A 70,719-nucleotide genomic window follows, 5' to 3' on the forward strand; every position below is an offset into this window, starting at 1 on the left:
CTTCAACTGATAGCATCATCATCATTGCCACTAGCTGGCCAGTCATGTCATGTCATAACTCTATTGGCTCTGTGTGGTTTAGATTCTGAAGAAAATGGCTGGTGCCGCAACTACTCTTGTCGAGCCATCTTCCGGATTTTGCTTCGAAAATTGTCGCCGGAATGCTTTCCTGCTATCAAAAGGGTTACCACTCCCCAAGGCAACAAAGACCGGTACAACTATTGCTGGCATAGTGTTCAAGGACGGAGTAATCTTGGGAGCCGATACCCGGGCCACCGCTGGAGGTTTTGTTGCCGACAAGAACTGCGACAAGATCCACTACCTTGCTCCTAACATCTATTGTTGTGGTGCGGGCACTGCTGCTGATACAGTGAAGACAACGAAAATGATATCGTCGCAGCTGGAGCTTCATCGCTTGGCCACTGGTCGGATTGTGCCTGTGTGCACAGCTAATCGCATGCTGAAGCAAATGCTGTTCCGGTACCAAGGTTACATTAGTGCGGCATTGGTGCTAGGTGGTGTGGACACAACTGGCGGAGTCCTCTGCAGCATTCATCCACATGGCTCTACAGACAGGCTTCCTTTTGTGACTATGGGTTCAGGATCCTTGGCTGCAATGGCTGTGTTTGAGCGTGACTGGAAGCCTGACATGTCTCTGGAAGAAGGGAAGAAGTTGGTGAGGGATGCCATCGCTGCTGGCATCTTCAACGACTTGGGATCAGGCAGCAATGTGGACTTGTGTGTGATCACCCGTGGTGGAATAGCCTATCTTCGCCCTTATGAAGAGGCAAATAAGAAGGGCGAGCGGCATCTGAGCTACAAGTTCAAGAAGGGAACAACGCCTGTCTTAGCAACCAATGTAGTTCCAGTTGAAGTGGAGGAAACTGTTGTGAAGCATGTGGAAGTTGAAGTCATGGAAGTTGGTTGAGCTGAGGTATCAGTGCACAGTTGGCAAATAAAGAGTTTAGAAACAGTAATTACAAGTTGGTGATGTAGATTATAGAGGACACACTGCAGCCATGGGTGAAAAGCAAGGGTATGCTATAAATGGGTTCAGGAAGTGGAAGAGGTTAGAGGGCAGTCATTAACATAGTGTATTGAAACAGTAAAACAGAAACACAGGCCATATAGATAATGTTTCTTGATATTAAAAAAGCATGTAGCACGATAGTTAGAGAATGTCGAGGACACTCAGAACACAGGAGCCAAATTATGCAACAGTCGCATCACACAGACCTGTCATTCGCCCCGCTCTAACACTATAGCCATACGGGCGCGTTTGTGGAACATATAGGATGGAAAAACAGCGCAAAAGATAAGCACCAGACAGTACAGCGCTCGTCTTGTGTTTCTTTGCTCTGGTGCTTGTCTTTTGCACTGTTTTTCGATCCCGCTTTAATGCTGACCAGTGGACTTATCAACCAATATAATTGACAGATTTGTGATAGTTTTTATGATGTGATCATTGCATAATTTAGCTCTAGATGTGGAAGATGGAGTAGCTAACCTTTTAAAAGATAAGACCAAACTAAAATGTAGACCAAGGTTTTTTTTTTATTTATTTTCTTTTTTTCAAGCAAGGAGTAAAGATTGAACAGTAATTACCAGGATTAATGCCCGCAGATGGTAAAGTACTAATGGCTGACAACAGAAGATTTGTAGTGATTGATGGATATTTGCAACACAGAAGGAGATAGATTAGTTCTGAGAGAAAAATCTGCAGTCATGATTTTTAATGATAGCAAAGATTGTAAGTATAGGCTACAGAAGGTCACACTGAAGACATTAGATAAATACAAGTATGGTGGGGTGTAAATAAATAGTGTCAATTAAGTGTATAATGGAGTATGAAAAATTATGTCTAAAGGAAATAGGATTGCAGCAGTAATGAAAAACAGGCTGCTGTGATATTGCAATGGGTACAAAGTTTGTTTTGGTTTTGTTTTATATGTAGTTTTTTTTTTCCTGTGAGCTATTTCACATCAAATGATGCTGAGCACACTAGCAGAGCATGGGGTGGTGGTGGTAAAATCTAATCTCCAACAGTTACAGGATAGGCATCAACTTGTCCACCTAGACGCCGGCCTGGAGTCCTTGGACCCAGGTGGCGTGTTCGGTCAGTCAGATTGCACCTAGCTGTGTTTCAGGGTGTGTGCTCAACAGTAGTCTCCTAAAATCCTGTTTTTGCCTCTTGATTTATATTTTCAATTTCTTGATAGAAGTGGCCATTGTCCATGCCATCGCAAGGGCAATTGCCTCTTCAGCTGTGTCAACTAAGCTCGTCCTGACCAAGCCGTTTATCCTTAAGTTTTGTTCATCATCTGTTACTATCGCAACCATAACATGCCTATCCTCATACTCGGTGACGTTGACATAAACCATGTCCTGTCTTCCTTGGTATATCTCCTTTAGTGTTTCTGCCCTTTTCTTCTTTCCTGGTGATGCTCTGGATGCATGTTCCATGGCAATGGCTGGATTTTAATCACTTCCTGACTTCCATTGAGACATCCATCTTCTGGTTCTCTTGGCTTTCAAATCGAATGTCTAGTCTTAGCAGTACGCTTCTTCCTGTCTGGGTCTTTGCCAGTCTTTTGTGTTGGGAGATTTGGTTGGCCTCTATCACTTCTGTCAGCGTACTGTGCACCCCCAGCTAAATTAGCCAGTTCGTAGACGTACTGATGGGGAGACCAAGGGCTGTTTTTATGCTCTTCTTGATGATTGCTTCAATCTTAGCCTTCTTGCAGTTGGCCTGGTGTGAGTACGGGACAGTGTAGGCGATCCTGCTGATGACAAAAGCCTGTACAAGTCTTAGGAGGTTGGCTTCTCTCATGCCAGACTTGCAATTAGCAATTCATCTAATTAGATGTATCATTTGTTTAGCACAGAATGAGGCAGAGTGTATGATCCAAGCAATCCCCATGGGCAGAGCATGGGGATCACTTTTTTTTATGTTTGTGTCATAAATTGAGCAAAAAACATTTATAAATGGTATCTACTCGTTGTATGAAATGATACATATAAAGATCACCGCCACTTTCTCTCTCTAATTTTATTTTCCCCTCCACCTGTGCCTTGTATTGTAAGCACCTGATCATTGGAATCATTAAATGTCATCAAAGCTGATTTATTGGCACTAAAGGTGAAACCTAGGGCATCTCCTTCTTTTCTTTCTTTATTGATGCTGCCAGCCCTTTGGGATGGCCATTACAGGAGTGGAAACACAAAGAAAATGAAACCAAGCAATGCCAACACATCTAATTAGGTCAAGCACACAATACATGTATAATAACAACTAATTACAAGGACACGGAAATTTGTACAATGCATAACATACACTGTGTTACAAAAAAAGTCAATGTTTCTTAGAACCATGTATTAAAAATAATACACTTGGACCAAAAAAAAAAATAATATTAAAAATTCACGTAGTTAATACACTGCAGTCTCAAAATAAATAACACTGTCTAAATTATTCAGGAAAGCATTGAAAGAAGCGGACCGAACTACGAAATTGGAAAGCATGTTCCAGTCTTTTATCATTCTCGGGAAGAAACTATACTTGAATGTATCATTACGAGTTACTGGAGGAGGAATATACATGCTGTGGCGGTGTCTAGATGTTTCATTGGTATTAACTTCAAAATATTTCATCCTATTGATCTTTATTTCGTTTCGAAAATCAAGAAACAGAAATTTCAACCTGTTAACTCTATCTAGGAAGCTTTGCACACTGACATAATTCTGAAGAGGAGTGAAGATGACTATAATTTTTGAAGATGAATCAAGAAGCTAATCTTTGAATTTACACTTTTTCTCTGTGTAAGGGTCCCAGACTATTTTTGCGTACTCAATGATAGATCTAACCTGTGTTGTATAGGCTAAATTTTTAATTTCAGGGGTAGAGCTGTGTAGATTACGCCTTCTCCAAAGCAGCTTATTTGCCTTCTTACTTATTTCTTCTGTATGTCTATTTCATTGCAGGTCACTTCTGAATATTAATGCTAGATATTTGTGCTCCTCTATCCTTCGGAGCTCGCTGCCGTGGATACTATATGGAAATTGCAGGATCTTCTTTCTTGTAATAGACATGCATACTTATTTTATAAGATTTATTACCATTTAACAGTCATGACACCATTTCATTATGTTTTACAAGGCTGGATTGTAATTTGATTTGATTTCATCTCTCGAAAATTCTATGGTATTATAGACGATGCAGTCATCGGCGAATAATCTTATAAGAACAGAAACCAGATTTAGCAGATCATTAATAAAAATAATAAATGAAAGGGGGTCTAGGACACTGCCTTGATATACACCAGATATCACAGGTTGTAAGCTTGGTCTACGCACTGCTGGCGACTTTGTAGGTACGAGATGAACCACTTCGTAAAGTTAGGATTCTTAAACGTTTTGATTTTCAGCAAAAGTTTGGGGTGGGAAACTTTGTCAAATGCCTTGGCAAAATCTAAATAAACAAGGACCATCTGTCCGCGGGAATTTATTGTTTGCGAAGCGTCATGGACTATTTCAACTAACTGTGTAATAGTAGATAGACCTTTACGGAATCCATATTGTACAGGTGAGAAAAAGTCGTTTCAAGGTAATGCGAAAGGTGTTTGGATATATGTTCCAAGAGCTTAGAGCATATACTTGTAAGAGAAATTGGCCGGTAATTACTGATGTCTGAAGTGCTGCCGGTTTTATGAACTGGTGCTATTATGGCTAGTTTCCATCCGGTAGGGAAAACACCACTCATTACTGAAGAGTGAAATATTTTCGTAAGGAACTGAGACACCCATTCATCATACCTTACTAAGAATTCATTAGGAATACCATCTGGTCCAGGGCTTTTCTGGTCCATCTGGTCCAGGTTTAGAACACCTTCCTCGGTTATCTCAATATCAGAAATGACAGGATGGGCAAAGTAGCCGCAAATGTTAGGCACTGTACCATCATCCTTAGTAAAAACCGATGAAAAGAAAATATTCAATATATCAGCTCTTTCTGCAGTATTAACTTCAGCATTAGAACAGCGCTACTTGGTCCGTCGATTTACAAAATGCCAAAACTTAGCCAGTGCTTCGGAAAAGAACTTTAAACGTGACATTGTAAAATTGGTCTTTCAACTCCTTAATTAGGCACCTCAGATCAGGTCTCATACTGCAAATAGAATTTTTGTCATCTCCATCTCCATTTTGGGAACATGCTTTCCGTTTTCTTTTAATTTTTCGTTTTGCGTGAATAATATTTATGTTCATTTCATGAGTATTAGCAGGAATTCATAAATTTGCTTGGCTTTCTGGTAATCGTAGATGTCGTCCATATGTATTAAGTCCAAAACCTTTGCTATGCAATCATTCATTCCTCTTAGTTTGTACAATAGATTACATCCTAGATTACCTTTGATTCAACCTTTTTTTCATCATGAACATGAATCATGAACAACAGCAGCGATAATGAACAGTCTGCCTTTTCCTTCCCATGCACTTCTTATTTTTTCCAATATAATTTAAACATTATTATCATTATATACTTGATTTAGCCATTCTGTTATGATCAATACCTTCATCTTTGAGTATGCTCCACAAGAGCTCCCTATTTGTTGTCATATGCTCAGTGTCAATGGATGGAGGACGCAAGGCATCCTTTGGAGAGTATCACCAATTAATAGTAGTAGCAGTAGTAAAGTAGCATCAAGGCATACCAAAGTACTATCAAGACCACCGTGATCCAGATATATGCTGCATGTGCAGAGGTAGAAGCAGCTGAACATCTGATACTTTTCTGTAAAGGGCTTCACCTGGTTCACCGTTTGATTGCTTCGGTTCAATGCGACTGAGTAGATTTAATAAGTTGGGAGGAGCTTCCAACTCGAGTAGCGCCTTTGAGACGAGGTCGGGAATCGAACTCACTGGGACCGTTGAATCTCGAGTCAGGCATGCTAATCCTAAGGCCATGCAGGTCTGCTCTTACGGCCACGCGGTTTAGCAAATCTGGGGCTTTATGAATTAGAAAGGGTTAGTTATTATGCGAGTAGCAAACTGCGGGTAAAAAACTTGCCGACGATTACATTACTTCCTAATGCGAAATTTGACCGCAGCTCGTCAGCTGTTTCACCTTTTTCAATAGATTGAGGCAAATATTTCGAGCAAGACGTACAGACAACTATACATTTTATTTTTCACACATATTCCTTCAAGAAACACTCCACTAACAGTTCTTGACTCATGAAGGGAGCTTTGTGATCGGAGAAATGAAGAGAGCAATTAAGTTATCGGGAGGCAGCGCGTTGGCCCATATAAATGTTGCGCAGCCATGAGACTAAAACCACAAGCTGCAGATGAGAAGAAAGAACCTTTGCAAATATCTTAAACTGACTTGAAAATGCTGTAGCTAAAGTTAGCAAGTATCTCATCGAATTTCTAGCAATATATGTTTTAAAGGAAAATGAGGGCAGGCTAGATCCGGGCCAGGCGCCGTCCTCGAAAGCCAAGGGACGACCGGCTAGAGATCCACACAATCAAACTAGCTGTATATATGCAAACTACATCAAAATATGATGCTTTTCTCTATGAGTGTGTGCATTCTCGGTTACTGCACATGCTGCCCTGCAGTTCGGTGTGGGTGCTCGCATTATTAATGAATTATCTTAGCAGTGCGTACCATGTGTGGTCACGTCTTCCACTTGAGCTCTGAAGTGTGCCTTTCATAATTGGTTCGCAGGAATGGAAAGGCGCAGTATCTGTCACACTTGCTTCTGTGGACACTAGCTGAATCATGCAGTAAAGGAAGGAAGGAAGGTGGGATTGAAAGTGGAGCTGGTTACGAGGGACAACGCCGACGCCGCGAAACCCAGGAACGGGCGCCGAGCTGCGCTCTAAAAAGCGTGCTCCGTTTACTTATGCCCGCACCCGTAGGCGGACGGGCTAGAGCCCAGGAAGGGCAAGATGCTATGCTGCGGCCTACGGCGCCAACGCTCACCATCATCATCATCGAATCATGGTTCATCCGCACTGGGGCCTCCTTATCCATTTGTCCATATATCACAATGGCGGCATCCTCTTAGTTGTTATATAGTTGTTTTCGGCTATGTTTTCGGCAATGTCTTCACTCGCTATTTCTTTATTTACAGTGCCTGTGAAACTCACCTTCCTCCCCGAGTCTGCATTTGCCGTTTAGATGTAAACATGGAGACCGCGAGAAATGTGATACACGATCGGACGTTTGGTCAAGTGGTGATCGGACCGCCTGGATCGGGTAAGAGCACCTACTGCAAAGCGATGCGAGAGCTATGCACCGCAATTGGACGCCGAGTGGCTGTCGTGAACTTGGATCCGGCAAACGATTTGCTTCCGTACGAGGCAGCCGTGAACATCAGTGACCTCATTGAACTTCGTGACGTTATGGATTCGCTCAAACTGGGACCCAACGGCGGCCTTGTTTACTGCATGGAACACTTGGAAACCAACCTAGCGTGGCTTTGCGGGCAGCTGGCGAAAGTGCGTGGCTGCTACCTCTTTATTGACTGTCCTGGCCAGGTATGCGACGTGCAGTTCTGCTTTGACTTAGCCCTCCCTTATTTCAGTGGATAACGTTGGTGACGACTTGCAGGTGGAACTTTACACACATCATTCAAGCGTACGCAACATAGTGTCTCAGCTGCAAGCTCTGGGCTACCGGCTTTCGGCCACCCACCTTGTCGATTCTCACTATTGCAGCGACCCAGGAAAGTTCATATCCGTCCTGCTCACATCGTTATCCACTATGATGCACAGTGAGAAGCGTTGCATTTTTCTTTTTCCATCACTCGCGCCAAGTGAAAAACGTAACAACCTTTATTTGTGGTTTAATCTTCATTCAGTTCACTGGGTTAACTGACAATCCGTGCATAACGCAGTGGAGCTGCCACACATCAATGTTCTGTCAAAGGTAGACCTGGTGGAGAAGTATGGGAAGCTTCACTTCGGTTTGGACTTCTACACGGAGGTCATGGACCTGTCTTTCCTGGCCGATGTTCTCTCTGTAAGTTGACTGCAAACATGAGTGCTCTCTATGCATTCTAAAACTAGGTACGGTGCACATAAATGGCCTCCATTTCACCTTCAACAGGACTGTGTGGCCCGTAACTGCATTACTCTGTTCTTCAAAGAACAGCTGCTTTCCTTCAGTGGCGATTGCAGGGCCTTCGGCTACTCAAATTGACATGCCTTTAGCTTTTAGAGCTAAACCATTTCCCTTTTACAAAGGGTGGGCCACCATCACCATTTGTGTGCCTGCAAGTGCCATACCAATGTCTATATGAACATGCAGGAGGATCCATTTCTCAAAAAGTACAAGAAACTCAATGAAGCCCTGGCCGGAGTCATCGAAGATTACAGCCTTGTCTCCTTCCTGCCACTTAATGTTCAGGTTAGCAATTAACCATCTTGAAATATAGTTGCGCTGACCTCAACTGATCCGTACAGTAACCAAAGTAGTCGGGACAGTGATTAGATTGGTAGTAGGGAAGAGCAGTCCGAACTTTCACCAGTAATAAATAATGAGGTTAAGAAAGCCTTAGAAGCTATGAGAGCGGGGGAAGCAGCTGAGGTGGATCGGGTAACTACAGATTTGTTGAAAAGCAATGGGAGTATGGTGCTTGAAAAACTGGCCGCACTGTGTATGCAATCCCTCATAACCTCGACGGTACCAGAATCTTGGAAGAGTGCTAACATTGTCTTGATCCATAAGAAAGGGGATGCAGAGAAGTTGAAAAATTAGACCATCTTACTATCGGTTATGTACAAGGTATTTACTAAGGTATTCGCTAACAGAAACAGGGCAACCTTAAATTTCAATCAACCAAAGGATCAAGCATTTTTTCAGAAAGGGTGCTGCACTATCAACATGTCCGTACTATCAACCAGGTGTTAGAAAAATGCTCGGAATACATATAACCAGCCCCAATACATAGCATTCATTCATTACAGGAAAGCATTTGACTCACTCCTGACCTTTGCAGTCATGCAGGCATTGTGAAATGAGTGTGTAGATGAGCTGTATACGAAAGTACTGGAAGATATCTGTAGCGGCTGCACGGCAACTATAGTTCTCCACAAAGTAATAAAATTTCCATAAAGAAAAGTGTTAGGCAAAGAGGCACTATTTCTCCAGTACTATTCACCGCTTGCTCAGAGGAAGTATTTAGACTTGGAATGAATCTGCCGCAGAGGTGCAGTGGTTAGGGCGCTCTACGTCTTGTGACCAAGGATGCGGGATCGAATCCCGGCCATGGCGGCCGCTTTTCAATGGAGGCGAAAAGCTGTGCAAAGTCAGTGCATGCTAAAGAACCCCAGGCGGTCGAAATTTCCGGTGCCCTCCACTATGGCATCTCTCATAGCCCAAGTCGCTTTGGGACATTGAGCCCCGCAAACCAAACCAAACTTCGAATGGAGGCAGTTAGGGATAAGGGTTGATGGAGAATACCTCAGTAATGTGTGATTCACTGATGACACTGCCTTGCTAAGTAACTCAGGAGATGAATTACAAAAATGATCAACGACCTGGACAGTGAAAATTAATATGCAGAAAACTAAGGTAATGTTCAGCAGCCTCTGAAAGGAAGAGCAGTTTACAATACGTAGCAAAGTGCTGGAACTGGTAGTTCATGTCTACTTTGGACAAGTAGTAACTGCAGATTCGAACCACGAAAGGGAAATAACTAGTAGAATAAGGCTGGGATGGAGTGCATTTGGCAAGTACTCGTAGGTTATGACTAGCAGATTACAGGTACCGCTCAAGAGGAAATGTATAACGGTCACACCTTACCGGTACTCACCTATGGGGCTGAAATGTGGAGGCTAACGAAAAGGGTTCTGCTCAAGTTGAAGACAACACAGAGAGCTATGAAACAAAATGCTAGGTGTAGTGTTAAGACAGGAAGTGTGCAGTGTGCGTCGGAGAAATAACTCAACATTCTGGTCGAAATCAGGAAGAAATGGGCATGGGCAGGACATGTAATGAAATACGGAGATAACCAATGGTCCCTAAGGGTAACAAATTGGATTCCAAAGGAAGGAAAGCGTAGCAGGGCATGCCAGAAAGTTAGGTGGTCGGATGAAGTCGAGGAGTTTGCAGGGGTCACATGGATGCAGCTAGCACAGGATTGGGTTAATTGGAATAGGGGAGAGGCCTTTGCCCTGCAGTGGTTATAGTCTGGCTGATGATAATAAACTTTGCAGTAAAGTTGCAGAAAATTATCAGTTCAGATGGAAACATCCATTTTCCTACTTTTAACACACTTTTTTATTTCAAAGTTTTGGTTTGGTTTTGTGTTTCAACGTTCCAGCATCTCTCTTGCTATGAGGGACACTATAGCAGAGGGCTCTGGTAAATTTGATTGCCTGGGGTTCTTTCACATGCACTGGCATTACACAGTACACAGGCACCTCGAGTTTCACTTCCATTGAAGCACGGCCGAGATCAAACCCGTGTCCCCCAGCTCTGCAGGCAAGAAGTGCCCCAACCACTGAGCCTCCGAGCAGGGGCTGTTTTAGTTTAATTTCTGTTTGGCTGCTTCTTTTGGACGCTAAAGGAAGCTTGTGTCACTGTTACCAATTTCTGAACAGTTATTCTCGTCGCACTTGGGCCTAGGGTAGAAAACTTCCCTAGAAGCCACTGTCCTGCAAATCAAGACAGCACCACCAAGACAGCTATTCATAGCGACTGGAAGACAACCTACTGGACTGCAATATCATAGTCATAGGTAGGTAGGTAGATAATAACGATATCGAGCATTTGGAAAACAAACAGAACTCATGCACTGTTGAAGCTACTGCCGGCAGAACAGCAGTAGTTACTAAATCTCAGCGCTTTCTACTATTCAGCTATTTCCTTCACCTATTGTACTGCACGTACGCGCAGTAATCGTTTTTTTTTTAGTTCCCCTCCAGTTACCAGGTGTGCAGAGACCAAATTATTGAGTTCCCTGCACCTGCCTGAGCAACGAATGGCTACGTACAGTGTTAAAGGCACAGGAAATTGTCAAATATTTTAAGTACAGATTTGAGGTCAACCCCACGTTTCTTTCAAAATGTGGTACCTTCATGTAGCCAGTACTGCACACAAGGATCTTGAGGAATCTTACTGGCGTCCAGTGCAGCATCTTTGCTCCTGATCCAGCAGCTGCTAACCTGTTTTCTGTTGCCCAACAGGAAAAGGAGTCCATGTGGAGCGTGCTAAAGGCTTGTGATAGGAGCAATGGCTACATCTTCAGCCAGTCCGAAGAGCAGCACATGATGAACCTTGCCATGCGGTCAGACATCCAGTCTCAAGACGCCGTTGCCAGACTTCGTGAACGCCTAGAGACATCAGGGACCACACGGATAGTCGCAGATGAGGAAGAGATGGATGAAGTAGATTGACGAGTGTTTTCAAAAGTTTATTGTACAGAAAAGAAAATAGACATTAAAAGCAATACAAACAAGGCAGCTTGTGTTCCTCTTTTTGCCTCAGATGTGAAAGTAATGTGATAAATAACTTAAAGAAAGCTCACAATGCCAGTGGGTAATATTCCTGTTACCAATCTGTAATAACAGACACAGTTCACCGAGTCATACTGGTTCAACTCGAAGACAGCGATACAACAGCTGACCATACTGCCATTTATGTGTAGTTAATATAACCAGGTAATTAACCATTTAGCCACATAAGGAACAGCAAAGCAAAGGCATTTTTTTTTCTAGGAAGATAAAAAATAAGCTGCAGTTTTTGAAAAAGCAAGGAAAAATGCTCTTGTGGTAGCATGTATTAAAGCCGCAGAGCTTTTAAATAAGTTTGGTGATAAGTCAGGCCATGAAAACAAAAGTAGCATTGACACACTGCTTACATTTCATATATGTCTCATTGATATTTCTCCCTTAACATGAAATCAGAAGGAGAAGTAAGAGCATGTCATACTGATCAAAGGGAAGGAAAGGATACTTGCCCCCCCCCCCCCCCCCCCCCCCCATGCCATTTTAATGTCACAATTATAATAAAATGATTTGTAAGCGTGATGCTTTCCTCGCACTTTTGCTTGAATGCATTTCATGCTATCTGTAGCAGCCTGCAAAACAGCCTTCCCTTGACAAATGAGCAGAAGTAATGAAAGATAGGCTAGTAAACACAACAGCAACAAAAAAAAAAGTAGATTGCTCTTATGCAGAGTCTGTGGCTTTGTAATGTTCATCATCCATGGTTGTGAAGATATGGCCTTCATTGGCCAAAAACTCTACTACGTCCCTGCAAAAAGGGAGAGAAAAAAAAACATTAACATCTAGAAAAAGGACCTGTTAAAAATGATAACACCTGATAAAGGACAAATGATAAATGATAAAGGACCTGTTAAAAATGATAACACCCCACTGTTTGTATATTGTGACGTTTCCTTGTTTACACAAGGTGAATCAAGATTTATTTGGTTCAGGTAGAAAAAAGAAACATACCTTACTGAATTGTTACTGAGCGACTTCAGCTTGGAGCAAATTTCGTTAAAGCTGATCCCAATGTTTGTGGTGCATTCGCGGATCACTTCATACACCTGCAAGGGTGACAAACCAATGTATGTACCGCAACTGGCAAGCGACATCAACAAACTCAAATTTCACTGTGTACAAAGCAGGCTTGCAGATAAAGAGCACGCTGCCTCAAGTCCACAAGGTTGTGAGAAAAAATTTGGCTCAAACTGACAGCTGCTCCTGCCCCTGTCATGACAGCAGCTTTCATGTTACACTTCTGTCAAGAAATAAGCAACCCCTACTCTCTCTCCTGCTCGAGGTCAGGCTTAAGTTGCTGGATCATACCCATTCCAACAGAAAAGAAAATTGCAGGCTACTACTGGTTCATGCCTGTGCTTGCAAGCTTGAACTGTTTTGCCTCAGCTCGCTACAATGAGCCGTCAATGCAACTAAAATAAAGAGTTCAGATATGTACAGGTGTGAACAAAAGAAAATGAAGCATGCTGCTGTCTTTTAACATTTTTTTCATGGGCTACCTTAGTGAAGAAACTTCCAGCTATAGTATGTGCATATTGGTAGTGGACGTTGGTGCACTTTTTTGTGGGTAAAAATGTTTCCTCACTTCGAACAGGGAAGGCGAGGTAAAATTTTATAATATAAAGGCAAAAGGGGGATGGGAAATGAAGAAATGACGAGCAGGTAGGTCAGCTTTCTTAGTCCAGGGCTCTGCTAGTTTTTACTGCTTCACAGACCAGGTGGACGATCCTTAGCTGGACACTTGCTGGACAGCGCCGCCTCCCATTGTTCGTATGCACTATGTTCTGTAGTTTTGCTGTACACCACCCCCAGGATATGTGAAACAGAGTGGGGCAGGCACCACACTAGCGGTAAACAGAAATGTAGCGGGTGGGTATGTCTTACTCCTGACATGCAAGTTCGGATATCCCAAGAGAGAACAAGTGATCGCACTTGGAACAGAATAGCATGCTCCACTTACTTACGTCCGCACCTGTACAGGTTATGGTTGAGGTGTCTCCAATAATTTCAATGCATCAAAAAGTACTGACCAGTTTCTGCTGCTGATTCAAGCCAAGGTTGCTGACAGCACCGCCAAGGAATGAATTGCTGCTAGTGTCCATTGGTTCATGTTTCATTGATGTGGAAGCGAAGCCCTGTCGAGAAACGGGTATGGAAGGCTGTGAACTAAGCAAGTGCAAAGGTGGAAAGAAAAAAAAAAGATTGGACTTTTCTCCCCCGTGATGCAAAGTAAGTGGCAGAAACATCTGTAGCAAAGGCAATGCAGCTGATTTTTGTACACTATGCTTACTCTAAGTTTTTTTTTTCTTTTTTTTTTAGGCTGACTATGCAAGGTACCTGCAATGTCCAGACATCTTTAAATCTGTAAAGCATTACACCTTTCGCATCATTTGTGGTATTTACTAGTTTTGGCTTGTGGCATGAAATATGACATCAAGCTACTAGCAGGAGTGCCAATGTTTCACTTTTGTGTGCCAAACAGGTTGCCAGTAGAATGGAGTCATCCACTGCTCTCCACAGTCAAAACGTTCCACACACACAATGAAACATCCACTGAACCAATATTCATCAGAATGCTTGTTTAAAATAATTAGGCAACATATTATTATTACACAGCCAAGACAATACGATATCTATGCACGCAAGCAGCAAAATTTGGCTGCTAACATGCACCAATTTCAGAATTACACTGTGTTTTGTTTTCCGTATCTTTAAATTTAAGTTGCTTTTGTTGCACTTCATGCCTATTTACCAAACTGTACAGTAAAGTTAATGGTTTGACTCAGTATTGAAGAAGCAGCACTCATTAGAGAACGGAATGTAATATAACACACCTATTAAGTAATACTGACGGAAAAATACAGAGGTATGTACTAGTATGATGGCTGAGGGTCTCAATACAAAAAAAATTAGCTGTGGTTTAGCTTGTGGTCCGAAGCCCTCTACTATGGCACCTCTTTCTCTCTGTTTTCACAGCAACCTTCGCGATGACGTAAACTACCAGCCAACATATAAAGCCCCGCTTGCTTTAACCAAGCCGTATGAGCGTGCCCGCGTGGACTAGGGATAACGCGAATGCAAGGGTTTTGGCAGGTTGATTGTGATATCACCCTCCTATATAAAAGGAGAGGCCCAATTTGGCAGCTCCTGCAAGACGTAACGTCAGGAAGCCCAAAGTACAGCTAGTGCTCGGCCATGTCAGCTAACAGCTACAGCCTCCCACTTCCTCTTCTTTCTTTGCTCTTCAGACAGGCACGGTCAGGCATCGGACAGGCACTGGACAGGCACGGCAAAATGGCAAGACTGTGGCCAATGTAGTTCTCGCTACAAAATAGACAATCTGAACAGTGTCAACCACATGTGAGGATGTGGGTATTAAATTTTCCCCTTAGATTTGGTGCGATCTGAAAACTTCAAAGTCTTCATCGGTTTTTCACGCTTATTTCAAACCTGTATTTAGTTTCTTGTAGCCAGACTTGCTCTAAAACTATGAAGGTACCAAAAATAAATTAGTACTATCTCTTAAGAGGCTTTTTGGCAATTTCATCTTCCTAAACAAAAATTAAGTGTGTGGGCTTAATGCCAAAAACATGTCCTAGGGAGTGATGCGATTTTTGTTCCTCTGAAAGCATTTTGTAGGTAACACGACTGATTGGTATTTAATATGAATGTTTTTCTCAAACTGTCTCCCGTTACTAGCCTTAACTGTAATTTGATAAATGAGGCTGAAGTGATATAAGTAGCATGACCTCATGACTTTTTTTATACAAATACAGTGATACCAAATTTGTCATTGTCACTCAATGGCAACAACACAGAAAAAGTTCTGCAAAGCTGCGTGCGGTGTCAAAAAAGAAAGAAAAACAAATCCTGAGAAGAATGCATCTGATGTTTTAGACATCTGTCATTATTGATAGAATCAGCTACAGTATTAAGAACAGCATCATTGTGCATCTCTGTTCTTCGCGAGAAAGGCCACAGCAAATAGGTGACCGTGTCCTCCTGAACCTGATATAATGGTAGACGCATGCCATAAGGCCTTGCACAGTCTCAAAATTGGCATAAGAAACCATGTTTACTACTTCACGTGCCTGTTTTAGGGCTCTGTGTGCAAAACAGTCAAATTGTGTAATGGAGCTCCCCTCCCACAGATATACTTGTACAAGGTTAATTCTGTGCCATATTTACTAAAATGACAAAGCTGATCACTGTACTGAAACCAAACTTTGATACAGAGCACTCCAGAGATCTATGCAGGGTCCCTCTTCATATTCACTGTATTCCTTCTGCCCACGGCAGTCTCACAAACTGAATAGTGCAACACATTGATGTGATATTAGATGCACCTGAAAGATTTGGTGGATGATTCGAAGACACCAGATGTGCTGCAGCTAGGCGGAGTAAACAGGCTGCTTCGAATGCAGTACATTTTTTTCCATTAAAAATTCAGGTCTAAGAGTAGAAATTGTGCTGTGCTTATTGCCATTCTAGATGTTAGCGCGGTAAGCCACTATGTTCTACGTGTTACTCTGTCCATTGTTTTTGTTAGCATTATTTCTCAGTTACAGTATGTTGCGTTCCCTTGATTGTGTCTGAAATGCATATGCAAGAAGAGCAGGCAGCAGAAAAACTGCATGTGGAAAGGAAAAAAAAAGAAAAAAATCAAGTTTACCACTCTGAGAGCCATGTTGGCGTACACCACTTCAGCAAGGTGGAGAGTCAACTCGTTCAGGTCAGTCACAGGGAAGACCTTGAAGGCTTTGAGCTGGCGCTTTCCATCGACGGAGCGCACAGGACCCACCACACGAACATAGCTTCCCTCAACCAAGTGCCTCATGACACGCATTTGCTCCTGCAGAAAGGAAGTGCACTGTTTTTAAAGTACACAATATATAAGGGGCCTCAACTTTTTATGCCATAATAAAAAGACCCTTGTTTTTGAAGTGCCCAGTCCTGCAACTCTCACGCTAAAAATGATGTGCAACAATTTCAGAAAGGATCCGATAAGTTTCAATAAATAATCGCACTTGCTTCTATCCACCTCTACCTTAATGGAAAAAATGAGCAAGCGTGTTGGCAAAATTTAGGAACCAAAAACAAATGGGCACCAGCTGCAATACTATTGTATTGAACGCAAGTCTTCTGGACTGTTGCATTAACTTTACGCTAATGTGCATAAGCTTGTATGCATTATGCATGATTACGAAAATAACCAGCATGCTGTGATGGCTGCTTGCTACAGTTCTAAAAATCCACTCATCAATGCAAAGGCAGCACTACTTTTCCAAATGTACTTTTTTTTCATTGCAAGATATTTTAAAGAGTGCATAACCAGAAATAAAACGCAAACACCTTCTTGAACAACACAATGCATTTAATAATTTTGGTTTACGTTCACAGCAATAGTGAAGGGCTCCAGATAATTTCAAGAGCCTGGGAGGCAAAATAAGCATTTTCAAACTATTAGTGACTTGTATGTGGCATACATGCTCAGTGGCGTGTTCTCTACACTTTAGAACCCCAAAGTGTAGAGAACACGCCACTGAGCATGTATGCCACATACAAGTCACTAATAGTTTGAAAATGCTTATTTTGCCTCCGAGAATCATAAGGCCTATGTGACACAACCTGAGCAGGATCTGATACACAACGCCCGTGGCACATTTGACAAATCTTTCAGCATGTTTATATCACATGCTCTTCGTCGAGCGCCTCTCGCACTGATTGCGCTCTTTCTGCCTACCTTGTGCTTATTTTTTCCTGTGTGTGTCTTTCTGTGCGCAACTTGTCCCTACACTTTATTGTCAAGCCATGACGAAGGAGCGAGAAGGAGAGGAAAAAACAAAACAAAAAATGCACACCCAACTGCTGCGCCAGAATAGCTTAGCAACGCATTCGTGTGCGGTACAGGCTTACTCTCGACTTCTTGTGCTCCTCCATCTAGTGCACGAGTTGAAGGAAAAAAAAAGAAAGAGTGAAGCTGGTTTTAACCGCTGATATCTCCGAGGCTACATAAGTTAACTGAAAATTTTGGCAGGCGGACAATAGGTGATTCAATATCTATCAACGTCATTGGCCTTTTTTACACTCAGTATACGCTATTTCAGTGCCCTTTTAACACGAACTGAGACCGCACAGTACACGAGCACATTGCACTTCATCTCCATCGAAACATGGCAGCTGCAGCGGGATCAAACCCAGGCTTCCCGTGCAGTAGTCAAGTCCCTTAACCACTGAGTCAGCACTGTGGGGCACACTGAATTTAACCCCTAGGTTATGTATACTGCAAGATACACTGACAGTACCAAAAAATCTCCTTACAGACCACTGCTTCAATTTGTTTTATGACACCATGTCTACCTACTAGCATAAGGCAAGATATTTTCGCTTCCAGCTTACATATATAAGAGTTCACCTTGTGACCCCCTAACTGATGAGTTAAACCAAGATAAGGCAACGAATGCAGCTAGAAAATAGAGGCCCATTATAAAAGCATATCAGGGCCAAAGATAGCCAGATGGTCATGAACAGACTGTGCAAAACAGCAGCAGAGGACTGCTTGTGTGATTATTGCTCGATACCTCCATTATGTTCTACTGTGGAGCAAAAACCAGTCTATGTAACGCCATTCTTCTGCTTCTGTTTGTATACTATGACTAGTGACAGGGAGCTAGTCTGGCCAGACATAGGAATACCAACAGCCCAAGATAAAATTCGCACCAAGTACTTATTATAGCTAATGTTGAGTGCAACAGTAGACCATAATATGTGTGCCTGCCATAATTTCAGCCTGCAAACAAAGATGGGCATGCATATGGTGACTTGCCTCCTCTTGAGCGAAAATCAATCCCTCAATGGGGGGCCCTGTCCGGTCATCCAAGGTGAAGTTGACCCGAGTGCTCTGCTGGTCAACACTCAGTACAAGGCCCACAAGTGACACCTGCCAGGGAACAGAAACAACAAATTAGGACGCTAAAGTGTCGCCTAAGAGTAGACCCATGTTCACTCATTGCCTCATTTTCAATGCTTGTACTTCAGCATCCCATCTTCGCTTGAACTGTCTAGCTGTCTCATACAGAGCGTTTTTCTCAGTCTTTTCAGCATCCGTCTTATGAAGCCTACCGGATCGCTGAGCACCACAATCACAAGAAGACACATACTCCAGTGAAATCCCTACACTATTACATGCATATGGTACATTATCAGATGATGCTGCTGCACTAATACCAGCCACAGGTTCCATCAAAAAAGTACAGACCCGACGACACACACCGGATTATTCATTCACTATTCATCAATCATTGCTCACTTATCAATAAGTCAATACACTATCAACAACACCCTAGTCAATCAACCAACGCAGCATATATATATATAATATATATACACAGTCGGGCCTCGTTAATATGGACACTGGTTTCCGCACAAAACTGAACATAAAGTGAGTCGTCCATAGTAACGAATGAACTTTTTTTTTTCTTAAAAAAAAAAACAAAAAAAAAAACAACAAAAAATGCTAAGGATAAAATCTGCTTTAGAGCATAATGTAGGCCAGCGAAGTTGGCATCAGGAGCTAAAGAACATTATCCGAGCCACCGCTATGCTTCAAATGCAATTCAGTTGAAGTATGGTGATGCAGTTGTGTATTGTTCTCGATGGTGTTTCATAAATAAGGTACTTCTACTTTTCCTCTCCCACGAGCCCCTGCTACGTATCAGCCTCCAGTCGGATAAAAGTTGCTGAATCCAACTTTTTACAAGGCGCAAGCTGCTGTCAGTGTTTTGTTCAAGTGAATTCTTGAAACACAAAAAATCCTAACGTGCATCGACTGCGTAACTTCCCAGTGTAAAATATGACACCACAAACGAAAAGGGCAATGAATCAGTCATTGACACTGAGTTCATGTAGTGCCTATCAACAAAATCTGGAACGGAAACTATCTTTGAAGCAGTGCAATGATTTGGTTTTCACGACTGTCCATATTAACACCTTCCTGTCCGGGCCTATTCCCACTGATAGTCTCCTATCGATGGTTTCATGATTTGAATTTTTCCGCTTTCAAAGCGCTCCTCGACAAGTGGCATCGTCCAGTGGGAAATACAGGAACCCTTCTTTCAGTTTTGCCTTTGGTTTTACTTTTTCCGACGTACTGCGCCCCTCCAGATGATATCCGGAGTTAGGTGATCGGCGCTCCTTGTTTACATGATGGCGTCGACGTCACACGCTCCTGCTGCACAGAAACGGCGCGGTTACGCTGAAGTTGACGCATCGTAGACGTCATTTTTGGATGTGAACAGCAGCAGTGATGACTCGGAAGACAAATTCAGCACTCCAGACTTAAGCACTGACAGCGAAACTATGTGAAACGAACCTGGAACATCAACAGCCATGCCCCGATAAGTTTGGCTTTCACCCCTGAAAGGTTCCGCTTTTGCTGTGCGCTGATCGGAAGAGATCACTGTTCTGTAGGCCCCAACTGTTATCTGCCGGGTGACGTCTTTTGGGCAGTACTACTTGCCGTTGGCAGCGCAAGGAGTCATGTTTTCCGCTAGAGGACAGCCAGGGTCAGTCGAGGGCGTAGTCAACCTCGACTACTGTTTTGTTTCCTAACCTAGCGAATAGTGTACACAGAAAGCTAGAATTTGCTGCAATGCTGCATTAATCCCTGTTGTAAAAAAACATATATTTTAAAAAAGTTATTTTTTATCTGTGTCAAAAAAATTTGATTTCATGTGTTTTTTTTTTAACTAGAATTTTTTGCTGATAGTTTTTTTTTCATCACTTACTCCATAAATATGTTGATTGTCACTAATACCATTGTGAAGAGGAATTCCTCCTCTGCAATTTGATACTAGACACTGCTGTACCAAGTAAGTTTTGTTAAAGAAATAAAAAAATAATGACACCACCCAGAAACACCCCTTTTCCCGCAGACAGGAAAGTGTTAGCGCGACATAAATACATGGACCCTAATGGTATCTGTGCATTTTCTCCTTGTCCATTGTCCGGACAGCGAGTTTCCATATTAACGAGACTTAAATGCATGGAAAAGTTTGGTCCCCAGAAAAAATGTCCGTAATCCGAGTCGTCCATATTAACGGGGGTCATATTAACAAGGCATGACAGTATATACACTCCACACAAGGCGTCTATCCTTTCTCCGCAAGCTTTTCCACTCATCCTAGTGGAGGCGTCATCTGTGTTAGCACAGACATATCAGGTATTGAGCTCTGGTGGCCACCGCATGCCTGCCGCCAGTTCCACCTAAAAATTTGTACCGGCAGCCTTTTCACTCGGCTCTGAAAGCTCCCTCTCAAACTGCAATATGGCGACAGCTTTTCAGCGCAACGAAGCCAGTGCACCTTGCATAGAATCACAAGAAATATTCTTACAGCCCTTCCAGTACCATCTGCGTTGCAAGCTTGACAAACATGTTTACAAAAGTGATGATAATGACAGCTAAAATGTCTTTGCCAACAATACAGAAAATTCTGTCAAGAACACACTTACATATTGCACCTCAAGTGATCCAACAGTCAGTGTGTCCTGGTCCATCATGTGAATCTGAGCTATTGTACATGGCACTACATTGTCATGACGAGCAGCCTGGAATAAAATGGAGGAAAAAAAAAACGTCCTCTTCACATCACAAATAACTACTATCCCAAACGAGCAACAAACAGACCTGCTGTTGACAAACTAAGCAAGTGAAGTAAATGCTTGACATAATGATACTAACACACTGTGTACAATCCCTTTAAGAACTGGCCGAGATAAGCAAATAAGAGCCACCTGTTAAATGAAGTTCGCTTGGTGCTGCACCCTTAAAGCAGTAAAGGTGACAGAACTGAAGACACCTCTACAGTTCCACGAGATGAGAGGCACATCAAAGAGTGTACAAATAACATTAAAAAAAAAAAAAAAAAAGAATGGTATGATATGGTCTCAAAACCTGGGTGCACCCAGAGGGGAAGAAATTTTACACTCCGACTGATCATCAGTCAGTGCTCTGCTGCAAGACTGAAAAAGCTATGCCACGGTACTCTTAACATTTAACTGGCAAGCAGGTCAAATAGTAATATTTTATGTTAATATGGGGTGGATGCTGTTGATAAAATAACAATTACACCAGATGTTGCTGATTATTGTTGGACATGGGTTCAATAATATGCTAGAAAACATTTGGAGGACACAAAATCTCAGTCTTTAAATGCATCAAACAGCAGCGTTAATGGCTCCAGTTTTCCGACTCCCCTCGTGGATCCTCATTCTCATGCACTATGCCATTCACCTGCACAGATTTTATATGTGCCTCTATTATCCCACACATACTCATTACCACAAATTCGTACGATAGCACAAGTATGAATGTGTCTGCATAGCCTATACTCGGGGACACGTTTTCTTGGCAATGGACGCAAAGGTAGGGAGGCGGGGTGTCTTTAAACGTGTCGCTCCGCCATGTAGTCCGACCACGCGGCTTTCGGCCTGCGTAGACGTTGCAGATCATTTCTTTCGTTTGCTTCGACAGCCAGCGTCTCTTGAACTTGACTCAAATCTTGTTTGGTGAAAACGCTTGCGACCGTTGCGGAGTGGACGAACCAGAACTGGAACGACCCGAACAGGCGACAGTCGCCATCTTGTTTGCAAAGTCGGGGTGTCTCGAAAACTCGCGACAGACATCACACGAGAAAACCCAGTAGAACCAAGACAAATGTTTTAGGCATAACAGCTTCATTTCAAAAAATCAGTTCTGTTATAAGAAATATAGCGTAAATAACTAGCGCTATGATTTCAATTTGTTTTTGCAGAAACTGCTCATGCAACAAGGGACTATATTCAGCTGCGTAGGAAGATGATGCGTTTCGGCTCTGTAGCTCTGGCTCCATTTCCAAGAAAAAGTGTCCCCGAGTATAGGAGCAGCGTGTCTAACACAGGATCCAGGTGTCCTAGAAAGCAGGATACTGATCTCACCCTCCCATCTCAAAAGCCATGTCCGAGCCGACAGCTAGGCCACGTGGCCTTGTGGCACTATACAACCAGACAGCCAGCCAGTGCACAGCCATGTCAGCTGCCAACTCTTTCCACTGGAGCTATGCCCATGATTTTCCGCTCATGACGTCGATGCCCGATTTTCTGGAGAATGCGGCCTTTAACGCTGTCGCATTAAAATCCCTAGCTGATCGAATATTTAAGAGAATCCCCCAAGGTGGAGTACATTTGCAATAAGGGAGTAAATACTCGTTGTCATCCACTCAAGCGCAGCCATACGGCTAAAAAGGAAAGCTATACAGCTTCCTCAGAAACTTCGTAGTTAAAGAAAAATTCGTCCTGATCCTGGGATCGAATCCGGGACCACTGCCTTTCCGGGGTGGTCGCTCTACCAACTGAACTAACCAGCACTGTCAGCAGAGCAGATGGTAGGGCGAGAGCGAATTGATGAATAAGTGGGAAAGGTGTTGATTGAGCATTTAGGGGAATCCCCCAAGGTGGAGTAGATTTGCAAAAAAGGAGTAAATACTTATCGTCATCACCCAGGCGCAGCCATAGGGCTACAAAAAGCTTTCCTTTGTAGCCGTATGGCTGCGCTTGGGTAGATGAGTATTTACCCCCGTATTACAAATCTACTCCACCTTGGGGGATTCCCCTAAATGCTCAATCAACACCTTTCCCACTTATTCATCAATTCGCTCTCGCCCTACCATCTGCTCTGGTGACAGTGCTGGTTAGTTCAGTTGGTAGAGCAACCACCCCGGAAAGGCAGTGGTCCCGGATTCGATCCCAGGATCAAGACGAATTTTTCTTTAACTACGAAGTTTCTGAGAAAGCTGTATAGCTTTCCTTTTTAGCCGTATGGCTGCGTTTGGGTGGATGACAATGAGTATTTACTCCCTTATTAAAATCCCTAACGTCTCAAACCACGTAATGCAATCGCGTTAATATAAACCATAGCATTATTCCTCCCTGTACACATTCCAAGAAATACAAAGTACTTTCAATTTGTCTGAGTGAACAACTTTCAGAGCTTTCGAAAAGACAAAAGGAGGAGGAGGATAAACATTTATTTGACGAGGAAGAAGTCAGGCAGCAGGGGCTACCGCTCTAGGTGGCCAGGAGTCCTTGGGCTCTGGCGACCTGGGTTGCACGCTCGATGGCCCGGAGTTGGATTTGCGGGTCAGAGCTGAGCATAGCGGCCTCCCACTGCTCGCATGTGGAGAGCTGCAGATCCCCCGGAAGGCTATCTCGTGGACAGGCCCACAGTATGTGGTCTAGGCTGACTCTCTGTTGGCATAATTTACAATATGGGGTGTATAATGCAGGATATGCATGGGCGTAGGTGACAGGATTTGGGAAGGAATGTGTCTAATTTTCGCCAGGTGAACTCCTGCGCCTTCGAGAGCGATTTGTGTCCCGGAGGGTATAAGCTACGTGTTTGTCGAAAGTATTGGGTAATTTCTTGATATGAAGCCATACAGTCTCTCGCCGACCTCATGAGGGGTTGTCCCACTGCCCGGCTGACGAGTCCTTGGGCAAAATTGTGGGCAGCCTCATTTCCCAGAAGGCAGGAACGTGCTGGTGTCCAGATCAGCTGAATGGGACGGTTTGTCGTTTGAGAGGCAAGCAGCAATTTTAGTGATAGAGGGGATATTCTGCCTTTGCTATAGTTCCTTATTGCGGTTTTCGAGTCGCTAATAATATGTAGGGCTGAGGTCGAGCTTACAGCAAGGGCGATTGCCGCTTCCTCCGGGTCATTTGTAACGACCGAGCCGGCAAAGACTGCTTTCAATGCTTAGCCTTGTAAACGCGGCAGTCCCAACGCAGCACACGGGGGCAAAGCATGATGGGGTTAAAAGTTGTATTGCTCAGCATGCAAGAGCTTCGCGCTGCACTGCACAAGAGATCTGTCTGCGTAAAAAAGTAAGCTACTTAAACACGTCAAAGAAACCACGTCCTGTACAGGATGTTGCTAATTCAGCCGTGGGTGAATGGTTGTGCAGGAGCGTCTTTTGTTCTCCCTGTATAAGCACTAAACTTCAAAGTATCTTCTCACCAGGAGCGGTGAGCGGCTTGGGTCGCTTCATCGTAATAGACCATGGAGGAAGAAAAAAAACTTCCTCCATGTAATAGATACTGTGTACCATTCTTAAAGGCAAAATTTAAGGAGTGGGCCTCCCAGTTGTGAAAAAGCACACTTCGTTTGACACTCACAAACTTGCGCTGTGGCGTGTCCTGTGAGTCGGGTGGCATAAAACCTCCACCTGGAAAGCATGTAAATGCAAACAGTTTGCGTTAATCACAACAGATGCAGTATTGATTAACAATAAGATTATATAACTGATCTGATTCGATCAATGCTCACCGTCGCCCCACGCTGCCATTACCGGAAGAAAGTACAGGCACGGTCAAAAGAAGTTGACTGGAGAATTATTTCCACCTTAACAGAAAATCTGCAGGAATGCTAAATTAAAACAAGCTTCTCCAGAACTGCTCGCAATTCATGGGATAAACTAGCGCTTATCCGCATACGCCTATCACCTGCTTGAGGTACTTACGTACAAGTTCGAGCGCGCCAAATTGCCCTAAAGTGGTAGACATATACAGCAGATGCAGTCGTGCACTGGCTTGAAGGGGCTGAAGCAGCTGAAGTGGCTGAAATTTCTGCGTTCTGCCGTTGGCGTCACGTTGTCAAACCTCAATAACAGTAATAAAACATAAATTAAATATAAGCAATTCAACAGTGATTTTTTTCTTTCTTACCAACAGCGATTAAAAATGAGCGAACCCTTAAAAATCATTGACGCAAAATAAAAGTTCATTTTTTATCCGCTAGGTGATCACGTTAGATACCCAATGCAAGGTCTCTTCTGACTTATATGTTGTTAACTTCTCTACAGCAAGATTAGCAATATCGCCCATTGAAAAATGGCGCTGTAGGCAGCCTTCGTTTGTGGTCTCTGGTCAACAACTGTAGGCCTTTCCTCGAAGGTGCCGCAGAGACTCGCCGCCGGTGATCGTGGTGGGCTCGTAGGGCGCCTTCGAGGAAACCCCACAAAATGCCCAAAGTCGTCGAGAACATGCAGCTGGGCTTTGCCGGTTGTCGCACCGCTTTCCGAAGGGTCAGTGCTTCATCGGAGAAACAGCTTTGGAACAAATATCATTCACTGAAGTGTAGGGACAAGGCTGATCGTTTCTGGACCTTATAGAATAATTTGCTGTTGTTTTATGTTTGACATGAAGCATTGGAACTCTATTACGACTTAGCTTTGTAGCTACTGTTGCGCGCGGTTTTGTGACCGTCAAAGGTCGCGGCCGTCGACCTTTCACTGTCGCGGTGAGAATGTTTGTATATTGCCGGCCTGATATGCTTCCGTGTTGCGGCTTCCGGACGTTTGCGGCTGCGAGTTTTAGATTTGCTTAATTGTGAAGACCGCTAAATTGCCCGCTTAATTTGAGGCGGCATTTTATTTTTGTTTTCCCAGCGTTGTATGCTTGTTTACGTCTGCTAATCGTACTCATGCATTCAGAGAATAGAAGGAAAACAACTAATTGAATTTGTACAGTTGTTTTTTATGTTGTTTAGCCTCATTAGATATGGTACATTCCCATATTGGGAGACTAATCAGGCTTTTGTGCAGACCTAATTTTGTTTTAGGAATCAATGTCAGTGATAAATGATTTGGAAATGATTTTGACGGGTGACAGAGACCAAGGAACAAATATTTTCGGAATAAAGAAAGGAAAAGGAATTTAAAAAAATAATAACTTGCACCGAAATCTACCTATGATGAAAACATACCTAAGAAGCAACTCTTACACCGTCTGCATTATTCTCCCGACTACTCTAAAAGAGCCTACCACTTTTTTTTTTTTTTTTTCGGATATCTAAAAATACTGCTTGCAAATGTAAACCGAGATGCTTTCACTCCGGTTTTCAGTGTGCGCCGTATAATCATTGACTTCCAAAAGGCAGTCGATGATGCAAAGAGTGTCGAGATGGTGACAATAATGGGGCCTTGACCGCACATTATTAAACAAATAAATTAATAGTCAACTTAATCAAGCTCGCGAAGAACAAGAAATAAAAAAAACACAAGCCCAAATTTGCTCTTTGGAGACTGCTAAGCTCGCAAACCCGACAGCTAACATTGTGTTAGATCTTAGTACACGCCAACATGGTTAGCTTGAGACATTACACAGATAACTGGTTTATATTAATGGCTTGTTGCTAGCGTTCTGCTTTATTGTTATTGCACAATGTGTGCAATTTAAAGAAGTGCAGTCGCTGAGCTTCTGGCATACACAGTTAGAAGTCTATTAAAAAACAAAATTATATTTTTTCGCATCTCTGTGTTGTGCAGTGTTGCCGGTGGCTGACGTGTAGCGGCAGTGTCCCTGGCCGGGAACCCCGTGATCAATATGAGGTGCTTTGTTTGGGCCTCACGGGTGCGGGAAAATCAACAGCCCTGGCCACACTGGTGGGGGAGCCCAGTGATTCCCTTGAGCCCACCACAGGTTTCAATATCAAGACACTGCCTGTGAATGACACCGTGCTCAATATCAAGGAACTGGGTGGTAAGTGACTTTGCCCTCGCTTCTTTGTGTCGGGTCTCCGTTTATTGTGCAATAACAGAGATAACAGTTGCTTGAACTATGGGAGCATGCTCTTACTTTATTTTACCCTAGGGTATAGATTACATTACAGAGGGAAAGGGCAAATCACAACAATAAAAACAATACAAAGCATAAATTATTCAAGAATACAAAACAACAGAGGTAAAAATTATAGTTAACTTTTTTGACAAAAACAAAGAAATTGAGGAACAATAATATGAAGTGGGGTACCCGAACAGTATAGTAAATGAATGTAGTGATGGTGCATTAGTGAGTTGTGCATTCTGCCACCTGCAAGAGAAAAATGAGAACAAACCTGAATGATGGTTTAACCATACTCCTGAAGCAATGGTTCTAGCTGCAATACTGCATGGCTCGTGGCGAGCAAGTTTCATGCTATTGCATAAGAATATGGCCTTGTGTCTGCCTTTGGCCATTCTGGTTGTATTAGAAGGTGGGTGCTGTGGACTTCTTGATGATAACAAAAATGTCATCAACACTTGTCCTGATTGCACTCTTTGACAATGTCGTGCAGGCTCAGTGCGTCCATTCTGGCAGGAATACTTCGGGGATGCACACGGAGTGTTGTTCGTGTTGGACGCTGCTGGTGGTGAGACCTCCTTACAGGCAGCCCGGCAGACATTGGCAGAAGTGCTGCCCCAGCTGAAAGGGCGCCCATGTGTTGTTCTGGCCACCCACTCCGATGTATCAGGCTGCGCTACTCAAGCACAGGTGTGAACCTCTCCGAGCCGTACCCTATGTCTTCTTGTTAAAATACTAAATTAACTGGGGTGGAGGCAGGCATCATTTTAGTATGCCACTTTCCACTATGGTGCTATGAATGGGTCCTTATCAGGTAACAAATAGTGAGTATACAACACCATGGTCAAATGTATTTTATATGTGATGGGATGGTGTGGCACACACCAAAAAAGGATGATGTCCATTTGTAGTTGTTGAGATGAGGGACTGTAATATTGCAACCATTTTTCATTCACACCATTGATATTTAAAGGTTTTTATGTTGGCTGTGAATGCTTGATGTATGAAGTTGTGCTGGTTGCAGACGAAGAATTGCTTAGTAGATGTGGAGATGTCTCCAGCCACCACAGCAAATGCTAGGAACGAACTTTATATGGTGCCCTTTCTTTCTCACTATTATCGCTTCCTTCTGTGTAAGAAAACCCCGTGATATGAGGCTTGGGAATCAGCGTATAGGTAACTGACATGCTTTAGATACAAAAAAATACTATAGGTAACTCTCTAATCTTACACTAGGCTGTACAGAGCTTTTATCTGCAGCAGTGCATGAACATACAGTTAGCAGTATTTGCCATAATAGGTTGCACCTGGAAATACTGATGATAAACCATTCCTGCCTTCTCCTACCTGTCTGGCCTTTGTCGATGCTGTGCTGCTGCCTTCTAGAACAAAAGCACAAAATGTTTAGTTCCTTGTGTTAAATACTTCATGGCATTGTGAAGCTTTTGTTGGCTAGGTTTGTAGTTTACTGCATACTGTCTAGTAGTGTCTCTTTATTCAGGCAGCAAATTAGGCACCCAGCAGGTGAGCAGCTTGTTTTCCTGTGATTAGATTTAGCCTAAGTTATGTTCCTCATGTGCTAGAGCTTTCATGTTCTTTATGAAGGTGGTGGGTTCGGCACATTTGTGTGATTGAAGTTTGAATGTTTATAACTCGCACTGTCAGTGTAGAATCCAAGCTTAGCAAATTGAAGAGGCCCAGTGCGAAACCAGAGGCAACACTAGGGTAAGCAACACCCATATAAAGTGAAAGTTCTTAGTGGAGACACCTACATGTTTGTTTTCATAAAAAAAAAGAAAGAATGTGACAGGTTTATATAAAAACAAATATTGCTGACAAAATTAAAGCAATAGAAGTTTCACATGGCGTATCAATGTCGTATATTGACACTGCAAATTGGCAAGGAATGTAAAGGTTGTCAGATCATGTCAGCTTCCTCCCGGCTGCAAATTAGTACTGAATGGCACCTGGTGATATGCATAAGCATTTTGCAGTTGCATTCCTTTCGGTGCTTAATGCCACTGCCCTTAGTGACATCTATGATGCGGCTTTCCAGGAACAGTATGGTGGGTGGCGTTGATGACTGGCATGGTAGGTGCTGGGTCCTATTAGCTGCCTGGAAATACATTGCCTTATGCCATTAAAATCGTTGGCAGTCAGAAACAGGGAATTTGTCCACACTAAAAGACAGGAGGGGCTGACAGAACAATATAAATACCTGAAAGAAGTGGTTTCTGTTATTCTTTCAACTTTGTACACCAATGAGTATTTGTGAATAGGTGGCAGCTTTCCTGGTAATATCAGGGAAAGGAAAAAAAAGATTAACAGTAGGGTTGTTGTAAATGGGGCAGGGCTGTCAGCTTTTTGGCAAAGCTGGATATTAATGCGACACCATTAAAGGCCCTGTCTTGCAGAAAGTCTGGTGTCGGTGTTGTCAGCATTGTAAGTGATAAATTGTGGCAGGTGGCAGTTAGCAGGTGGCATAACCGAGCACTGAATCATCAATGTATTGTATGATACATGACCACATATCACAGAACTAGGAGGACCTGCCAACTCAGTTTGCTAATTTGAGGCTGGAAGGGTGCAATAGGAAAGGGCATTTGGGTGCCGAGTGAGGCACGCAACTCCTAGTCCATGCAGGCACATGTGTATGGCGTGGTTGTCAAGTGGCTGCTTACAACCTGTAGCTGGATAATGTGGTAGCTTAGGAGTGTGTACCAATAAAAATGTGCGAGATATTGGAGGCACAAGTTAAGGGATTGGTAATTAAGTGGGCAGAAACATGTATGCGAATGAGGACCCACAAGGAGAGCCACAGATGGGGGCCATTAACTCTGTCGCATTATACCCTTGAAGGCAGAGCTTAAAGATGCACTGAAGAGAATTTTAAGGATGTCTTTTAATTTCGGGAACTCTACAACGTCTGAGAATTCTTATAAGCTTTGAATTATTGCCCTGTGTGACAGATTTTGTTGTTGAAATCAGATAAAACGACCTGACTCACCTTCCCCCCCTTTAAATCAGTGCAGAGCAGAAGAGGAAATGCCCATCATGTAGAGTTCACTTCAGGCAATAGCGTGGCAGCTTGCCGCTCTGCCGTCGGCAGAGTATAATACGCAAAGTGATCTTGTGAACATATTTCACTTGCATGAGGCTTGTTGTTTCCATCACACTCCCTCTTAACCACAAATATGTAGCGGTTCTAGCAAAATATTGTTTGCATCATATCCGAAAACGTCAATAAAGAGAACTTTGGGTCTCTTTACAGACTAAAGGATTTTCATTGCAGTGTGATGATGTCGAGTGTCGTGAAAGGAAAGAGTACGAGTAAACTTTTATTGCCGAGGGCTTAATTTACAGCTGTGTTATCTGCTACTAAATTATTTATTCACGCAAACCTAGAAAACAAAATAAAAATGAAAACGAGATTTTCAATAATGGTTAGGGAGCTTGACTGCTGTGCCCAAGAATGCGGGATCGAATCCCGGCTGCGGCGGCCACTTTTCGATGGAGGCGCAAATCAAAGTGCCCGCATGTTCTGTGATGTCAGTGTACGTTAAAAAACCCCAGGTGGTTGAAATTTCCAGAGCCCTCCACTATGGCGTCTCTTGTAGCCTGGGTCACCTTTGGATGTTAAAACACCATAAACCAAACCAAACCTATTGCAGCATACCTAACAATCATCTTCAGAAGTCATTGATGTGTAACACAAGTTTGCTCTGAGTGACCTGCCTTCTTACAGCACGCTGCAGAAACTTCACACTTGACAAAAAGAGACACATACAAAGTAACCTAGTGTTTGTCCACTTTTTTCAAGTGTGAAGTTTACCTAGAGTGCCGTGAGAAGATGCACAACCGACTATCCGCAGTTAGAGCATTGTTGCATTGGGTGAAACTCATCCTTCATTGTACAGGTGGAGCAACTACTTGAGGGCCTGATGCACGGTCGGAAGTCAGCTGTGCTGTCCTGTTGTCGGGGCCAGCGCCAGGAAGTGCTCAAGGCGCTTGAAATGCTCACTGGTTACATGACTGCGTCCATCAAGTAGCACCGAGCCACTGCAGATGCACTGCATGAAATGCTCAAGGGCAGCGCTTGCCCCCAACCAACACTTTGCAGACAGATGTGTTCCCCACCATCCCTCCGGCATAGTTGTGTTCTTTGCGATGAAACTTGCTGGTAGTTTGTTTTTATACAACTTTGCCTGTCTGGCACGACGAATTTCACCCGACATTTGGGGCACCAGCCTGTTTTGTGGTGACGCTGTCATCATTTTCTGGACAGACCTTGCATGCCTACGTGCTGCCAACACTTGACATCGCATTTGCCTGTCAAAACACGGGCAAGTGTTGACAAAACATATGCAACGAGACTAACAGGGTGCACATGGTAAACTATTGTTGAGGAGCCACATCATACTTGTGGCTGTGTTTGCAGTATGCAGGCTAAACATGATTCTGGTACCTGCGAGCACCATTGCTTTGACAGAATTGGCCGCTTGTAAAGGGTCAAGGTTGAGAGCCGTGCATATCTGTACCTTTGGCGTTTGAGGCACTTTTAACCCACTGCATGGATATCTCACCACTGCATTCGACATCTGTGCTTTGACAATGATGTACACGTGGAGGAAGATTTTCCACTTATAGCTATGTTTATACCAGACTGACATAGGATAAAATTTTTCTTACATTAATTTCCTTGGAGTTTTTGCCCCAACTGCAATGTTAGCTCATCACTTGTGCCTGTTATGAGCTCAATGTGTTTCCACCTCAAGAAAAGTCTATCCTCTCCCTGCCAACCCTCGTTTGGTAAAATTATTGCATGTTGCGTTTTTGTGAATTTATTGGATTCAATTTTTGCTGTCGCCTCTTGTCACATTGGTTCCATTCAGAATAAGTGTGGTTGTGCCAGTAAACCTGGTATTGTGATGGACAAACCAGTGTGCCTGGCCCTGTTTACACTGTGGCCCATGCCAATGAATAGCATGTGCATTGTCCAATAATTGGCTAAAACGTCTGTCACCTCTTGCTTTGGAAAGGATCTTCCTGTGCTCCAAGACATTTCTATATGTGCAGCCTGTGCAACTTCTGTAACAGTGTGATTTACATTTTGGTTGCTCACTGCTCACCGGCATATTTGTGCTGCTTTGCAAATTAGATTTTCCGCGTGTGTCCTGTGCTGTGTTGCAGTGCAATATGATACTGCACCAAGGAGTGAGTCTATGCGAGCTTGCTGCTGACATAAGAAACCAAGCAATGCCATCTGTTTCCACATAGTGTTTGCATATTTCTGCTTTTGAGTAGAAAATTTGTATTTGCTTGTGGAACACATGCAGAGCTTCCAAATTTTCGTGCATTTGTGTTAAGGCTCGAGTGGAGATCACAAAACAGAATACTCCATGGCAAGATGTACTCTGTGATTCCCAGGAAAGAGCCTGGCAGTAGTCTGCATACCTTGTTGTTGCAGCTGTCTGTCTGTCCATTGCCAAAGTTAAGATGCTTGAAGCCAATGTTAATATGTTATGCCCTCAGCACTTGTTAATAGCTGTCGATGATTGAATGAAAAAAAAAAAGAAAAGATTGCAGAATGGTTTGGTAGGCATGATCAGACAAGAGACACCAGCTGCCTGCAGCCACTCCTATCGCAGCCAATCCACGCTGGGAAAGTCAGTGGCAGAGGCCAACTTCCTTTGGTAACGACAGGATTGGTTGCATGTGGTGTATGCTGGAGATAGTCTATAGTTCAGTGAGCAACACAATGTTTCAGCACACACTGATGACTCCTTTCAGCTGCCAAATTTACATTTACATGTTATGGGAAAATTATTTCCTTTCATGTGGTCCTGGCTGTTGCATTCTCATTTTATGTCTTGCTACGAGTAAATGGAGCTGGATTTTTTTTTTCTCAGTTGTCACACACAATGGTCATTTCCAGTTCTATTTGTATAGGCTAAAGCATAGATGATGACAAATGAAGAGAACTTAGCTTGTCTAACCTGCGTTTTCTGCTAAGAAGCCTCACTTCGAATGTTTTTCTGGCCCATGTGGCCATAGCCCGGTGAATATATTTACTTATGAATTGTATAAGCAGGCAGTACTGCAGCATGGAGTAACCAGATAAACTGCACCTGGTAAACTCGTTTTCTTGCGCACATCTTGCTGCATTCCATTTAAAGTTACAAAGGTGTTAGCATCATGGTGGAAAGTTTTTTTGGCAGTTAGATTGATCGCTATTCACAGTCAACTCGTGTTGCACAGTGAATGAGGAAAGTATTTTTGAGCATACATGCACGAGTACTAGGCAGAGTCAAAAACCTTTCAATCTTTCATTTTCTGCCGAGAACATGCCTTTGGGCAAGTGCACATCAGTGTTAATTTGCAGCCTCTCTGTGTAAATCTTTTGGTGTCAATTCACTAGAGGCACAAAAATTACAGCTGTGTAGGGGGTTCGCTTCGGCAGCGGGCCTGCATGTCTAGCGAGGGGCAGCGACTGCCGAACTTACAACCAAACAGGCTTGCTTTCTCGCAGTATGTGTTTAAGACCAGCACGTGCCGTTCCCTTGACATAGCAGCACAACTGCATCACATTTGCCAGACACTTGGTTTTGGTTGGCTATTACTTTTGCAAGCAAGGGCATCGCATTTGTGTTACATGCACTGCACTGTTTTAGAAGGTGGCAAGTTACTACTCTATTCTAGTCTTTTTATACTCTACAGCTGCGGACACAGCTGGTATTTTTGCTGGCTTCTTTTATCAGCATTCGTTTATAGGTTTTTAGCATATCTTTGCGTCATTGTACTGGTCTACATTGTTGCCATTACTGAGCTATGCCGCACAAAATTTCTTGCTGCGAGTACTCAGAAGCAGGTCATGGAGATTTGGCACAGGCTGTGTCTTACTCATTGCCAGCAAACAGCCTACCATTTTGTGGCAAATGACCATTTAATTCACTGCAAACTCTGCACACTTAGCTCAAGTGCTGGAACTCTGTGCTGTTCAGATGACAGATTATACTAAGTTGCTTTCCTGAGCATCTTGTAAAAGGCTCACGTTGTGTTTGAGGTTAGAACAGTAGCAGCATTGAGACCATTTTTCTTTTGCTCTTGTGACATGAAAGGTTACTTTCTTGCCAGAACCAGGCTTGGTTCAGTTTTGGGCTAGGCATGGCATGAACATATCTGCATTGACGACGCAATCATAAAAAGCCAAGCCATTCAAGTTTCACACTGGTGTTCTCTCCCTTTTACCACTGAACTAAACCATCATTTACGAGGCTGTGCTTAGGTGGACTGCTAACTACAGCCTTTTATTTGGACATTCAGGAGAAAGTTCCTGAATATTGTATCCTGCATTTGTGTCTTTTGCAGCCAGGACATGTACAGAATTCTGTATATCAAGCACAATGTACCTGTGTTCTTTTTCTTTGTCCTGTTACAGTTTTAACTTGTCAGTGTGTTGCATTGAAACAAGGCGTTCCTAGCTTTGGCTGCTGGGATTGTTTTGCATTTCGTTTCTTCTAACACTACTCCCTGAAATGTGAGCAGGGTTTAATCTTGAGCTGTAAAGATTTGCAATGCTTCACATTCAGATAAACCAGCCAATAAAACTCCTTGTATGATTGCCCATCATTTAACTTTTATGCATGCTAATCCGCCTGACCGAACCTACAGTACATTTCAAGCACTACCTAATCTTGCAAAGGGCTTGGAACTCTACCTACTGCAAAATAGATTAGGTTACTATTGTGTGCTGCCAACACTTTCAATTAAAATGCATACATTTAAAATTCACTACAGGGGTTTGTGAATGCCTTCCTACGTTCGCCCTTGTTTTGAATTTATAAAGTAAAACAGGCTGGCTTGGTTTATGGGGTTTAACATCCCAAAGCAATTCAGGACACGTGGGACGTCATAGTGGAGGGTTTCGGATAAATTTTACCATCTTGGGTCCTTTTAACATGCACAGACAATATTTTATTAATGCGAAAACCAAAGGAGGCTGAAAGTGTGGTATACTAAGAGACATGCTGGACTGCCAGAATGTAAACATTAAATGCGTGTTCTTTCTCTGCAGCGACTTTTTACTATGAACACCTTCCAACTCTTGCTTTCCATCACCTTGAACATCCAAATGGCCAATCAGCAATACTCATAAAAATTCCCATGCAAAACTTTATTTAGGTTCAATACCTAACGAACCAAAATTAGAAAATGCCGCTTGCTCTACTGTGCTGCATTTTGTTATGTTTCCGCTCATTTCTAAGTCATGGCCAAGTCAGATTTTCTGCTGTGGAAAATTAAAGGTTTTTCAAATTGACAACTAAAGTACCACAATCACAATGCTCTGCCAACTTCATTAGGGTGCTCGACTATATATATATATATATATATATATATATATATATATATATACATATACATGTGTGTGTGTGTGTGTTAAGATTAAGGGTTCAATTCTCACAGTAGCTGCTTTTCGATGAAGGCGAAAAACAAGGCATGCATGTACTATTTAATGTCAGTGCATATTAAGGAACCCCAGGTGGTCAAAAGTTTTGCAGCCCTCTACTAAAGAGTCCCTCGTAGCTCAAGTTGCTTTGGAATGTTAAGCCCTATAAACAAAACCAAACTAGTATGTCTGCACTTCTTGCCATGCAATACAGATGCTGCTTGCCTCATCACAGCATGCAGCAATATGCTGTACTATATATCTTCGCCAAGGGTCATGATGTGCAGATGGAGGACTGGCAGCAAGTTGTACTCTCACAGGTAACGGGCTACTTCTAAGGGTACTGTTAATTATTGCTCAGACACTTTAATTATGTCAAGGAGAGAATTATTTTGATGTCAGCAACAGCACTGTCTAAATACAAAAAAAAAAAAAAGCAGCCTCAAATAGTTTTCTGTTTACTTCTCGAGGGCTTGCTCAGTCACCCGCATCATCATCTGTTGTGTCATAGAAGATGTCCGTGAGGTCAGTCGATGTCTCGGCTGGCTTTGGCTCTTGGCGCTTGACGACATAGTCATCCACAGTCACTGGTATCCGCACGCCATCCTTCTCTGCCTCTAACCGGCTGTCGGCCACACACTTCCTGTGGCAGCGAAAAATGTTCACAATGTCTAAAGCTTTTCGGCGAATGTTAAGCGCTGGCCTACAACCTCCCACGGCACATGGCATTATATTATACGCTTCCATCAAAATTGCATGGGTCTCGTGGTACAAGCCCCAATGGTAGACTACAGGTGGGAAATGGAGGAAATAATAATTGATGACCACACCATGTTACAAAAATTCAGATTTGCAAGGAGAACCAAAGCCTCTCATAAAGCCTAGGGCCGATCTAATCTCGAGCTCAGTGCTAACCAGACTTCACAAATGAAATGGCCACCCAAGAAAAAATGCGCCAAGATCAACTACGTTAGTGCTGATTACAACATACATTAGCAAATTAAATTCAAAGTGACAATATTTCCACATCTCTTTCCAAGCATACCAACAAAACTTCCCCTAGTAGAAAAAAAAGTTTCCTCTGCGTGAGCAACTCTTTGGTGCAGTCTCAACAACCTGTTTCATTCTAATGGCAATATTCAAAAATGCAATGTATATTATGGGTCACCAAAAGCACAAAATAAAACCTGTAACATTGAAACAGCGAAATTCTGCAGCTTCTACCAGCCAGGCAAGTACTTTATGCAAAGACCTCATTGCTAATGCAGTTATGTTTAGAGAGCATTTTAGCTCTACCTAGTCCAATATACAGCTTCAAGTGATGAGCTCGCAACCCATCCTCTCATTTCCTTAAAGTCTGATGCAGTGGCGCAAAGAGTTCATTAAGCGAGTACTAATAAGGGATTAATACCGCTGAAATGTGCCCCTCTATAGGATGTGTTTCAGTTAAAATGTGCTGATGAAGCTAGGGAATGAGCATCCTAACATTGTACCTCTACATTACATTACAGTGTTGCAGGTAACTATTATTAGTCCTGAAACACAATACAGTGCTATTACTAACAGGCAGGTTTTTTATAGGAAAGGAGTGGTCCTGGTCCTGGGGAATGGCGGCAACTTCAGCCTTTTTACACATATTTAAACAAGAAATATTTTAATTTCAGTCTATTTGACTCCTTACTTGCTGCTGCAACCATGCTATGGCAGTCTTTCTGAACAAAAGCAAGTTGACAGCCAAGTTCCCGCTCTCGCTGTGAATGCATGTTTCATTATACTTCGCTGCAGCGGTTGATGAAAAGGGGCCTGCTGCAAAGAAGATGAAGATGGGCACCTAGCACCGCATACGACGACCACCACTGCTGCAACCAGTGTGTAAACACCCACTTTCAATGCGTTCTGTCACCACTTACACAGTGCAACAATTCCCAAGGAGATATAGGAATCTTCTAATTTTGTTAACATTAAGGAATAAACAGAGGCTTCCAGGGGTAATTAATAGCAACAGCACATAAAAAAAAAAAATGAGTATCAAGAGGGGGTCACAAGCTAAAAATGCGTCCTCTTATATATCTCTACCATTTTTGTTTCACACCTTGTTCAATTTCATCATAGTGATTGTATTACTATTGCACCAAATATGTTTGCAGCTGAAGGAGCCATTTCTAGGATTTCAGCCTAACAAGAATGATCGGCTAAAATGATGCTTTTCATCAACAATGTGAAGCAGACACCTAAAATAGCTGGATATTGTGTACACAATCATTCATTGTGTTCACTGATACAAAATGAAGAAATTCACATATAAAACCTGTTATGAGGAATAGTTACCAAAGGTATGATAGAACACAGATAAAGAGTACTATAAACTCGGTAGCAACTTTGGCAGATGATGCAAGCACTTCAAAAAACACGTTTTTCAATGCTAAAATAACAGAAGTCAGATGCTGTACGTGAATGTGCCTGCAAACTAACCGTTGCAGAAAGAGAAGGCATGCAAGAAAGGAAAAAAAAACAACAGATGGACGCACCAGCACATCTTTCACCAGTTTATTCGTTAAGTCACTGCCTTCATCCGTGTCTTCATGAAACTTGCAGCCAGCTAACATGTCTTAACACTTCTTGCATCACGCGCACCAACAGTGTATGTGTGCGCAAAAGAAAAAAAATGACAAAAACATTCAGAGAAGGTTCCACTCGGAAAAAAAAAAATCAGACGTAGAAAAAGCAAATGGAACACACTAGCCAGAACTTGCACACACATTCCGTCGTCTATAAATAGTTGCTCAGAACTGATTCAAAAGGGGGGGTGGGGGAAAGTAAAAGACTAAAAGAGAATGGTTTGAAAAAAACTGCAGTCACGCCGACACATGATCGTCAATGGACGTTGTGGCCGTAGCGGTCAATAGCAGTATGGTTCGGGCTGGCCAGACTGACCACCAAAGGTCAAAGCGATGACACCACAGCTCTTGCAGCAAACACTGTGTACCACAAGTATCGAAGAATTGAAATTAAAAGCAGACAACACAGAAGACAGGCGCTGACAAAGCAATGACCGACCTCCTCACACGCTCTTAGGGGACAATGCCCACGGCAAGCGCGACCCATGTCCCGAGAAACGAAACGTCCATCCCTGAATGGAAACACAATCCCCTGGTGGCTGCACTGGTGACTGCTCTCAAGGGAGTTGGACACCTTGCGAGGCCTTCACCAGTGCTGGCAGCAACAGTGGTGCCTTCAGGTCGTTGTTGTTGTCGTCGCTCGGGGGCAGGCAATCAGGACTCACCATTGCCCGAATCGTCGTCGTCTTTGTAATGGGGTGGTCCTGTGCTGCGCCGCCCCACCTGCACACCATCACCGCGTCCAGCATCTTCTTCTTCGTCCACTTCTTCGTCTTCGTCGTCATCTTCAAGGTCATCGTCGTAGTCGTCGTCATAAAAGTCAGTCATGTCTGCTTCAGCTGATGTCGCTGAGTCATCAGCCACTTTCTGCCTGTGCTTGACACAGTACTCGTCGATGGTTGTTGGCACAGTCACATTGTCACGGTCAGCTTCGAGTCTGGTGGCTGACACTTGTTTCCTGTGGGTGAATAACCAGGAGAAATAATGGGACAACAAGTGGGAGAACGGAGAGCAGGAGTTGGAAGGAGAGGACAGGGACCATTAGAAATCTCGACATACTGTGAGCACGCCACTTTCCAAAACACAGCTGCAAACCAAGACCTATAGCACACAAGAATGTTTTCACAGGACGAAAGAGAATGTCATAGGAACAAGGCACTAGACAGAAATGGCCCGACAGAAGTTGGAAATGCAGGGAAAACATTAGGCATATAAAGAAACATGGAATAAAAGAAAACAGGCTTTCCCTCAGTGACAAATGAACCACTACAGCAAAAGCTGCCTTTTTTACAGAGCCGAGTTATCACCTGCTCCAGAAGCCCTTCTCACATTCTATAAGGGTTGCTCTACCCATCTAGCTGAAATTGTGACTGTTGACAATAATAATAAGTCGAAGTGGTAATGAAATTTTTATAAGTTCAAAGTCTCATTCATTCCTTAGTTGACCCAATACTCCTAAATCCAGCATGCCACTGTCCAGATTCGTCAGTTCAAAGGTTTGAAATGCTAATGTCACCTCAGTACCAGCCTGGTTATTGCAATGCAAATGCCATCATAATGAAATTTGTGGGGCTGCACGTGCCATTTGTAACTTTTCTTTCCTTTCACGCCCCTAGCAAAACACCTTCATCCATATCAGCAGCCCAGCTTGGTCCGGTGCAAGAGAAAGGCATCAATTATCTCTTATAAACTGCGCCCTGCGCCACGCATGTTCAAAGAAATGCAACTTATTTTGCGGGAGGTGCGGATACTTAGCAGGAAAGGTACACAATTTCTAAACACGACAGCATTCTACAAAACTTTTGTGGGCTTGTCACTACACAATGTGGCAGGAGAAATCGAGAACGGAGATGTCTGAAGAGACCAATCAGAACATGCCAAAGGAGGATGATGGCAGAGTGGTATCAGAGGTTGCTACATGCGTTGCTAATGCAGGGCATTGAGTGATCAACCAATCAGAGGCATGCTTCAAGGGAAGACAGAGTAAGTCATCATGCCACTGTAGTTTCACGCCTTGTGAGTGATGATGAGCAGAAATAGCACCATGCATATAATGACAAATGTGCTGTTAAAAAGTAAAGTGCAGGCAGTTTGTGGAGGACCATCCACACTCAGGAGGAGACACATACACATGCAATACGCACGCACAGTCTTGCATGTGTGTGTGTTTGTCTGCATTTGCTGGTATAACCTTGCCTTCATCATTCGGCTTTCTTAGTACTGCAAGCAACATTTGGCCTCAGTGATAATCTGAGATATATGCAGTTGTTGCCCTGCTTGGCAGTGGGTCTTTGCTGGTTGTGTGAAGAAGTGTTTATCTTGGATCGCTTTCATATCTGATATCACTTGTCTATGTAGGTACAGTTTCCCTGATAAATCCAGTTGGAAGTTTGCGCTCTGTCCTGTTGTCACGCCTCTTTCTTCTTCTTATAGCGCAAGTTTATTTCCTTTCAGTTAAATTGAAGCAGCAAATTTAACAGCTATACGAATCTTTTTCCCTCAAACAGTTATTTCACAGTAATTTTCTAGCGGTCACTGAAACGCGCTCATTGGGAAGACCAAGTAGTGACATAGTAAATATAGCTGCTGAAAGATGAGCAGTACTTTAGTCTCGCAAGCTGCAATCGCACCCATATCCACCATCAAGTCCTTATTACTGTTTGCTAGGCTGTTCTCATCAGTTCCATCTGATTTTTTAATGGTACCCACAGTGCCAATTGGTTACAAAATAAACAAAGAAACAGAACTGCAAAAGCACAACAAAGCAGACATGTGCGCAAACAAGGATTTATCAGGATAATCAAAATAAGGGAGGACGGGGCACTGGCATATGCATAGGTTATTTTGGCAACTAGAAAGGTATGGCTTGGTTAATGGGGTTTAACATCCCAAAGCGGCTCAAAGCTATGAAGAGCGCCATATGAGGCTCCATATAATTTTAACTACCTGGGGTTCTTTCATGTGCACTGACATCCTATGGTAGTTTCCGAGAAAGATTTGTGGTAAAATTTGCTTTGTTGCAATGGCACCCTCAGCGCATGAAAAAGTAGCAGAAATCAGTTACCCATTAGTGGTTATGGCAACTATAGTGCTGGTAAGCACTGCTACTAGTACAAGTAGAGCCGAGCGGCAAGCTGACAAAAAACATGTTGTTTCGCGTTTCACATCAGCACAGCCGTTACAGGGTGACAGAGCCATACAAGCGCAGGCATTAACGGTTCAACATGGAGTGGCATGAATGAGGTAGCTTGAGAGAGCTATAAAAGGTGCAGAACAAATTTAGCATCCTAATGGAAAGTTCACATTGTAGACAGCATTTACAGGCAGCCTGTACATGGTGGCAAGTGAAAAACCTTGAAATGTCAGTTTCTTAAGAATGGACTTTCTCCAGAGTGTGGTCGCAATCAAGCAGCACACAAGAGACCAGCAGAGGACAGCAAGGTGAAAAACATGTGCACGCACACTCGCACACACACTTCTTTTTGTTTGTTTTATTCTCTTTTTTTGTGTGTGTGTTTCTGTGTGCTCATTACGGCTGCCTGATCAAGCTTATTCTGTACTGGATCGTCTACTAGCCCCGCGGCTATCGGTCCAAATATTCTTTATGTATTTCATTGCATACAAATAAAGATCACTTTGATTGATTGAAGGATTGCAAGCAGAAAGAAAAGAACTGCAACATGTCAGCTGAGCAGACAACACCACCGGTAGAAGAAAAGCCATGGCAATGCACAACAGCACAGACTGAGAAGCGAGTTTTCCGCTGCTAACAATGTGCAACTGTCTTTACAGCAATACATGCCTCATTTAATATGCAATGCTGAGCCCTTTTTATATTTGTTGTTGCAGCAATGAAACAGATCTTTAACCATGAGTTCATGTTTCTATACGCGACTTGATTTGCTACTGATGCCATGGCAAAATTCTCAAGTAAAGTTATTTGTGATGTTCAAGTAGACAAAGCACTTTCGCCATTTATTTGCATTATTTACCCACATTACGACATTGCTGTATGATGTTAGGACTGCAGTTGCTAATTTAGAATATATTTCAGAACAGTGAGGCAAGGGGACTGAGCAACTGCAGCATAAACCGCAGCAACTTTAATGCGCAGGTGCAAACTGTCTCAACGTTTCTCTTTTAGTAACCCATTCCTAGCTGCAACCTTGTATATTATGTGCCTTTCACCAATGACAACAAGAACGGATAGACTGCTTACTGCAATGTGACAGTGACAAAGTGCCGATACGTCTGCCAATCTTGAATATTCACTTACGGAACTAATGTACTAATGTAATGGAAGGGCAAACAAAATTTACAAGTTTCATTTATTCTCGTATTACTGCACGAGTGCATTACGAGAACTCAAACTACTAACAAAGTTGCCGAAATACCAGCAGCAATTTGAAAATTCAGTCCTAAGCATCATGTCTCGATTAGTTCTGGTTGCTGCCACCACCAATTTTGCTGACATGCTTTTTCAAATCCAAGGCTAGAGCAATGGCGATGCCTTTTTGACCAAACAAGCTTTATATGCTACCACGCAAAATGCTGCAGTCTGATCCGTGCTGAGACTATACTACTCCGGTGCAGAAATGCATGCATATTTTTCAAAGCCTTGTTTATCCCATCCATATACACCGAACTCCACAAGAAAGGTTTTTTTACTTAGGAACTTTTCCTACTCTTCCGTTTCATCATTTGTAAACCATGATGTAGCACACATGACAAGTCGTCTTAAAATACTAGCCAGTTCTTGGTGTCTCAGGGCAAGCACTGTTTTTAACTGCATATATTTTCCACATAGTGTCATGCATTCCAGGAGAGACCGGCAAGGCACATTTAGGAAAAAAGGACCGCGGCACTCGTGTAGTCTTCCACCGCGCCATATGGCAAAGAGGTGAGAAAGCAGGGGAGGGTCGGGGGCATACACAGGAAGTGTGCTGTTTGCGGTGGTGTCATTTTATGGCTGTTCTCCTTGGTTCACATCTCTGCAGCATGTTTACAAGCAGCTTGTTTGTGTGTTCTTACCAACTGTAGCACTGCGCTTCTGTGGCTTTGGCTTCCTGCCAGTATGCTACATACCGACGATGATGCTCCGCCTCAGCTGCATTTGCAGGCAATGTCTCGAGAGCATTGGCCTCAATTTTCAACTTAAAAAGCCGGCATTGAAGGTCCTTCGGGTTCTATTTTAAAGCATGAGGTGGTTGCAAGATGCATTCATCCACTAATAATCGTGTTGCTAATGCTTAGCACGTGTAGCTCTGCCACAACCAAGTGACAGAGACCACGAGCGCAACTCGTGGCCTGCTCCTTGCTGTCCATTCGCTGTCAGTTGGGACGCACGGTCATAGGGCACCACAAAATGCTTTGAAACCTGCAATGTTTCAAGGACTCTGTGATCATTGCAAGAGAAGATTGAAATTTTCTTCTCGCTGTTTGTGACTCTTTGCTTCTCTCCTTGTGCTTTGCTGCATGCAAATTTTGCTTCCAGTGTTTAGCAGCACTGATGTTGATAGCATCACACGAGCGGCAAGCTAACCTTTAAATGAGCACTGTTCATTTCAGGGGGGGGGGAGGGGGATCTGTTTTTGCATGAGTCACTTGGCTGTCTGAGGTAATTGGGGTAATTGGGGGTATTTCAGCTGCAGCAATCTATCAAGCAGAAGTATTTTCTGTGACACACCTATTTTTTTTTTTCCTTTCTTTCACATCTATTTCAACTCCCTCGCCTGCTGAGATGCCATTTACTCGCTGTGTGGACCAATGGACAGATGGACAAATGAAGGTGAAAATGCATCCATTAAATGCATTCCTACCATTTAAGACTTTCCCACCACTTAATTCGAACTTTAGATGACAAAGACCGAATAGGACTCCCTTTTGAAGTGATGACAATGTAGCTTGGCCTGATGCACCGTAGTTGTCTCCAAAATCAGCCTTCGATGACAGCATCTGCATTTCGTTTTTTTCCCCCACCTTTCCCATCTTATTTAAATGCTCCATTCTCAGTGCGAGTACCGTTTTTGCGACCAGAATGTAGTAATCGTTTGATACAGGTCAACCTAAATTAGTCCTATCTGTCCCTTCAGGAAGCATACCCAATACCTATGCAGCCATAGCCGTCTGACAAAGTTCACTTTATGCATAGGGATACAGTCCTGCTTAACTTTCTGGCTTGTCCTTAACTGCAGCCCAAGCAAAAGGAAAATTGGGGGAGTAGCAAATCTAAAAAAAAAAATAGTGTTTGCACGTGAACGGCCTATGCTAGCTACAAAAGACATCTACATTGTATGCATTCAAATCGTATTGCTCTTTCTTTTATCAGACCTTAGCTCTGAATTACCTCTGGACCAGCTCATTATGACCTTGTAATGCAAACAATAATCACACCTGCTGTAGGAATCTAAAGCCAAAGAATAAGCAGTGGGTTTTGCAATCATCAAGTTTCACATGAAACACCATATAAATAGACAGATTTTGAAAAGGAGAAATTCTAATTATTTCTGGAAATACTTGATAGCCACATGAATATATTTTGACAAGAACCCAACTTTGTTCAATCCCCAAGCCAGGCACGAACGAGACCCCATTTATCTAGAAACGACAACATGAAGTACTCCTGTGTGTTGAGCACCAAGTGATCCTTATTCAGCACTATAGCTGATAAAGGAAAAAGTGAAGAAAGCAGCTCCAATAACACTCGGCAATAACCTGCTTCAAAAAATAAAAATAAACGCACCACTCTCATGCCACATCAATGGCACCCAGGCAATTGTTTCTTTCAAGGATAGGCACTGGTATGATAAAATAAAAGGCTGCAAGGCATGAAAAAGTAACTGCCGTACTGGAATGCAATTATCCAAAGAAACTATCCTACTCAAGGTGTCATAGCAAAGGCCTCTCAACTGACGCAAATCACATCTTTTGCCTAGCATCTTCTTCACTGAGACGAGAATTTATGAAGTAAAGTACTATCACTGAAAGGTTTTCATTTAGAAGAAACACACTCACCGTATGATGTTCTCGTACTCCTTGTCTGCACCCTTGGAATCTTTCCAGCGGCGGTACATAACGGAAGCATCTACATTGGCTGGAGAAAAAGTGTTGGGCTCGTTCAAAAGAGAGATGACGCTGAGCAAGATGGTCCTGCAACGTACAGAAGACACAACTGTGTTACGGTCGAGATCTTTATGCTTTTGCAACTAACTTGTTTCTGTTACATCTTGCAAGCCTTGTGCAAGAGATACAATCTGTCTATACCCCAAAGTAGTATCATTTCCAATCCCAGCATAGTCTAAATAGAATCATGGCTGTGGTGGCCTCATTTTGGTGGAGGAATGCAAAAATGCTTGCATGCTATGCGACGTTGGTACATGTTAAAAACCAAGCGATCTAAACTAACCAAAAAAAACATCTGCTATAGAAGCCCATGTGCAGCCTTGGAATATTGACTTCACACACCACATGCACCAATATCTGGCTCTATACTCCATTTCATACATAAGATGCAACGCAGCGAAAGCTACGGAAGTAGTCCACAAGAAAAAAAAGGAGGCGCATCACTACGTGCTCGTTTCATGGCCGAGTGGTTTCTGCAGAAACGGGCTCTATTCCGAGCATACACGTTTGCAATAACTTGCTTGGCGTGCCTGAACATCTTCGCAGTGCGGATCTTATAGAAAAAAAAATACGCTCCGAAGAGGCAATCGAGGCCGCTGCGTTGCGCAGCGCGGAAGGCACAGCTGGCAGGGTTGCGGTGCAGTGAAAACGCGACACGAACGAAAATGACAAACAAAGCATACAAATTCACCGAATCCGATCTTTTCTCCCTAACAAGGGGGCTTTTTATGGTGTTGATGGCAAATTTAAGATGTATTAAGCTTGCAGACAAAGCAACTATTATTTCCTCTCATCAAGAGCAGGCACTATGTTTCATCGCAGATTGGGGAGTGCAAACAAGAGCTCTAGCTTTGGCAGTATTGCACTTGATGTATAGAACAGAGTATAGATCAGCACCACATGGGAAAAATACTGTGCATAGTAACAGTATTGTGAAAAATTTTCCAATGCCCTATTCCCTCACAATTATGCTAGGCGACAGCACAAAACACATTAATGGAATACCGCTAACTCAAGACAAACCTTTTGCAATGAAGGCTTTTTAATTAAAAAAAAAAAAAAAGTAATCCACTGTTTGATAAACATTGTCTTATCTGTACTGTCAAGCACTCAAAAATGCCATGTATCCTACCTTCCTAGACTAAACCATTTGCATGCCATGAACTGCATTACCAACATCCCCATGCTGCTATCAAAACAAAAGTGGTGATGGAGGAATGCACTTCACATAAGCAAGCGTCCATTCATATGCTGCGGGCACCGTGGTAGAGACAGAGATAATATTCCAGCCCAGAAGGACAATGAACAATACCTATACACAATTACTTTTTGTTTCTTACTCTAGGGCAAAATGCGAGTGGCATGATGCTCCAAAGTGAAATATGCCATTACAAAACCTACAGGCAACATAAACTTTTCTCAAACTGGCCTTCTCTTCCTGATACTGCTCAGCCGAGGAATTGGCATTTGGACTGAAGAGGGCTTTGCGTCATGAGTTTCCAAATGCAATCGAAGGCTTGTTTCCACTCTCCTTGCTACTGAAACATACAGCTGGCTTATAGAAGAAATATTGCTAACGATGATGCAAAGCTGCAATACCCTTATATGTGCTTTTTTTTTTTTTATTACTGAAAGTCTTTAGGCTATGGTCATAAACATTTTTTTGTCTGGCAATGCAGTAGTGCAAAAACTGTTATATATTCACTTGTTTTTTTGTTTTTTTTTGTCATTGGTCTTTTAAATTTAAGAGTACAAATGACCATGAAAGAGTTGCTACAGACAAAAGCTTTGGTCTGCATTGAGGACAGCAGCTGTTACACAACTGGACTATGCAGAAGCTGAAGCCTATGGGGCTGAGGGCGACCCCCTCTGCTGCCATTCTGCACAGTCATTTGGCCACAACAATTAGAAATGAAACTACTGCATAGAGTTGAAAGGAATTTTGAGAATATGATAAACACAGTAGTGCAGGACTCGAGACTTTACTCCCAGACAACTCTTTCTGGCTAAACAGCCAAAGCTACAGAGCCAAAACGCATCACCTCACTGCGCAACAGAATATAGTCCCTTCTTAAATTTTGTGGATCATGCTCTGGCATATTATGCCATTACAAAAATGTTCACCTTATTACTAATACACAAGCCAGTACAATGTCAACACAGTACATTTTCAAATCAGTACACTGCGCTGCGCAAACGGGATGGCTGCGCAATCTGCCGGAAATTTCCCGATGCGTATGTAGACTGCTTCTACTGCGTCTACCTGCCGGTTTCTGCACACTTCCGCAATACGTTTCTTTAGGCTGTGCACATAGCACGTGACATACATTAACTGCGAATTTGTGTTCAGTTCAGCCTAAGTAGTCTCAAGAAAGACATTTCTGTGTTACTGGCAACTAAAAAACTATTATTTCAAGTGAAAACTGAACTGAAACCGAAACTGCAACTGAGGCCAGATATGACACAACTACATGGTGCAGTAACACTGTGATGAAAGCTCCGCCCCCGTAGCCTTGCCTGCATAGCCAGAAAAAGTTGTCCGGGAGTACAATTTACACTGCCTGGAAAGTTGCCCAATGTGCATTGACAGCTATGTCTCAAAATTGCCAACTTAAAGCTCATACTTATTCGTAAACTCTTACTTTTAATGACATTGAGACACTGTACGTAAGGGTACAGGTAAGAAAGCTTTCGAAAGCACTTAAACGTGTCAAATGCCCTCTCAGTGCTGTGTCAACTCTAATGACATTTAAATTTAATGCTGTCGACAAGCTTTCTGCAGAAGCACAAAGCTCTCAATTAAGTTGAATTACATTCATTTTGCTGACATAACAAATTTCTGAATAAAAAGAGGGGTTAGCAAATTGCTCTCCCTCACATTTTCTGCAGATGAGAGCTGATGCCTATTGACAGTTTTTCCCTAACAAAGGAACCTCAGTGTAGTAGTGGACAGTGTTCATAACAATGGGAAAAAAAAAAATTAGCAAAAGGTTATTAGGTGTTGTCATTAATTTATTTATCACTTTATTACAGATTCCTGCAGTGCCTGAAGGCATTACTGCAGGTGGGGAGAATGAAAAATAATATTTGCTGGAAAAGCCTAAAGTGCAACAAAATATACTTGAGAAGCGTGCAGATGAAATTAGGACTTATGAATTTGTTTCAGTGTAAAACTTGAAAGCATGGTTAGCCCCAAATGAATTTTTATTCTGAGGTGCCATAATACCAGGCGTTCGTGCATTTGCTTTTTCTCCTCAATGTACGGCTTATGCCATAAGCTTGTAGACCAACGTAACTGCGGCAAGAATGGAAGCACTGCCGAGCCACGCCGCTGTTGTGACGCTTGTCGTTGGTGCTGCTACTATGCCAGGTAAGCAGTCACATCCCTTTCACCCTTGCAAATACTGAGGCATCGCACAAGTGAAGGACCATGCTTCCTCACCTGGCCTAGCCTTGCTATCAGCAAGCCCACTCTTGCCACCATCAAAGTGTGCTCCAAACTTCTGACAAGGACTGCATATATCTAACATCACATTTTTCCTTCTCTAACTACACATAAGTGAAATGAAAGCTAATGTCTATGAAGATCTTCGTACAGATGCAGTAAATTAAAATCGATTTGACTACTTCATGAGCACTAACTCAGGTACTCACAAGATCCAACAACCAGTGTTGCTTTACACTCGCAGTGTTTTGTGCTTCAGACATAAAGCCTAATACACAGATGTAGCATACAGTGCTTGAATGATATGCCTTATCGATGAAATGTACTATAGTGTAAATTCTGCAGCAGGACTTATGAATGCCATGATTCAGTCCCCTAAACAGTTTGGATAGAGCTATAAAGGAAAAAAACACCAAGGGGAAGACAAGCTGTGGCATTACTCCACACCATGTGTCAGCATTTTGCAGTATGTGTAACGACATGAGATTGTTTGATAACAATTCATAATTTAATTTCGCAAATAGTACGCTTCCATGAAACTGCACTTCACTGCAACTTATTAGCACATCCAGATGTGCTGCTTGGTACTCTCCAGACACCACTATTTTTATACTGCTCCTACGCTTTCCCCTGTTTCAAGGAAATACAGGCTATGCAGCATAAAAAGGTTGTTCGTGCTCCAGGTGTCCTTGTCTCAAAGAGCTATACTGCAAGCTTTGGTTCTTGTTTTGGTTTCATGGCTTTGTACGCATGTGAACTCGTCTATTGGCACTCTTGTGTTGTGTGTCCCGAGCCTATAAATATGTGTGCTCATTCGATAAATATCACTCTGATCACGGTTACGCTCAAGTGAGTCTTGATTCCCTTTGGCCACTTTATATCTCAGCATCCATAGCAGACAACAAGCACATGAAATCTATAAATGCCCATGATTTCAGTGACATTATTATATGGATGAAACTTGTGACCAGGAGCTCTTCAAACCACCTGAAATGTTCTTGTGTCAAGCTAAGGTGCAGAGAGGTTTGTTAGTTTATTTGTGCCAGTGCACAGCTCTGTATCAAAGTGCTGAAAGCAAACATAACATGTACAAAGTACAAAAATTTTGGCCCAAAGTGCCGGCGAGCACTTGCCTGACGTTTTGTGTGGGATTCCAGCGCTCACAGGGCAGCTCCCCACTCTGAGGGTCATCGATGGGCGGATGAAGAATAGAGATGCACAGGTCCCCATTCTAAATGGGTGAAACAATAACATTCGGACATTGCTGCAACTAAAGAGCAATGTAACCGGCATTCAGTATGCTGCTTAAAGAAATGAGTGAAGAAGTGAGGAAGAAATTAGGAGAAACAGCTTTCCTCTTTTTCAAAGCTTCATTGCTAGTGGTGCTCAAGCAACTGGCAACATTTCTGAATCCATCAATGAAACCTCACAATACATTAGGGCCATATGCAACAAAAAATCTAAAGCACGAAATTGCAGAGAATATGAATGTTCAACTTATGCATAGCTTGCACTGACATCACAGCACCTGCCATGCTGGCAAACAATGAGCACTGTGAAAAAGTGCACGTTTCTATGATCTACTTATTAAAACCTGTTCTGGCCTGCACTGCTGAAGCGATGCGCGGTTCACCATCACGGCGTCCGGGAGTCTACGCTTGTAAGTTTTTAGAAAAAACACTTCGCTAGACATAAAATGTAAACTGGCTGCTTGCTACATACTACAACAACAGCAGCAGCAGCAGCAGCCAGCAACTAAACCGAACATACAAAAAGCATAAAATAAGTCATCCTGAAATTTTGATCAACCACTTCTTTTTGTAGAACTTCGAGGCTGAAGAAATAGCGGCGTTTATAAAATGCCCCCAATGTAAAGGTCTGACAGCAGCGCGAGACGACAATAGCGCTATGAGCATCGAATCGACTACGCAAGCTTGCACTCCGTAAGCCTCGAACGCGCTTGGCAATTAAATGTTCGCTTCAGCACTGACTACCACACTTCAGACTGCATGAACGCCGCTTGATCTAACAAAAATCTCATTCTTAACAGACTCGCTGCAGAGGTCATTCACATGAGAACGGGCTAGTAGGCAAGCGATAAGAAAAAGCGTTAGATGGTCTAAGCGTTCGGCTCAGAGCAGACGCTCGCTTTTGTTTTCCTTTCAGCTTAAACCACTTTTCCCTACCATTATTACTTCGATCACAGAGATTTCGAGGTCAACGAGGTAATTTGTGAAATCGATACAGGCACAAACATGTAATTGCGGCCAACTTACTTCGTAGACGTTGGGGTGCCAAACTTTGGTGAGAAAGCGCACCGTTGGTGGCGAGTACGGGTAGTCTGGAGGGAACTTCATGTGCGCCTGCAGATGTGAAGACGATCACTGTTTTAGTCGCTCTGCACAGCTATCAATGGACACACCAATGATGTAGACGACAGCACGCTAGACGCGCAGAGACGCGCAATTATCAACCAGCACCAGACGCAGGTTCATTAAACAAAGCCTCACTAGATCCGATGCATCGCGCGCAAGCACTGCGCTTGGCTGCGGCGGCCAGTACGCAAGCCCCGCATCGCTGATCGCTCAGCCCCTCGCAGCTGACAGAAGGAAAGGCTGCTGCTCAGCGAGGCTTTCGCAAAAGATGCGCTTCCCAAAAATAGAGGCGCGTGATGCGGCGTGGCGTAGGCCTACTCAGCAACTGCATCTGCTGAGGCAAGAACCGCTGGCGGCTGCAGTAGCACCGGTCAAGCTCACCTTGAAATAACCACCCTCGTAAAGCGTGTCGGGCGGACCGAAGATGGCCACTTCCCATTCGAAGAGATTGTCATCGTTGACCAGTTTTACGCGAAAGCCTTCAACGGGCTCTTCCTGGAGGCTCTTGAATTCTAAACCCAGGGCACGTAGTGCACTACTCGTTGGCTGCTGTGCCATGCTCCTGAGCCTAAGGTCTGCGGCACGAGGAAAAAAAGCACTGGCCGGCAGACCTCCGGGTCACCACCGTTCCTCAGAGGAACCACAATGAAAAGCAGCGAACTTGCTGCTATGTCAAAACACCACAAAGATGGTCGTCCGTGACGTCAACAACCGGAACAACAGCTGAGAACTTAGCGTGAAATCTTGCGCTAAGATACCACTAATAATACATTGAAGTAAAAAAATATACAAATTTAAAAAGTTATTTCACTGACCATTTAAATTTTATAGACAGCTAGCTTCAGAAAGCGTTTGCGTATGGTCCACGTGACACACATGACAAAATTAGCTTTGCACGATTTCCGATAGCAGGATTGACATCGACGTTGCAATGACGTCTTTGCCGCCAGTTTTCGTAAGGTTTGTCTTCTGTGTTTAGACATTTGCCAGGTGGGACTTGTGGTAAAAACGTTGCTTGTGGTTATGGGTCACTCTTGGAGGGTACGGCAAGAAGGGGGGAAGTGAGAGTGTAGGAGAAAGATCCCGTTTGTACAAATTTTCATTCCTCCATGGCTTCAACATGATTTCAACCAACACTCGCTGGAACTGAAACCGCGCTGCTGTCGCGTCATTAGAGGAGTGCCAACGTTGAACCGAGGTCGGGGTTGGCTATTGGCCGATGCCTTAGACCGGCCGACCTTCGACTACCGATATAGGGCCAACGGAGGCCAACTTTGCAGACAATGTTCACTCAAGAAATGGGAAACGTTGCATGGATAGCCAACATTTGAACGATTGCGGCAACGTTCTGATTCCCTGGAGTGGGTACATAGTCAGCAAAAAGGGCCGTGACCGACGGATGTAGGATCAGTAGATTACCACAAACTCGGCACAACGTTAGTGACCGTTGGGCCAAGGTCGGTCACGGTTACGTCGACGCAGGGCCAACAAAGGTCCGATGTTTTCTCAGAAGGAAACCGAACTGAAATTGGCCAATCATCAGTAAACGACTGGACAGCTTGGCAGCTGGAATGCTCGGCCAGCCAATGCAGGCTCAAGGATGGTTACCAATTACGTTAATAGTTGACCAAAGACTTTCAGCCAATATCGGTAAATTGTAGGGAATTAGTCTGCACCTAATGCTCGACAGCCAAACATGGCCGAAAGTAGGACGTACCGTGGATGGCTGCACACGAGATTGACAAAGTACTTTGAGCCAATTCAACATATCGACAAATGGTAGGGAATTAGTCGGCACCCAATGATCAGCAGCCAAGCATGGCCCACAGTAGGGCCGTGGTTGGCTGTCCATGATGAGTCCAAGTAGCATATGTACGTATTTTGACTGCATTTTCAAAATGTGCGCGCATAGGCGGAGCTGTACTGCTTGTGGAGATGAATCGCAGACACCCTCGTTGTCGGGTCTCCACAAATATATTTGACAGGACCCGCTGAGCCAGGTGGGAACGGGACAGCGAACCGCCGACATTCAGTCCTGCAGACACGAAAAACAATCCGCGTGCTTGGTGGTGGTGGTGAAAAACATTTAATTAGAAAATGAGAGTGTGCAGCCAGTCGTGCTGAGGCTGTCGTCTTCTGCGGCCGGACCACGAAGCATGCTACTAGGGCCCCCTCTAGCGATGAAGCAATGAGTGAAGGGGAATGGTGAAAAGCGGATACTGTGAGTGCGAATCGTACGCGGAAAAAACTGGCACGATCGGGAGGGGGTGCAGTGGCACAGTTAGCGATGGCGTGTGAGTCAAAATGGGCAGGTTTAAGACGATCAACGGATATCGTGTCCTCCGCTGATGCGCAGTAGAAGGGGCTCAGGAGCATGCCGGAGTACCTGGAACGAACCATCGTATGGGGGCCGTAAGGGTGGACGTACGGTATAATATTCATTAGAAAAAGGACTAGTGATGTGATAATCACTTTTATAAAGACCTCATATAAGTTTTGAAAGTTTGGATACACTATAAATAAAATTCGACTAATTTGAAGAATTTCTGCAATGGAATAACATAAAGAGCCCAATTTTCCTTTTTGGCTTTACTACCAGCTATTATGGCAGAAGTTACTCCTGTTTCCGCATTGGTTCACTCCTCAAGACTTGGCACTGCAGGTGTTTATTTAATATGATTTAATTATTTGTTTAAAACGAGCTTGCTTGCTGATATTAAAAATTTCATTATTGCCCATAATGATATCAGAGAATGGTTTCTTTTGAGAGTGGCATAAAGTTATTACTTTTTCTACATTAAGAAAATTGTCATTAAAGATTATTTCCCAGTGTATTGACATAATTTATATAGCATTTTTGTACATAGCTATAGTTATACATACTATATTTAAATCAACGCTTTTCTTATGTGCTGGCTTAATTACCAACTCTCTTAATGGAATTCAAGACATTCGCGTGTAGGAATATTTTAGCCTTAGACAAACAATTTCAATATGTATGATTATCTCTGTCTTTAAATGCTTTCCATTCATTGGCAGATTTCAAGGAATTATTGAGCTTAAATAACTTATAGTTTGATTTTAATTTATTTTCGTGCAAATTATATTTACCATTTTTAAGGTTATCTAGAATTTGCATCTTATTATAAAGGGGACAATAAATTCATCATTATCAAAATTTAGCTTTGACTTCTAATATATTTTCCAACTTTTAGTTTATCTTTATTAATAATTATTGTTGCGAATATAATATGCTTATTTTCTAACCCTAATTGATATTCTTATTAATATGTCTAAGCGCTTAAGCTAAGCATAACGTTAGGATTAATAATGATGCTTCATTCTAGTTTTAACCATTCAAACAAAAATATTACTTCAGAATCTTTTATAAAATTTGACATGTAGGATTTTTAACAAAGTATGTTTTCGAAAATAATAATACAGTATTTGTCAAAATTAGAATAAGGAATTGAGAATGAATGAAAAATTAGGAAAATAAATTTAAAAACTCAATATTGAGTATTTTAAAACTCAATTATTGAAATGAAAATAAAAATATAAGAAAATTGCCAAATGTAAACCTTTACAGTTGAAACAATAGGGTATTTAATGACAAATAAGATTTTGTGTAAAGGCACGAAAAATACGTCATACCAAACGTCATACCAAACAGCAGCAGAGGCTCAGCAGCGAGGTGTGCGGTGTGACGTCATGCAAATGGCCCCGCGTGCGCGATTCGATGGACAGCAAGTCGGTTGCGTACGTGGAGTGGATGCGTCAAGTGGCAAAACGGGGGCGGCGGTTGCCTCGGTGGTCGACGGCCGAGGTGCCCCGGTATCAGCCGCCACCATTAGAAGCCGCAAAGCCGAAACGGCTGAAGAAGTTGCAATAGCGCTCGCTTATGTCGGAACGCGAGCCAAGTTCATAATCAGCGATAGCACAACGGCTATCGGAATTTTGGAAAGGGTAGGGTCTCGCCGGAAGCGGCAAGGATTCTGGCCAGTAAACGACTAAACAGGAAAATTCGCCTAATTTGGACCCCTGCACACACGTCCGTTCCTGGCAACGAAGCGGCCCACGAATTAGCCCGAGCTCTCTACTTCCGGGTAACTGTGGAGCCGCCAGACTGCCGGAACATGGACGAGCGTCTACAAAATTATACGGAGATTCTTAAAAATTACAGGTTAAGCAGGAGACTGCTGCCACCACCGGATAAAAGTATGAATAATAGGGAGGCAGTCGCATGGCGGCGCCTGCAAGCTGGGAACATTGTAAACCCTGTCTGGTCATATTATGTCCAGATGGACGATAGAGAAAACGATAAATGCAAGCACTGTGGGGAGAGGGGGACCCTCGACCATATAATCTGGCAATGTGCTAGCTCCCCAGGGGCTAAAACAAATATAAATTGCAGAGAAGCCTGGGAAGCCCTGCTGCGGAGCGAGGTCCCTGCTCCGCAGCAATAAGCCATCCGCCTGGCGGAAGAAGCCGCGAAGAGCCGAGACCTCTTTGCCTGCTTCTGATCGCGGAGGTCTCGGCTCCCGTCCTTTAGGCCTGCGTGCCGGGGGCGGGGATTGGGGGCCTCCTTATCTGGTGGAAAAATAGTTGTTATCATCATCATCTTCTTGTTCCCATTTTAGTCTTTGGTACTTTCACTTCCACCTTCCTCTCTTCCCTTACGGCGCGGTTCAAGTGTCCACAGAATAAGTGTGAGATACTGCGCCTTTCTTTTCTTGTGAACCAGTTATTCTAATTTTTCACCTCATTAACTTACTGACTTAATTATTTTTTCGGACACATTACGTCACCTTCTATCGATTGACACCACTCATTAACCTCCACCACTTCTCAATTACTCACAACTGCTGCGGACACGATTTTGCGGACACGTTCTGCGGACAGAAATCTGTGGTGGTGAAGGGTGGCTGTTCCTGGCCCTAGGGTCTGGGACGGGTAGGTCGGGTAGGTCAACGTCGCTTGCCGCGGTGGCTAGCCTGCCACTGAATTTTTATCTGTTGTAGGCCGTCATTGCACGGAGTAATTTCGACCACATGGCTTACGTTCTCCCACGTCGTGCCTTGGCAAGCTTTACGAGCGGGTGGTGATGCTCAGACTGCAAAATTACATGGAATATATTGACTATGAACCCCATACCATGTTCGGCTTCAGAGACTCTCGACGCAGAATGTGCTCCTTCAAATACAAGATGTGCTCCGCAATGTACCCCGAACGGGTGAAAATGTCATAATGGCCCTCTACATCAAAGGAGCATTTTATAACGCCAGTCACGAAGCGAAGCTTACAGGCCTAGACGACCTGGACTGCGGACGCAGAATCCACGGGTACGTCAAAGCCTTACTGTCAGATAGGACTGCCACCATCGTCATGGGAGACCTTTGATCGACCAAAATTCACGCGCCAAGCAATGGAACACCTCAAGGGTCAGTCATCTCACCTATGAAGGAGTGTTGAAATCTGGGTCAGTTGGTGCATTGTCTTAGAGAATAAAAACCAGCCAAGGGACGAGGACGAAGAAAGACGATTTACACATGGTAGTTGGACTAACAACTGTCCAGCTACTGTGTGTACATCGTCTTTCTTCGTCTTCGTCCCTTGGCTGGTTATTATTTCCTAAGATCTCACCTATCCTCTTCAATATAGCTATGATAGGTCTAGCACGAAAACTAGAGAAGAGCGAAGGCATCAGGCACGCCATGTATGCAGGCGACATAACAGTCTGGAAGAACACCGGTTCCCTCGGGGAACCGCGGTGGTAGAAGGAAGAAAAACTACAGGAAGCGGCCTCCTATGTACAGAAATATCTTGGAGAAAGAGGACTGACATGCTCGACCGAGAAATCGGAACTGCCTCGAGTGTGGAAAGGCAAACCAAACCGGACCGTCCCAACCAGTGAGGACCTGAAACTCGACATCTCCCTGGAAGGAATGCCCATCCCGGAAAAGACAACAATAAGAATAATGGGTATGCGGGTTCAATCCAACCAACGCAGTAGTCACACTTTACCATGCTCAAAGCAACAACACTACAAGTGACACGCATGATTACCCACATCACCAACAGGCGGCATGGCATGTGCGAAGAGGACACACTAAAACTAGTTAGAAACCTGGTAGTGAGCCGAATTATGTACAGCCTATACCCTACCAGTGCCTCAATAAGAGCGAAATACAAGCGGATGCCCTGCTACGCAAAGCGTATAAAGCCGCGTTCAGACTACGTGCGCAACGCACGTATCTTTCGTAAGGATCGTAAGCGTAAGCGCAAAAAACGTAACGTGTCTGTTCAGACTGCTGTCGCATTGAGCGTAAGATGCGTAACGTCCGCACCGAGACAGCGCTCCGACTACTGCGCAACACGTCGACAGAAAAACTCATGGCGCTTGGATTGCAAAACACCTTCGAAGAGCTACGCGAGGCGCAACTTGAGTCGCAAAACCTCAGGCTGCTGCAGGCAACGACTGGAAGAGCGCTCTTACAGAGACTCGAATACCGCGAACAGATGCGAGAAATAGCGAGGATGGAAACGATTTCCGACGAACTTCGCAAGTCCCTCAAGGTAGATCCAATCCCGAGAAACATGGACCCTAATCTCCACCAAGGTAGAAGAGAAGCAAGGGCCGAATTCATTCAAAAACATACGCTCCTCAAGATACGACTATGTATGCAGACGCATCCTCGAGAGGAGGATACAACAAAATGGCAGTGGCCACGATGATCGATTTGTCTCTACGCGATGTGACCAGCACCTCTATGCGACACTGCACAGTAGCAGAGGCCGAGGAAGTAGCCGTTGCTCTAGCGGTGGCAGAGGGTTATAGAACGGGGCGGTCGCTAACGATACTCACGGACTCTCAAATAGCCTGTAGAAATTACATGAATGGTCACGCGCTCCGTATACTCCTCGAAGCGAGCGACAGAATTAAAAACGACGAAGAAAACAAGACCAGACACAAAATTATGTTGGTACCGGGGCACATGGGGGTGGCAGGGAACCAAGAGGCCGACAGTACAGCTCGAGCGTACACTACTTTCCGAGCATTCGACAAGTCCGCGGAACTTTTCCCAGTACCCAAGGTACACTAGAAAACCATAGAGGCAGAAGAATGCGATATTCGCCATCGAACAGTTCTCTCAACAAAGAGGGAGCTGTCATTTGAGACAATTACAGAGGGGTTCATACCCAAACCTACATATATACTAAACAAAATTCACCCTACCATATACGCGGACAAATGTCCGTGGTGTGATGAAAAACCCACACTATATCACATGGGGTCTCCACTACGGCTCCTCTTTCTCTCTTTCCACTTTCCTCCCATTTTCCTCCCTTCCCTTACGGCGCGGTTGCGGTGTCCACAGAAATCAAGTGAGACAGTTACCGCGCCTTTCCTTTCCTATAAATAAATCAGTTTTAAACATAGACGTGGTCCCAAAAATTCGAAACACGAGTGCGGAGCAGTGGGAGACTGTTGTCCAACGACCGCTGCGAAGACCAGCAAGGTCTGGTACAGCGAGCTCAACGGTCGGCAGTAGCCAGCAGAGCCCTGCACAGAGGGCAACCGACCATTGTGTAGAAGTGGACGAGATCGACGGAGAAGACTCTTGTGGATGCAACAAGCAGACATCTCTGAAGACGTCCCAAAAACCGCAAAAATAATATAGGGCTAAATAAAGTTTTTCCTTCTTTCCTTCGACTACCTGGGGATCTTTAACGTGCACTGACATCGCACAGCACACGGATGCCTCTTCGTTTCGCCTCCATCGAAACACAGTCGCCGACGGTCGGGATCGAACCAGGGAACTCCGGCACAGTCGGAGTTCCCGGGTTCGTTCCCGACCGCCGGCGGCTGCGTTTCGATGGCGGCAAAACGAAGCGGCCTGTGGTTTTTCATGACAGCAGCGTTTCATTTTGCTTTATTTACAATTTCCTATCTGTGGTCCCGCAAGTAGTCTGTGCCATCGTTTATCCAAATACCAAGGTACTTCTACGCTTAAATTCTAGGTAACAAGTTTTGTAACGTGATTGTGCCGGGCTCATCATTAAAAACCATTAAACCATTGTCTCCACCGGGAATCGAATCTCCATCCCTTGGATCCCGAGTCGAGCGCTTTACCAACTACGCCACGCTCCGGATCGTGAAACGTTCATAATTCCCCTTGTCTACCATGAGAATAGCGGGATTCCGCGAGTGACAGATACTGCGCCTTTAATTTCCTGTAAACGAATTATAAAACGCCAGTGTTTGATGCGTTGAATGGAATGCTGGTTGTGTTCGACAAGGGGCGCGCCATGTACCATCACAACTGGTCATGACGTCACCAGAACCGGTATTACAGAAAGCGAACGCAAACTGAACGTTTTAAGGCGAAAGTTGTTATGGCTGTAGGAAGAAGGAAAAGAAAATGCACGGGCCTGATACTGGCTCTGTAGCTTACCACCTCCGCTTCCTCGTGCGAATAGAAGAGAAAATAGAGACGAAAGGAAAAAGAAGAGGGAGAGAAAGACGCGCGCCGCAACAACAGTCGTCGTCCGCCACCGAAGCAGTGGCGGGTGCAATGACGGCCTAGAACAAATAAAATTCGGCGACTGGCTAGCCCCCGCCGCAAATTAAGCGGCGTTGACCTACCGTCCCAGCCGCAAATTAAGCGGCGTTGACCTACCGTCCCAGCCCTGTAGGGCCAGGAACTGCCACCCTTCACCACCCCCCCCCCCCCTCTTAAGGCGAAATCTCATGCTGTCGTGGACAAAGCGTGTCCCACTTTTGCGGCGTTCTGATTGGCCGAGGTGTCGTCGTTCGTCGTTGTGGCTGTAGCAAGAAGGAAAAGAAAATGCACGGGCCTGCTACTGGCTCTGTAGCTTACCACCTCCGCTTCCTCGTGCGGATAGAAGAGAAAATAGAGAAGAAAGGAAAAAGAAGAGGGAGAGAAAGACGCGCGCCGCAACAACAGTCGTCGTCCGCCACCGAAGCAGTGGCGGGTGCAATGACGGCCTAGAACAGATAAAATTCGGCGACTGGCTAGCCCCCGCCGCAAATTAAGCGGCGTTGACCTACCGTCCCAGCCCCGTAGGGCCAGGAACTGCCACCCTTCACCACCTCCCCTCTTAAGGCGAAATCTCATACTCACGTGGACAAAGCGTGTCCCACTTTTGCGGCGTTCTGATTGGCCGAGGTGTCGTCGTTCGTCGTTGTGGCTGTAGCAAGAAGGAAAAGAAAATGCACGGGCCTGCTACTGGCTCTGTAGCTGAGCCACCTCCGCTGTCTCGTGCGGACAGAAGATAAAATAGAGAGGGAGAAACAGACGCGCGCCGCATCAACCGATAAAAATCGGTGGCAGGCTAGCCCCGGCCGCAGGCAGCGGTGACCTTCCGAAGAGAAAACAGAGAAGAAAGAAAAAGAAGAGGGAGAAAAAGACGTGCGCCGCAGCAGCAGACAACATAACATAAACATAAAACAGACAACATAAAATTCGGTGGCAGGCTAGTCCCAGCCGCAAGCGCGGTGACCTATACCTATCCAGCCCCATCAGGGGGATTAGCCACCCTTCACCGTATCCCTGCCATCTGCAATGCCACATTTGAACGCGCGACAAGGAACGCTACGCGAAGAGCGATGGTGTACCGTCCAAACACACTTGCCCGAGAAAGTGTGATAGATACAGCGCCTTATCTTTCCTGTAAACCAATTATAATAATATGTAGCACTGCAACGAATGCCGATAAGAGGCTAACGAGTTTTTCAAGAATGATTGAAGCATCCTATGCTACACGGGCGTTTTCAATGAGCATTGAGAAATTTTCCTCATGTGCGCTACGAGGGTGTCGACGACCGCTTTCGAGTGTGCTAGAAATCTCAAGATCGATTGAGGAAGCAGCTTGAAGTCAAGCAAGCTCGAGCTCGATGGCACTTGAAAGTTGCCGTGTGACAGGGGTATACGAGACCCTCTATTTTTTTTACGTCACATGATACGCATTTCCGGTGTTCAGTTCCGACGCTTTGAACGGAAGTGCTTCCAACCAATCACAGAGCGTACCGAACTGAACCAACACCTCCTAAACTGAACGCAGTTCTGAAAGAAAAAAAAAAAAAAAAAACCACCAGGAACGCCGAACGAAGCGGACACGCGCCTGACATGGCTCTGTTTTTTGTTGTGTGCACCGTTAACCACGATACACGACGGAACGACCAGCATCAACAGACGCCTCTTTCTGAGTGTATTCTAACGACGCTAGTCCGGTGGTTGCAGGGACCTTCTGCTAAGTCTGTACTATGTAGTGTTCTAAAATTTCCTTATACGTTTGCAGCCTCTCGTCCATCCCATCGCAATCAGGCGGCTCTGGCTCTACGGCTGCCCGGAAGTAGAGAGCTCGAGCTAGCTTGTGCGCCGCCTCGTTGCCGGGGACGGACTCGTGCGCGGGGGTCCAAATAATTCGAATCCTTCTTTCAAGTTTTCCTTTCTCAAAAATTTTGGCTGCCTCCTTCGAGACCCTCCCTTATCCAGTTCTAGACAGCTGTTTTGCTGTCACATAACTATGCTGGCTTCCTTTCCAACGCAAGCGAGCGCTATTGCAACTTCTTCAGCCGTGTCTACATTTCGGCTTCTAACGGCCGCGGGCGTTAGAAGCCGAAATGTAGACACGGGGTACGCCGCGGCCGTTGACGACCGCAGCCACCGCCGCCCCCGACTTCCCGCTAGCCGCGTCCACGTAGGCGACCTCCCCCGGCTTTCCCCGCTTTCTTTGCGAGCGTCTCGGCCCTCTTTTGTCTCCTCTCCTTGTTGTACGTAGGGTGCATGTTTTGGGTAGGAGCAGAGGTGGACAATTGTCCTCAAAAACCTCGACCTCACCTCAAACTCAAAAAATATGTGGCGACCTCACTCAACCTCAACATCATCAATTGAGGTTGAGGTCCCCAAAGCGACCTCACCTCACTTTTCAGGTGACCATTGGCGACCTCACTCAACCTCACCTCAAACTCAATATGTGAGGTTGAGGTCGGGCGCTCGACCTCAAAAAAAAAAAAAAAAGAATCATTAAATTAAACCGTAACCTAAAGCAAATATACATTTATTTCTTGATAATCCTGGGGTGTATAGGCTAGCCAGAATTTTGTCGTATGACGGCTGTATTTTACACCTAATTTTATACAACAATTAATATCCCGGATAAAAGCAGAAAAACTCCGGACGCTACATGTCCAACTCTGCACTAAAGTGGCAATCCTCTCTCCCTCCTCGCCTACCCTTCTGTGGTCGGTCTCAATATAAGGCCTACATAGGTACCACGTTACTACGCATAGGCCCATAATGAAATACAAAGAGTTTATTCCATTCGACCCACGTGAATAAGATTCGTATTAGAAATAAAACAAGCCAGTTCTTGCTATAAACTGAAAAGACAAATGCTGTTGACCCTAATGACAACGACAACATTGACGATATGCTCTTTTTCTTTTCTTGCGACATAGCGCTAAACAGACAGGGACACAGCGAGACATACGGGACGGGTGCTTTTTTTTTAGCCCCCGTCCCGTATGTCTGGCTGTGTCCCTGTCTGTTTAGCGCTATGAGGCAAGAAAACCGACACCAACTCGCCCAAGCTTCTATCCTAGCTCTTTTTCTTAATTCTAAAAAAAAAATTGATGATTGCCGAGCTTTTTTTTTTTTAATACACTGTACATTGTCTTGCGACAGAATACATTAAATTAGGAAAAAATAGGAATACAGTCGTGCCTCGTTGGTATGGGCGCTTTGGTTTCCGACCAAAACTGTCCATAAAGCGAGTCATCCATAATAGCGAGTCATGAATAAAAACGAAAAGTATATAATTGAGAAAAAAAATATAATTAATGGCTGCTGTTTTAATTAATTTAGGTATTTAAACACAGCCGAGATGTCGATGCTCCTCTTCTCCATGAATCCGTCGACCCGAAACGTCATGTTTGTTCTTAAACCTTGTCAGCCATCCTCTTGAGTAGCTGAAGTCAGTAACGCCTATACAGAGCAGAATAATATTTCTCTGTAAACATCCTCCTGTTTTACTAAACAAAAATTCCGTAAGTCACCACAGGTAAAACCTATCAAGACGGAGGAAAAGAAGCACCCGTAATGTTGCCGAAGCAGCGAGCCTTCTCTTGAAGCATTTCGTCGCTTACGACAGCACCATTCGCGTGCACATTCACGAACCACATTAAAAAGGACGACTCCATTTCTTCGAACTGTGCTGGGCGCTGTCGGACTGTGGCTTTCGCTGCGATGCCAACGTTGAGCCATTTATCGGAGTCCTGTAATATATACAGATGGTATACCGTCGACCTGGCGAGGCTGAGGCCTAGTTGAACTTGGTTCCAGTCTTTCACGGCCTGGATTGACTGAGATGGCTTTTGCTGCTTGTATTCACAGATTTCCCGCTTCACGCCTAAGTTCAGCTCCGTTCCTTTGTGTTTAACTCCCGCCATGCCAAAAGTCAGACTAAAGTTGAGGGTTACATATCCAGTAAATGTTTTTCACCACCACCACCAAGCTGAATTACAGTTTAGAACGACGGCTAGCCGACCACGAAGAGCTCGGACCTTGTCAAGGCCGCATCGTTGACTCAAGGCGAAGCCGACGTGCGGATCGCTGTGGTGCAAAATGTAGCAGTTCGACAGCGCAACAGTGACGAAAACCAGGAGCATGTGAAGGAAGGGCGTCCAGGACGGGACGCCCGGACCTGGTTGCGTGCTCGTTGCCTTTCTTTTGTCGCTCTACTTCGTGAGTGTGTCTTAACCCTGACCGAAAACCGTTAACGGCTTCATGGAACACACTTTGTGTTCTGGGATAGAAAAACTTCAGTTCCCACCCCCAATTTTGGCGCTTGTCTTTCTTGCGCTTTTACCGGCCTCTCTTCTGTTCACGTTCAGCAGAATTTATTGCGACCACATGTTGCTGTTTTCCCGACTGCGGCCTGTCGTTCTCCCGGTTCCCTCCTTTTGGGGTATTTCTTAGTTAGCTGACCCTCGGTTTGCTGTGGACGATCCCTGCCATCCACCCTCCTTTTCTCCTCCTCCTCCCTTCCTTTCCGCTCTTGCGCCCCCCTCCCCCCCTCTCTCCCCTCCTAAAACGACAACACGCCCGCTTTGGTTCTTTCCAACTCCACAGGACTCCTTCAGGCATCCGACCGTATCGGCTGTCGCATAGGTTCCCGGCCTGCGCACCCTTCTTTAACTTGCGTTCGGACTCTCCTGCATTTTTCAAACAATGTCCATATTAACGAGACAAAAATACATGGGCCGAATAGGCTGTGGGCATTCATCCCCTGTCCATTGTTCAGAGAGCGAGTTTCTATATTAACGAGGCATAAATACATTGAAAAATCTTCGCCCCCAGAAGAACTGTCCATAATTCGGGTCCTCCATATTAACGGGGCACAAATTTTCCATAATAGCCACTCATGAAACGACTTGTGAAGACTAAATCCCCAACAAAACAAACAAAAAAGGAAAAGACAGCAAAACACTAATTAATCATAAAACTCGGCCAACGCCGAATAAACCTTCAGAAAATTTCGAAGAGGAATGCTGTTTATCTTATGAGGTCCCGACCGGCCACTCCTGGGCGTTTGTTTATAATTCTGTGATCCGGTGGCGTATTGCAAGAATTGGCGAAATTGCTTCTTCGAACACCACGCTTACATTAAAAAATTACAAGGGTCGGAACTGCTAGGAAAGAGGGTGAAACGTGAACATGGATCACTTTGTTGTCGCGAACATCGGCTCGCCCGTCAAATTTCACCGGAGCAAAATGTCCAACTCCCTACCACCCTACGAAAAAAAAAACACGATATAAATTATTGTACGTCCGAACTGAATACTGGATGCCATTTCTCCAACAATTTTGAGACGAGCTTTTTTGTGGTATTCTTGTTTTCCTTTGAAGACAGAACTAATAAATTGCACGGTGGTGTCTCCGAGGCTGCTTCGCCGCATGCACCGTACGTGAATCTAGAGAAACCGTTTCCCCGTTAGTGCCGTATAGTTACAGCACATAAACGTAAAATAAAGACAAGAACAACAGAAAGGAGGCGAGCAAGCAGCCCGGAGGGACCGCGCTCCCTGCTGTGCATGCGCTTCTCCCTTCGCCGTCCGTCTCCATGGCATCTGGTTTTGCTCATACAGTGAATGCCGAACTGTCACCAATACACACCAAAAGGCAGTGGCGTATGTGTGCCAGCTCCGCTTTCAGAGACTAGATCGCGCTTTCCAATACTTGCAAAAGAAAAAGAAAAAAACTAAATGACCGCGCCGGTAAGTGGAAAGGAGGGTTGTGCTATGGGCCTCTGAAAAGATGCCAAAGAAAGAGCCTAATGTGAGGGAAGAAGCCTGTTCTCTTTTCGGCAGTGTACGGAATCTGTGTATTGGTAAATAACATCCTTAATACTAGTATTCCTCTGCCCCTTGATATTTTCTTGTTGCCATCTCGCAATACAAGACACGCATTAAATGGCAATTTCAACCTCCCTGCCTGCCACAATGTGTACGGAGAACGTTTAGTGCAATTTTCTGGAGCAAAACATTGGAACACGTTGCCTATTAATGTGAAACTTGCAGATAACTTTAAAATGAGTTGTAAAATGTTCTTTATTAACAGCCAAGAAGAGTTATGATCCCCTCCCCGCCCTCCCCCCCCCCCCCCCATTTTTTTTTGTGTGTGCGCGCTTGCGTTTTGTATTAATTGCCTATGAATTGCTTGCTGAAAAGTATTTTCCTCCGTGCCTGTTGATTCTTTTTGCTTGTCTGTTTTAGTCGTTTTTTTTTTGTGTGTGTGTGTGTGTGTGTGTGTGTGTGTGTGTGTGTGTGTGTGTGTGTGTGTGTGTGTGTGTGTGTGTGTGTGTGTGTGTGTGTGTGTGTGTGTGTGTGTGTGTGTGTGTGTGTGTGTGTGTGTGTGTGTGTGTGTGTGTGTGTGTGTGTGTGTGCGCTCATTGCGGCTGCCTGACCAAGTTTATTCTGTACTGGACCGTCTACTAGCCCCGCGGCTATCGGTCCAAATATTCTTTATGTATTTCGTTTCCTACAAATAAAGATCACTTTGATTGATTGATTGAACTTAATTGACATACAAGATAATATATATAAAGAAATACCATGTTGACGAAAGTAATAACAAATGTCGCACACTAAAAACAGAAGAGAACTGCGCTTCCCAGAGCGTATAGAAGGTTTGAGACATCGACTTAGTACTGCATTCCTCAGTGCTAGCATGTAATTGGTTTCATTCACGTATATCTAAATTGATTTTTAAAGAAAAAAACGAATGTCTGAAAAAAATTATTCAGACATCTGGCCACAAAAATTTTCATCCGATTGATTTGTCCGTCTCGAGCAAACGGGAGCACAAAAGAGACACGTTCAGTTTGGCACACCAATTCGTCCGTCTAGACACCAAAACGTCGAGCCGGAAACCATCTGAACACTTTCTAGCTCATAAAAGCATGTAGGAGAACGCTTTTTTTTTCTCTTTTTATTCTGCGCCTGAATAAGAGGTTTCAAGAGAAACCTGATGCTATTATGAAGTTAAGAATCCCTTACTCTCCTCCTTCCTCCTGTATTGCTTGATTTCACTAGAATTTCAGAGAGTATCAAAGGGCCTTAGCGGTGCAAAAACTTTTTGCTTTTCATTGCGCTTTACTGTATGCAAGCCCCATATATTTTTTTGCCTCTTCTATCTCGGCAAATGGTTAACGTGCGCAGGCTTCTTTCCTGTATACCAGCTGCGTCTTATAAGCGGTGCCATCCGTTTCATCTTCTTGCATGTTTTACCGCTATATTGGTTATATAAGGAACACTAGCACCTTCATCTGATTGCAGTTGTTCGGGGCCACCTATGAATCTGTTAGAAGGAACAAGCAGCACAAGACCAAAGAGAGGTTATTCTGCAGATTATAAGAATATAAATTTACAGGACCGGAATATAGAACGATGACGTACCATTCGAAAGGGATGACTTCGATAAAATGTTCAGATGGTATTGTGCCGGTTTTCTTTTTTTTTTATCTGTCAGTATCACGTTCTCTAACAATTTCGCTGCACCATTTTCTGTAAAGGTTCCGTGTAATGTACAGCGGAGTCCTTTATCGAATGTAAGGCAGCAGCCGTGACGTCAGCGCCTGGAAACGGGCATGCATACGACAAACAGTTCTGCTTCGCGCCGTCTACGCAAAAGACAATTTGCTTCGCTTTTTAGTTTGCTTGTTTGTTTGCGGCATCCGACAAAAACACCACGGGCCAGAATGAGTTATGTGCTTTGCGCGCTCCTGGGTGTTTGAGCCGGCGGCAAGCATCACCGCAAACAAGTCAGAGGAAACGGGGGTGGCGGGCGGGGGGCATGAGGAATTCGTGCAGTAAAAATATATATATCTCTTTCCAAGAAGACCAGAGGGAAGCGTCCTCGGGCTGTGGACATCACAGTGGAATGCCGAAAGCTGGGCAGGGGCAGCGGCATCCGGTCGTCCGAACGGAGGGTAACCAAACACCGAGAGTCGGCGGGGACACCGCGGCAGTACGCTCGAGCTCGGCTCAAAAGGGGCGCTCTTCGAAGAAATCAGCAGTAACAGCAAAAAGCCTGGACCTCACAATTTCGACCTCACACAATGACGACCTCACTCAACCTCAAACTCATGCGTGAGGTTGAGGTCCAATTTCGTGACCTCACTCAAAACATTTCGAGCTGTCGCCGCCCTCACCTCAACCTCACCTCACTCCGTGAGGTTGAGGTCATTTTGAGGTTGAGGTCGACCTCATGAGGTTGCCCACCTCTGGGTAGGAGGGGAACTATTAGATATTCGCGACACTTTCGTGCAATGTCCACTTTGTGGCAATTGTTCCTCTATCTGACTGCAGTCCCACCCAGCCGAGGATGGTTCTGCCCGTGGTGGTTCTGCTCAATATTTTTAGTTGCGCCATGCACATAGCCTCCGCTAGTTCCAATTGTTTGTTGCACACCCCCATTTCGAGGAGTCGTTCAGCTGAGGTCGAGATGGGTAGTCCCAGAGCCCTCTTCGCGCATCGTTTGATGAGTGCGTCTATTCTGTTTTTCGTCTGATCTGATGTTTAGGAATGGTGTGGCGTAACATATGCGGCTAGTGATGTAAGCCTGCATTAATTTCAGGAGGCTTCGTTCCTTAAGGCCCCGACCCTTGAGTGCGATTGCCCTGAACAGACCCGTGCCTTGCGTGGCGTACGCGTTCAGTTTCTTTAACAGACCCAGGATCATATTTTGTTCGACTTTTGGCACTGTTTGGTCGTCTACTGTTACGCTGATGTTTATCTGGCGTTTGCACCTGAGCGCCTTCGGGTTGTAGATAAACAGTTCCGATTTTTGTGGAGCACGAGAGGCCCCTTTCGGCCACGTAGGACACCACGGTGTCCGCCGCCGCTTGCAAGCGCTCCTCGATGCTCGCGTCACTCCCCTGGGTGGCCCACAGGTTTACGTAGTCCGCGTACATGCTGAATTTCTTTTCCAATTTCCTCAGTTCTGCCGGGAGGTTTCGCATGGCAACATTAAAGAGGAACGGAGACAGCACCGAACCCTGTGGCGTCCGTGCGGAGCCTTTAATTGGCGCTTCATCACACAACGAACCCAGATGTCTATTAGGCGTTAGTACTGCAGGCATAAGAAAAGGCGCAGTATCTGTCACATTAATTCTCCGCGGACACATGCATCACGCAGTAAAGGAAGGGAGGATGGTGGGAGTGAAGCAGAGAGGGAGATGCTGTACTGGAAGGGCTACGATTGTTTCATCTACTTATCGCAAAGAGAAAAGTTGAACTCATGAACAATGATGCAAGAACCGTTTGCGCTTAGGCAACTTCTAGGTAGTTCATTGTGCAGGATAACGCCAATTGCGGATTCTGACATTTGTAAAAATCTGAGCACTTTAAAAACGAACTTCTGTTGTCATTATTTGTCACACATTTGATACTTATCTTGTTCTCAACAAAATTTTAGTCCAGGAACCAGGTTGAAAGCAGCCTTTGGCAGAAGAGCATGGAAACAGCAGTTTTCCCCTTCATGATCTGGTGCATAATTTGGGCAGTCCGTTTCAACAAAACACTGCTCTGTGGCAATAGCCTCTTTTTTTTTTTTTTTTTCAGCTCTACAGCTGTCGTGGACCATAGTTCTTGCTTCCTTGCTGGACGTGCTTCATCTAGGCTCCACATTTATCTCCAGCTTCTCGAGAAGGAAGGAGGAAAAAACTAAGCACTTCATTACCCAGGCTTCCAGTTATGGGAAAACCACATTCTAAGGTTGCAAGTTGTGTTTAGTCAACCCAAGCTTCTATTCAGTATGGCTGAAAATTTGTCTTCTTAGCTGTCTGCCGTTCTCTCAATAGCAGGTCCTTTTTGGTTAGTGTGTAAAAAAAAGGTTTCAAACTTGGGGATACATAGTGTTGTTTCTTGCCCGCTATGTGGCTGTGTTTTGAAATCAGCATTCATAGGCACTTTCACTTGAGTGCACCCCCTCTCCCAAAGAATTTTTATACTGCCGAGATGACAACCAAGCATGGTGAGAAGTTTGTTTATAATAACCACAATCCAAAACAAAAATATAACATTTTTTTTGGTGAAGTTGAGACTTCTGCAGTGCAGCACTATGTTTACACACTAATTCCACAACTTTGCATAGTAAGCAAGAGTTTGTCGTTACTCTAGCCATTATAAATGGGCTTAACTGTGCATACATACGTCTGATTGTATGGTGGCAGGAGCCTTTGGGTCCGCTATAATGAGAACATTTTCTATTCGAGAAAAATGTGGTGTTCAAAAGTTAAGAACCTTGCGGGTACCTGTATAATATCCAAATTACAAGTGTGCATGGGCTGAAATTCTGAGCCCAAGCTCAGCCCTGTGATCAGACTTAAGGCTCAGGCCCTGCTCGGAGAGTCCGGATCATGAATCCAGCAGCGTTGAAGTTTCACTCTCTCGATGCTCTAACTTGTGGCTGGAATGAATACCTTTTCACGTTTTGTGTGCATAGCTTTCTTGCTTTTCTAAAGTGCGCAGGATCCAACTATGAGCAAAGGACCGATTCTGTGGCTGACTACTGGGTGAGCTCGTTTCGTTCACTGCGTGCCTTTCACGGTACCGGCAAGGCGTGCCGCAACTGCATTGTCTGGGCTGAGCAGTCATAAGGCAACTTTAAGAACCGCAGATATTGTGACTATAGAGTTATGACCCACTTTCATCGAGGCTATTTTGAGGCCAGGAGCAAGACAACAAATGCCAGAGGCAAAAGCATGGCACGAATATCGAAACGAATAATGAAACATTTGTTAACGGCAGGGACGCCTTGGATTGACGCCTAGTGAGAACTCTCGACACACTCATTGGGGTCCATTTGAGACGCCTAGTGTACCATTAATATATCTATGCTTTCGCAATAGTTGTGTGTAGCCCGGCCTGCCAGAGACAAATATACCCTGGCCTGGGCCCGGCCAGAGCCCGAGGGCTTCAGAGCGGCCCAAGCCCATGCGCACCTTGAATCCAAAC

The 70,719-nt window shown here is 44.1% G+C and overlaps 4 protein-coding genes and 1 pseudogene across 7 annotated transcripts; 3 read left to right on the forward strand and 2 right to left on the reverse strand.

The window, feature by feature from the left end:
• Positions 1 to 25: 25 nt before the first annotated feature.
• LOC146198620 (proteasome subunit beta type-7 pseudogene) lies at positions 26 to 977 on the forward strand (annotated as a pseudogene).
• A 6,048-nt stretch (positions 978 to 7,025) lies between these two features.
• LOC146198621 (GPN-loop GTPase 2) lies at positions 7,026 to 11,468 on the forward strand. Of its 2 annotated transcripts, none has more exons than XM_084594130.1 (5): positions 7,026 to 7,541; positions 7,615 to 7,777; positions 7,901 to 8,025; positions 8,314 to 8,412; positions 11,196 to 11,468. In XM_084594130.1, exons 1-5 carry the CDS (start codon positions 7,191 to 7,193, stop codon positions 11,403 to 11,405), a joined length of 948 nt encoding a protein of 315 aa, XP_084450256.1. In that variant the 5' UTR covers positions 7,026 to 7,190; the 3' UTR covers positions 11,406 to 11,468. The 2 variants fall into 2 exon arrangements, with proteins under 2 accessions (XP_084450256.1, XP_084450255.1); XM_084594129.1 differs by lacking the exon at positions 11,196 to 11,468 and adding an exon at positions 10,611 to 10,735 and having other exon boundaries at positions 7,054 to 7,541.
• RPA2 (Replication protein A2) lies at positions 11,408 to 25,201 on the reverse strand. Of its 2 annotated transcripts, none has more exons than XM_084594131.1 (9): positions 25,070 to 25,201; positions 24,877 to 24,964; positions 24,726 to 24,775; positions 21,027 to 21,122; positions 18,343 to 18,456; positions 16,189 to 16,368; positions 13,547 to 13,651; positions 12,468 to 12,562; positions 11,408 to 12,264 (listed from the first exon to the last, which is right to left on the reverse strand). In XM_084594131.1, exons 2-9 carry the CDS (start codon positions 24,893 to 24,895, stop codon positions 12,180 to 12,182), a joined length of 744 nt encoding a protein of 247 aa, XP_084450257.1. In that variant the 5' UTR covers positions 24,896 to 24,964; positions 25,070 to 25,201; the 3' UTR covers positions 11,408 to 12,179. The 2 variants fall into 2 exon arrangements, with proteins under 2 accessions (XP_084450257.1, XP_084450258.1); XM_084594132.1 differs by having other exon boundaries at positions 25,074 to 25,131.
• A 207-nt stretch (positions 25,202 to 25,408) lies between these two features.
• Positions 25,409 to 35,240, forward strand: LOC146198623 (ADP-ribosylation factor-like protein 15). The gene is made up of 4 exons (XM_084594135.1): positions 25,409 to 25,633; positions 26,876 to 27,089; positions 27,664 to 27,860; positions 31,088 to 35,240. The coding sequence occupies exons 1-4, from the start codon at positions 25,571 to 25,573 to the stop codon at positions 31,217 to 31,219; spliced, it is 606 nt and encodes a 201-aa protein (XP_084450261.1). The 5' UTR covers positions 25,409 to 25,570; the 3' UTR covers positions 31,220 to 35,240.
• Positions 35,241 to 36,017: 777 nt separating this feature from the next.
• LOC146198624 (ubiquitin-conjugating enzyme E2 R2) lies at positions 36,018 to 51,879 on the reverse strand. Of its 2 annotated transcripts, none has more exons than XM_084594134.1 (5): positions 51,558 to 51,879; positions 51,078 to 51,164; positions 49,935 to 50,032; positions 45,249 to 45,383; positions 36,018 to 36,259 (listed from the first exon to the last, which is right to left on the reverse strand). In XM_084594134.1, the coding sequence occupies exons 1-5, from the start codon at positions 51,732 to 51,734 to the stop codon at positions 36,094 to 36,096; spliced, it is 663 nt and encodes a 220-aa protein (XP_084450260.1). In that variant the 5' UTR covers positions 51,735 to 51,879; the 3' UTR covers positions 36,018 to 36,093. The 2 variants fall into 2 exon arrangements, with proteins under 2 accessions (XP_084450260.1, XP_084450259.1); XM_084594133.1 differs by lacking the exon at positions 36,018 to 36,259 and adding an exon at positions 38,148 to 39,192.
• Between the last annotated feature and the right edge of the window lie 18,840 nt (positions 51,880 to 70,719).

This window comes from Amblyomma maculatum, chromosome 2 (genome assembly GCF_055883805.1).
Source record: "Amblyomma maculatum isolate TAMU_Amacu chromosome 2, ASM5588380v1, whole genome shotgun sequence".
In the NCBI taxonomy this organism is placed as follows: Eukaryota; Metazoa; Arthropoda; class Arachnida; order Ixodida; family Ixodidae; genus Amblyomma; species Amblyomma maculatum.

Excerpts from the sequence above, each read along its gene's own strand:
- LOC146198621 (XM_084594130.1), top strand. The coding sequence starts at position 7,191 with ATGGAGACCGCGAGAAATGTGATACACGATCGGACGTTTGGTCAAGTG. Across the intron at positions 8,026-8,313 it reads TCCTGGCCGATGTTCTCTCT|GAGGATCCATTTCTCAAAAA; the intron begins GTAAGTTGACTG and ends ATGAACATGCAG. Across the intron at positions 8,413-11,195 it reads TCCTGCCACTTAATGTTCAG|GAAAAGGAGTCCATGTGGAG; the intron begins GTTAGCAATTAA and ends GTTGCCCAACAG.
- RPA2 (XM_084594131.1), bottom strand. Across the intron at positions 16,369-18,342 it reads TGATTTTCGCTCAAGAGGAG|GAGCAAATGCGTGTCATGAG; the intron begins GCAAGTCACCAT and ends TCCTTTCTGCAG. Across the intron at positions 13,652-16,188 it reads CCAACATGGCTCTCAGAGTG|GGCTTCGCTTCCACATCAAT; the intron begins GTAAACTTGATT and ends GTTTCTCGACAG.
- LOC146198623 (XM_084594135.1), top strand. The coding sequence starts at position 25,571 with ATGCCCAAAGTCGTCGAGAACATGCAGCTGGGCTTTGCCGGTTGTCGC. Across the intron at positions 25,634-26,875 it reads GTCGCACCGCTTTCCGAAGG|TGTTGCCGGTGGCTGACGTG; the intron begins GTCAGTGCTTCA and ends TGTGTTGTGCAG. Across the intron at positions 27,861-31,087 it reads GCTGCGCTACTCAAGCACAG|GTGGAGCAACTACTTGAGGG; the intron begins GTGTGAACCTCT and ends TTCATTGTACAG.
- LOC146198624 (XM_084594133.1), bottom strand. The coding sequence starts at position 51,734 with ATGGCACAGCAGCCAACGAGTAGTGCACTACGTGCCCTGGGTTTAGAA. Across the intron at positions 45,384-49,934 it reads AATCCCACACAAAACGTCAG|GACCATCTTGCTCAGCGTCA; the intron begins GCAAGTGCTCGC and ends TGTACGTTGCAG. Across the intron at positions 39,193-45,248 it reads GAGTACGAGAACATCATACG|GAAACAAGTGTCAGCCACCA; the intron begins GTGAGTGTGTTT and ends ATTCACCCACAG.